We start from the raw sequence: 72,089 nt of genomic DNA, 5'->3' as shown, positions 1-72,089 counted from the left end.
GTACGCATTGCCATGCGTGTAAAACTGCACAGTGTTCGTACGTTTGTATCTAGGTAAGATCACTTCATCATACTCTTAATTTATGGGTACATAAAAAAGCAATAAATGACCTTGTGCGACTTACTAGTCCACAACGTCTGGCGTTGTCAGTTTCCTTTGGAATTTACCATGTTGCTAAAAGGGCGAGATGGATAACTTTATGACTAGATGCAACGATAATCTATAATGCAGCGATGGCCCATAACGCATGCAGACATCGTCTATAAAGTAGCGCTAGTATAACGCTGCAATCTCATAAATTCACGATTGTCTATATCTCAGCTATCGTTTGTAACGCTGCGATCGTATAACGCAGTGATAACATATAATGTAGGGTTAGTCTCCAGTGCAGCAAATCGTATACAAGGAGGCTGAAAGTCTTGAAGAGGTCTAATTTCTTCTGTACTTGTACAGGTACATACATAAAACTTTGTACAGCGACATTGGGCATAAAATTGAACTTTTTATGCAATCATTAACACTTCACCACCTCAGGGGGATGGTCCGTAAGGAGTCAGTGGAAAATCTCAAATGTAAGCACAGGTCGAAGTGCATACCATTTTAAAGGTCTTAATTAGTAGAACATCATGCCGTAAATTAGACCTCAAAGGGTTATTTCTAAACAAAATTACGGTGCTCGAAATTTCAGTTGATGTTATATGCAAGTTCAAGAATGGCTCGATTTATTGCAACCATATTATATGAAACTACAAAACTTCATATATAATTACTGTACACAAACACCTACTTTAAGATGTATTAGTTGTCCTGCTATCCTTCTATGAGAAAGGTCAACTAGGAGTCAGTAGAAAATTTTAAGTCAACTGTAAATTCGGGAGAAGATTCAGGAAGTTACTTTAATTAGTTTAATTTTACATTCGCAATTTTTATTGGTTAGTAACAATAGCAACACAAAATAACCTACTTAGATTGTTATAGTAGGTCTTCTTGTTATAGTAGCAACAGTTCCAATTTAGTGATTTCCCGTAATTAAAAAAAAGAGATCGACTCATAATGATATAAACATGTTTAATGAAAACCCAAGCAAGAAATGAAACAAATATTTTCCCCATTACTACATGAGTTTATACAAAAAGAGAAGGCCGATCAGCCACTCGCCTGTGTGATGATCTTATCAAAGAGAATACGGCAGAGAGTCGGTACTGTACAAGATCGAAAACCGATAAAAAGTGCAAAGGTCACATATAGGATCTCTCATTCAAATCCAAAGTCCAACGCCGGAGATCGTCACCAGCTCTCCTCAAGTTCTGATGTTTGACAATGTAGGCGAACATACTACAGTATATGTAGATTTCATAAGTTACTCAAAGTTCACAGGTGGATGTGGTTAGTCTTTAACAGTTAATTAATAAAACGAAAGATTAATCTATTTTTATCCTCATTGTATCCTTTATCACAGGCCAATGGCCTGTGGTTGCCTTATCGGATCGAACAAGTGGTAGAGCCGGTACAGCACTGATAAACCTGCTGCGGTCACGGACAGGAATTGAACCAGCGCAATCTCCAACTCAAAGCCTAAGGCCGACACCTCAGACCGTGTGGCACTGGCTCTTCCATCGTCGACCCGGTACAGCACTGATATAACGTGCTGCGGTCACGAACAGGAATTGAACCAGCGCAATCTCCAACTCAAAGCCTAAGGCCGACGACACCTCAGACCGTGTGGCACTGGCTCTTCCATCGTCGAGCCGGTACTTAGTAGTGTAGCACCGATGTGACAGGGCAACTGTAATCTGTGTTGCACAGCCGCACCAAGCTGGCAACACCCATTTACGTCAAAACATATTGCAATAATTTGTTAAGCGTTTGTTTAGGTTTGTTTCGCTATTTTTAGCGTTTCTTTGGCATTAATGTGCGAAATATAGTGGGTACAGCTAAATCGCTACGTTAATAAAACGCTGAGAATATCCTAACAAATCAAAACAAACGTTAAAGAAGGGATTGCAATAGTTTTGCCTTATTTGCCAAATTGATACCTTGAAATTTACTGAAAACAAAAAAAATGTTGTTCATCATCCAAAAATCAGTATAAAGAAATATCAGTACAGGTACCAAATTACCAAACTTAAAAGCCCGTTATAAAACCTGGCTAGATTGATAGATTAGACTCTTAAGACGGAAAGGGGTGAGAGGCTCAGAGTCTTCTCTGGCGGGTATCCGGAATGCCAGAGAGTCGGGATTATGGAAACCTCTCCAAATCAGTAGTGGTGTTCGGGAGTCCCCCGAGAAGTTTTTAAATATTAGGTAATGAAATATTATAATACTTATGAACTAATAAAATGAGGACAGAACTAATACAGATCATGTCACAATGTATAAATCAAGTAAAACCAATCTACCATAAATCACCAGGAAGCTTATACAGGGACAATTAAAATCGGTTCACAGGTTTATATTAAGCGCATCTAACTAAGAAAATGTAATTATAACAAACGAAAACGTTGAACAAGTTCAAACCACAAATCAAGGTGTAAACTAAATGTTGACGTCCACTGTCGGATCCAAAAGTGTAGATATCTCAGTTTGAAAGTTGACCACTAACTAACGGGACTTATATAACACATTTAGCTTGTTTATTTCTGCGTTTCGGTATATAAAACAGTCTACTAACAATTACTTCCAGTTCTTATATCGATAACAAAGGAACACTGGTTTTTGGTGACTTTCAACCAATCTGCAACGTTGAAAATTCATAGCTCGTACATTTGTGATCCGATTAAGACCGAACTTCTATACAAGATAGATATAAGTGTACTGCAATCGAGTACGTACAATAGTATGACAATACGGTTGTTAATAAATTAGCATCTTAACTTTTATTCTTGAAAGTAATAAATTAAACTGTGCCTACAACTGAAATTGGTAAAATTTATGGACGCTCAAAATAAATTTACCCTCACGGCTTTTAAGTTTTCAAGATTTCATAGTGATCGCATAGTAGTAGTAGTGAATGGTACTAACCGTAGGTCGTCGTAGCGTGAATGAATCAAAAGAAAAATCTTTAATTCTTTACTTACTTTTCCTAAACGTAATTTATGTAATTTGTAGTATAATGTTTGCTTGTTGAGCCAAGGTTCTAAGTATTACAATTTTTTAGTTATATTGACAACATTCACGAATGTTTTATACCAAACATTGTTTCTGCAAACCATATACATTAATACATTTTAAGGCAAAAACACAGCCAGACAATGGGGTTTAATTTTTCACGTATGAATGCCAAACAAACGCTAACCAAACGAATCCACAAGTTTTGACATATTTCGGTTAATGGATGCCGCTAAATCCACGCTAGTGGCAGTTACTTTGTCAGAAGTCAGAAATCCTTTATTCGGTTACAGACAACACCTTTCCATGCACAAATAACCCAGACACACCACAAATGGCGTGTGTGGGCATTAAAGTTACTCTATAACATAATTATTTCTAATTTTGTGTGAGCCTTCTTCCAAAGTGCAGTCCTTTAGTCCTCTAATTTTATACTGCAGCTTCCACATTAGATACCATTATCCACAATGGTAATACAACAACCAGTACATCCAAATACATTCTCCATATCCTACATTACGTTTATCACTTATAAATATATAGAGAAACAGTATATAAATAGAGTATACAACAACCAGTACATCCAAATACATTCTCCCTATCCTACATTACGTTTATCACTTATAAATATATAGAGAAACAGTATATAAATAGAGTATACAACAACCAGTACATCCAAATACATTCTCCCTATCCTACATTACGTTTATCACTTATAAATATATAGAGAAACAGTATATAAATAGAGTATACAACAACCAGTACATCCAAATACATTCTCCCTATCCTACATTACGTTTATCACTTACAAATATATAGAGAAAACAGTATATAAATAGAGTATACAACAACCAGTACATCCAAATACATTCTCCCTATCCTACATTACGTTACGTTTATCACTTACAAATATATAGAGAAACAGTATATAAATAGAGTATACAACAACCAGTACATCCAAATACATTCTCCCTATCCTACATTACGTTTATCACTTATAAATATATAGAGAAACAGTATATAAAATAGAGTATACAACAATAACAATAAATAGAATTTTACATCTCATAACAAAAATAAAAAAATAAATTAAAAAAAAACACACAGAAAAGTAACAAAACTTAATGAACTCATACATAAATATAGGTTAGATATTGATAGATAAATTGTGTATAGAAATAAATAGAAAACTAAAATATTACCATTAGAGCACACAACAGCTCCCATCCTTATCACTCACTCAAGACCATGTACCGATGATTACTCCCAAGTTACCTTACTTTTTGTTTGAAAGAAGAAAAAAACTTTCTGCTAAACTTTACTAAACTTTAAATTCAATAATTAAGCAACAAATAAACAAAATAAATTAAATATAATATATTTATATACATTTATAGAAAAGAAACCCAAACAGATCTTCTAATACCATCTAACCATCTGACCATCCTTGGAAATACAAATTAGCAGCATTTCACTAAATGGTAAACATAATTTTAAATATACCAATGAGTAATGAGAATAAAACTAATGAAATGAGAATAATAAAATACCTAGCTGTCAAAATGGATATCAACCCCTTATTGTAGACAAAATGATTAAGAAGAAAACAAGAAAAATCAACAAAACCAATATAATACTACCTAATCCTAATACTAAAGAAATTCAGAAATATATATATATATATATATATATATATATATATATATATATATATATATATATATATATATATATATATATATATATATGTGTGTGTTTACCTTTCAATACTAAATTAAACAAAGTAGTTCGAAAAACCTTCCAAAATTCAAAATTTTCCATCAGAACAACAAGAAATTATACATTTAAACTTATTGAAAACAAAGTGAACCAAAATAAAGACAAACAAGAATTACACAAACAATCTGGAGTATACAAAATTAACTATAGTGACTGTGAAAGCTATTATATTGGGCAAATCGGTAGAAATTTTAATAAAAGGTTTAAGGAACATATACAAGCTTTGAAAACAAACAACATGTCTCCAATAAAACCAAATTTTGGTGAACACTTATTGGAAACTGACCATAACAACACATGTATTGAAAAAACATGGACATTTTAGATATCGAAAGGAAAGAAGAGAAATTAAACACAAAAGAGGAATTACATATATATCTAAATTATAATAAAGATCCTCATAACATTTTAAATAGTAATCTGAAAAATAAGACAAAGCCATTTTTGAAAAAAAAAATTAAAACATTGAACACAGATTACTAATCAAATTTACAAATGTGTCATTTAAATTTAACGCGTGTTTAAATGATCCACATGTGCATATTTAATTGCTTATTATTTATTTAGAGGTTAATGTACACTGATAATGGTTGAATACCGAAACACGTGTATGGCAATAAAAACATTGTTAAAAGGGTCGTAGTTGATTTTATACTAAATATAATAACTATAAATAAACTATGAAAACGTAAAAAAGTATTAACTCTGAAAGAACATAGTTTTTTTTATAACATTTCACATATGAATGCAAAACAAACTCTAAAAATAGCTAAACAAACCTAGAAGCAAACTCTAAACAAACGATTGCAGTAGGTAGTAATGTAATGTTTGGAATGGGTGCCGCCACCTTCACACGGCTGTGTAGCACTGGCGCAGTCCCTCGCGAGGCAACACGTAGCGTCCAACGAGTTCACGCCTGGAGTCTCCACCGTGGACAAAGGCTACGACTGTGGACGACGCACGGCTCACGATTATCTCTAGCGGCTCTGTTTCCACGAGGTCTTCCTAGCCCGAGGTACCGGATATACAGCAGCAGTTCCTCGCGAGGCAACACGTAGCGTCCAACGAGTTCACGCCTGGAGTCTCCACCGTGGACAAAGTCCACGACTGTGGACGACGCACGGCTCACGATTATCTCTTGCGGCTCTGTTTGCACGAGGTCCTTCTGGCCCGAGGCACCGGATATACAGCAGCATATTTCAAGTATGAATTTCTTTCAACTTAAGTGAATAGGGTAAGTATAATGTTCTGAACAAAATATCGCAATTGTACGGCTCTTCACGTGCAACTCCGCCGTGACGTATCTTCATTGCCACTAAGATTTCTTAAAAGAAAAATATTGATTTGTTATATTTTGGACGTTTTTAGTTGAGCTTTAGAGAAGAATATCACTCGTGGGGCTGGAATAAATATCATTTCTATCTGTCCATCTATCTGTCTTTCTGTCCATCTATCTGTCTTTATGTCCATCTATCTGTCTTTATGTCCATCTATCTGTCTTTATGTCCATCTATCTGTCTTTATGTCCATCTATCTGTCTTTATGTCCATCTATCTGTCTTTCTGTCCATCTATCTGTCTTTATGTCCATCTATCTGTCTTTATGTCCATCTATCTGTCTTTCTGTCCATCTATCTGTCTTTATGTCCATCTATCTGTCTTTATGTCCGGACGTTATATCGAAAACGATCTGACCTATAAACTTGAAATTGTGTATGCAGCTTCATTTATATATTAGCAGCACTGAGTTCGATGTTGGTGCATGTTTCTCCATGGAATTTGGCTGAGCAATAGAGAATATTTTTACATTGGTCTTATGGTAACCATAATGGAAAAATATCTGATAACTGTGTACATTATGTAATATTTTAGCAATTTAATTCATAGAGTACAAAGAAAATATATAAGACTGGAGTTAATGTTGAAAATCAGTGAAAATATGTGACTTCATTGACTCTTATGTTGAAGCACTAACGCTTGCTGACCGGAACCTTTATTTGAACATTGCTATAAAACCTAACTTAACGAGAAAAAAATGGAAAGATATCTCAAGTAAGATTTCATCTGTACTCCTAGAATTTGCATGGAAGTCCATTTCTACAAAGGCAAAAATGAGTTTTATGATGATGCATGTCTAACCATGGAATTAGACTGAGCGTCATTGATGCCTATTACTCAGTAAGTTAACACGATTTCTCTTTTGTTAACCGAGGAATGTTAAATATTATTTTCTGTGCGCCTGTATGTGTGCATATCTGTCCACAAGACATTTCGAGATGAAATGAGTTATATAGATTTGGAATTTTGAATGCAACTACAGGGAAGCCTGTTTTTTTTGTTCTCTTAGGACAAAAAGCTTATAAATTGCACTTAGTCCTGTAAGAACCTTTGCGCTGCTTCCGGAGTGATAGGATATCCAGGATGGGTAAGGTTAGGGAGTAGGGGCCGCCTCCTATCGAGATCCATGAGGAAGAATTAGGGCACTACATCTCAAAGTCATCCCGGAAGAAGGGGAGGCCAGCTCTGAACCAGCCTCTCCAGTCAAAGTAGGCAGGGGTTGGCACACCCTTGTTGAGGTTAAAAAGAACCTCTGAGGTAAGGGAACAAAGCCCACCAACTCCAACAGTCATCTTCCACAGTAGACTAGACCTATCGAATTGCCCATGAACCCCAGAATCTCAACATTTGTGGTTAGTGATGTGCCGCTAATGGACATCCATAAGGTTGCCCAGATTGAAGTGGCACATCGGTTTTTGCTGTGCCCAGTGGTGGGTTCAACTGGCAGGTATAAACCAGCCAGAAGTTCCCTGCTGGTTGAGGGAAGCCTGTTACGCGACATGTGGTATGGCGTACTCTTACCTTGTTTATACTGTGGCTACTATTTTAGTTATTTGTGTTCATTTTAATCAGACTACCATAAACACGAGATAATTAAGCCTAGATTTTGAAACATTTAACATTATATTTTCAATAGATACAACATATTTTTATATTATCATATCTATTTTATGTTAATTAATTATAGTTTATTAGGCGTACTTTAACGTACAACAAACGATGTTTATGAGATTTGAAATATTTTTTTATTTGGACTAAAGTTGGAGCTGAAGCTTAAGGTTGGGTTACTTGAACCCAGGCTGTAATTTCAATAGAGACTAGGATCGTAAAGGAAGTTCGGAAACCAAGTAGGTTGATGGTTATTAGAGTAAACATTTCTGAACATCAGCAAACTTCAAAGGTTTATTTGAAAGACAGATATTAATTTTGAATGACACTGTTTAGGTAGATAGACAGACGAAATAAGACAGGCATATAGAAGTCCAGTTAAAGGAAACCAACCTCTTTTAATTAATTTAGCGGGGTTTTATTTTCATTATCACAACTTCAAATTTATACAACAAGATCTTGTATTTGGGTCACTTCCAAGCTTTAGGTGAAGACTCCATGCAATCGACTTTAACACCTTCTGGTTCTACAGCGAGAACTACTCCTTGGTACCTCCTCGTTCCATTTTACTAGAACAAAATTGCCTTCGTCTAGATCACCTTTTATAACAGGCAGCACTTGAGAAGCACGAGTTATTATGCTGGTTTGGCAGAACGTCACAGACAAGTGTCTTGTCCCACGCCACCATTGCAGAGGCTGATGTCGCCGTCACCTCCTGATATGGTATTAACTTAATGCGTTATATTCTCCTCATTTTGGAATATTGATGGTGGAACCAACTCGCCCCTGCATTCTTGAAGTCGTTAAAGAAATGTACAATAGTCATAGACAAGCCTCGATTAGGATTTGCCTTGGTTTAAAATAAGACTTACTTAGGTGGAACCAACTCACCCCTGCTTTCTTGAAGTCGTTAAAGAAATGTACAACAGTCATAGACAGTCCTCGATTAGGATTTGCCTTGGTTTGGCAAAAGACTTACTTAGGTGGAACCAACTCATCCCAGCTTTCTTGAAGTCGTTAAAGAAATGTACAACAGTCATAGACAAGCCTCGATTAGGATTTGCCTTGGTTTGGCAAAAGACTTACTTAGGTGGAACCAACTCACCCCTGCTTTCTTGAAGTCGTTAAAGAAATGTACAACAGTCATAGACAGGCCTCGATTAGGATTTGCCTTGGTTTGGCAAAAGACTTACTTAGGTGGAACCAACTCACCCCAGCTTTCTTGAAGTCGTTAAAGAAATGTACAACAGTCATAGACAGGCCTCGATTAGGATTTGCCTTGGTTTGGCAAAAGACTTACTTAGGTGGAACCAACTCACCCCTGCTTTCTTGAAGTCGTTAAAGAAATGTACAACAGTCATAGACAAGCCTCGATTAGGATTTGCCTTGGTTTGGCAAAAGACTTACTTAGGTGGAACCAACTCACCCCAGCTTTCTTGAAGTCGTTAAAGAAATGTACAACAGTCATAGACAGGCCTCGATTAGGATTTGCCTTGGTTTGGCAAAAGACTTACTTAGGTGGAACCAACTCACCCCTGCTTTCTTGAAGTCGTTAAAGAAATGTATAACAGTCATAGACAGGCCTCGATTAGGATTTGCCTTGGTTTGGCAAAAGACTTACTTAGGTGGAACCAACTCACCCCTGCTTTCTTGAAGTCGTTAAAGAAATGTACAACAGTCATAGACAAGCCTCGATTAGGATTTGCCTTGGTTTGGCAAAAGACTTACTTAGGTGGAACCAACTCACCCCAGCTTTCTTGAAGTCGTTAAAGAAATGTACAACAGTCATAGACAAGCCTCGATTAGGATTTGCCTTGGTTTGGCAAAAGACTTACTTAGGTGGAACCAACTAACCCCTGCTTTCTTGAAGTCGTTAAAGAAATGTACAACAGTCATAGACAGTCCTCTGTTGATAGTAAGATAGTTATTATTATTATTATTATTATTATTTCAAGTGTTGCCGCTCAGGGGCTAGCAGCTATCTGATGCCACTTGTTTTTTCACAGACAAAGTTGTATTAAAAAAAGTAGTAGTTATAAATAACATTATAAGTAGAAACCGTTTGACTTTGTTATAGTTTATGAATGTTAATCATCTATTCTAGCATATCAAAGCTGTAATGAAATGAAAATGAAATTAAATGAAAAATGTGTTAGTTGGACACAAAGAAAAACATATTCAATCGGTGAGGTTAAAACTATTAAGTCCTCTATTACACCTAACCATACATTTATAAACGATATTATTAGTGTAAAACAAGAGCCACAGTATAGTATACATTACTGTTTTTCATAAAAAAATTATAATCTATATTTATATAAAATAATAAAATGAAAAGAAGGTTCTTAATGAAACTAAAAATAAATAAATAAAATTCAAATTATAAGGAAATTAACAGACATTCATACAAAGCCATTATCCCATACCCTATACATGATATCGTCAACCCGACAAGGCCCGAAACAGATGGTCCTTAAGCACCCCCCCCAAACCATTCCCGACTACGAGTCGGCAAGCAGAGGCTGTGAATTACTTACTTACTTTAAATAGAAGATCTATGAACAGGAATAGACAACAAAGAGGCTCCACATCCCAATTGCCTCTTTCAGAAATAAAAGGAAAGCGTTCAACCAATAATAAGGGGAATAATCGTTATACAAAATATAATGTAACATGCTAAGAATGTGGAACTAATATGACTGATTCGGAAGAAATAAGAACATTTTACTATAATAAACTAACTAATACACTTGAGTGGTAAGTATGCAAGCTAGCAAGTAAAATGTGCACGTTTATTCAGGAAAAAGTAAAACAGAACTTTGTATCATTTTAAAGCTCTATGGTGGTTAAATCAACTTTCTTCTTGATTCAGAGACTGAGAATGAATTGCTGACATCATCGAAAGCTAATTTCTTGCTCATCTCAGACTTGATGGTTAAAACAGCTACATATCCCAAATGTGCTTCAGTAACCGTCGATCTCATCTAGGTTTTTATCTGTCTGTGAACCGAAAATGATCTCTCTGCCGAACAGTTTGACGCAGAGAGGTTCCAATATTATGTCAACATAGATATATATACGTATTGAACTCCGTAGACATGTAACAGTTTATAGAGATTAAAAATACTTTTTGGACGTTCTTGTTCTTTAAGCTCCTTTAAGAATTACAATTCCTGATTTATGTCAGTAGATTGAATTCTGTGATGCAGCATGGAAAATTTCTTCAATATGCTAACGACACGACTCTACTTTAAAAGCAAATCGTTGCTACAACTGGAAGTCACAACGTTCATAGAACTCAATTCATGTATTCACTACTTTGCTGAAATAAACCTGGAAACAAACCAGTTCAAATCGAATGTTGTACATTTCTCCCTTAGACAGAACGAGCTTTCAGAACGGTCAGCTGTATTTGTGGATGTAATTTTACAGGAAACATACTCCACAAAGTTTCTAGGATTGTTCCTGGACAGAGTATTGACCTGAAATGACCACGCGACAATATGTGTGCTAGAATTTCAGCAGACATATACGCCTTGCGCCACCTAGCAAAGTTATTTTCCCCTAAGGTTCTAAAAATGGCCTACTATGGCCTAATTCACCTACTCTTTGCGTATGGAGTGAGACTTTGGGGAGGCTGTGCCAAAAACAAATTTCAACAAGTCTTCAGACTCCAAAAATGGTTGTTAGAATAATTGGAAAGTTAAATTACATAGAGTCGTGCAGGGAATTTTTTAGGGAGCTTGAATTTCTGACATTGCCCTGCCTCTACATATACGACGTGATCATGGTCCGCGGTGAGGACATTCACCGATATGAGACAAGAGGCAGGGACAACTATCGAGCCCAACATCAACGGCTGACGCGGCATCTGCCACAAAACGTTGGTGTCAGATTGAGCAATAAGCTCCCGGAAAGTATAAAGAGCTAAAAAAAAATAATAAAAACAATTCAAATCTCGTATAAACGCCTATTGGTGACTAGAGTGTTCTATTCTGTCGATGAGTTCATGATGAGCCGCTGGAATTTATGAGAGGCATAGGATCTGGGGTCAGTGAGAGTGTGCTTGAGTGAATTGAAGTTGAGGGAGGTGTAAGTTTGGGTGCGTGTGTGAATAAATCAAATAATGATCACACACAAATCTATTTACAAGTAATGATTTAGTGACATTTGCGATGCAATTTACAATTGTAAAGATGCAATAAAATTTTATTTGACTTGAAATCAAAGTAAACATTCTATAGCAAATTCCTTCCGGTGAATGGTGTAGCGCTGTTACCTAGTACTCAAATTAAAACTAGATTAACTGTGTTAATTGTCAAAAATATTTGCTATTCAGAATAAGAATAAGAATAATTTATTTTCACTTCTTTTGTACATAATTTTTTTTGTAACACGTCCAATATTTAGTTCTCTTAATATTTTACCTCTAAAAAATTTGTTTATATATAAGGTTTTAAAGCTATTTTATAACAGAAGTGGACACACACAACAATGCAATAATTACAAATGCATATTAAGAAATCCAAATCAAGCATTGTTACTGAAACCATATACCACTTTTTTTTACAAAAACTTTCAACTTTATAGCTCCAAGAATTTATCATAAAATCCCCCCATTCTTAAAGCAATCAAAAGGTAAGAATACCTTCTTAAAACGTCTGAAACAGTGGCTTTTGAAATTTGAAGATGTAAACTTTCTTTTAAATATTAATAAAAAAAAGTATTAATAAGTACCAGAGAAATTATTACATATTACATACAAGTATTTATATTAAATCAAAAGTGAAAATTTAGGACCTCTAAGGTAAAAAACCTGTTTAGAAGCTCCATTGCTAAAATAGAAATAACAAAAATAAATATCAGCTCTCAGAGACATTAGACATATAATAAAAAGTAATCTTCTAGTGCTAAAACAAAAGATTTCATGAGTCTAAAAAGTTTATAAATTAGAGATAGCTTATACAACTTATATACAGCAATATATAAAAGAGTCTAATTAACAGTTAAATAACAAATTTAACTTATTAAAAAAAAACTAAATACTACGTTTGTACGTTTGTTTATTATAATATAACATTGGTTTATAAATAATTTTGAACTAGATCAAATCCCTGTTTCCATGAGAAATAAAACTCAGCGGTTTTCCAGAAGTAAGCGGGTGAGAGAACGCTAAAAGTAGCGCAAAGACCATATCAAAACTGCGGACCAATCCTAGCCAGTGAACTCTGCACATTACCTTTTACGGGTATTCAGTACACAATAGATACGTACTGGCAAATAAGCTTCAAGTAGAGTGATAGGAGTAGGGAGGATCCCAGGACAAGCTAAGAGCGTAACTTTACATTATTCGATCTCAGCCTCCAGATGAGACACCACGATCCGAACAAGTATGTGAACCCCTCCCCCCCTAATTTTTCATTTCAGAAAGTGTTTATTTTAGTTCTCTCTGCCAAAAAGTTTTATTTCGCCTTCTTCAGTCTCACCAGGTTCGAACTTTCGTGGTCCCTCTTTTATATACATTACATACTTCCGACTTTAGCACAGCTCATTTTCATAAATATCGAACTTTTCTTATGCTACTAATATACTCTGATAATAATCCATACAATAGTGCTTCTGTTGACAAGTTGGTATCAGTTGGTTGCAGATATTGGTAATAGTAATCTGTTGATTAGATCCCATACAGAATTGACAAAAATGCATTTTCCAATCTTTGAAGCTTGCAAAGATGGCTACCGGCTTCAATTCGAGGTTGCCTTTTCTGTTTCGTCATTGAGAGCTTCTATTACTTCCTTCCAATCTTCATTCAATGCTTTGCAAGCGTCATCTCTCGCTGACCAACGCGTGATTGATTTGTTTTACTTGTTAAGACAACTAGTGAATCTTTCCCACCTCTTGGTTGAGACAGAGAAAAAGCTATGCAGATTGTTTAGCAGCTTGGAAAAATCTCGACTTTCTCTGCGACTGCTCGCCGACTAGGTTTAGTGGTCAGTACTGTAAGTGGTAATAATGCAGTCGGTGTTATCTCTCACGTTCTACTTATCTTGGCAAATTGATCAATATGTGAAATATCTAGAGTAGAGTCAATAATTAAAAATAGTGCTTTGGTACTTTTATTTCACTGATCATATTATTTGTGACTTTTGGTGTCATCACTTTGAGGATTTACTCTACTGCCGAATGACAAGTACAAAGTGTGACCATGCCCTGGATCGTCATACTCAGAAACATGAGCTGCAAGGAGGGCGTCAAATTGAGATATTAATTCTGCACCTACCCTCAATTGTACTCTATTCTTGGAATTTATACAGACGAAAGTTAGCTGAGAGAAATAAACAACAAACCGATATAGTCAGAGATAGCAAAACCTGTGCTGTCACTAGTGGCCAATTCATCAACTCACACTAGGGTCTGCATTGTGCTGCCCCCTACCAACAAATCACTGAACCAAGTCGTCATAAAGGTTTTGTGATTATACAGAGAACCGAACAACATACTTTTGTTTGGGGCTCAAGTAGCACGCGTTTATAGTATATGTTTCTTCATTTTGTATAATAAACCTACTGTGGGAGTTTGATCGTCGAGTATTTTTAGAGAGGTCCCAGGTTAAGTGTTAGAGAGGGCTTCTTAGCCCTAACTTCGCCTGGTAAAATAAGACATTCTTTACTTTTTTTATTTTTCGTAATCTAAGAGTATTTTATAACACTTTTAATCTTTCCTATTACCTGTTTACATGGATAAAAAATAAGACTGTAATATGGAAGTAAAGTATTTTCTGTAGAGTAGTAAAAGGGTAAACATATTAGAAGCATGGTACGAAGCTACACTCAACGAATCCCGCGTATGCACCCTGGACCAGGCTGAGTTGCATGAGAATTTTCTTAGGATTATTGGTTAGCAAAACATTTTTAATTCAATTTTTTTGATAGTACATTTTACAATTAAATTTATAGTAGAATGTCAATAATAAAACTATGGCAGCCCAAACGTTCAGGACCATTATCGTATTCGGATAGTTTCGACAAGTTTTATATATTTTTGTTGTGTGATAAACCCTTATTTTATTAGATAGAGTTTGGGTTGAGTCCTAATCTTTCAGTTCAATTTGCAGCTGACATAAAACGAACCACAGAGGCTCTCGATGAAAAGGTAATCAATGAATACATTCATAATGTGGACAAAACCGCTCAAAGACACACCTTCTAAAAATATCTACAACCACAACGAAAAAGATATGAGTGATAATCCGGGTAAGGAAAGAATAATTCGCTAAAGGGGTCATCTATATTACTAGTTTTAACTCTTTGTAAGCGAGCTTCATAATACTCCATAATTTTCCGACAGATTGTAACTGAAAAATATCCAGAAATGAGTAATATTATCTATGGAAGTAGTTTTAGAAAGTTTAAACGAATTTTTCTCTAAAATAAGAAGGAACGATATTTAAACAATTCCTGGTCACTCTAGTCTGAATATTTTGCCCTTCTAAAAATAATCATTAGCGAGCCGACTAACTAAATTATTTACGAATTATTTGTTAATTATTTTATCACTTTGTTGTTATTTGTTTCTTATCACACATCACAAATTTATTACTATTGCTCGTTCTGATATTTAACCATATATTTTTGTCTTTGCCTATTTTTACCTTTATGTTGATTGTTAACTAACTTGAATTACTTACTTATTCATTGTTTTGTTGATTATTTATTTTTAACACTGTTTGTTATATAAATAAATATTATTAGTATTATTAGTCGTTAATACTCTGTTTTAACTTATTTAATTGTACTACTGGTGAAATTCCGTTTGAAGAATAAATAAACACATTAAAGTACTTTTTGTCATAAAACCAGACTCCGAGATACCGATTTCCATATTGTTACATCCATAATTGATCTGAGAATTGAGCTTATCTCGTAGTACCATTAGCCTCTTTATGAACAGTGTTACAAAGCAGTGTAAACCACGATCCACGGTGTAAATGTTTGTTTAGGTGTGAAGCTACTCACTGCTCGGCCTACCAGTCGGCTGCGAGGTGTACCAGAGCCAGGTAAGATCATTCCTCACCTAAAGTCTTTATAAAAAATCCAGAATTCAATCCTAGATTCACGTGTTCAGTAACTTCGAGGCGAGGCACACAAGATACCTTTACATTGTTGCACTACTTCATATGCATTTTCGATTTGTGGAAATATGTTCTGTTATTGTAATAATGTAAAAATTGAAGATTTTCGACATGACCTGAAGTACCACCACAACTGCAGTTGGAATATAATATGATTAGTATAATGTGATTCGTCACATTTTTGTATTGTTTTGTATTCAGTGCCGAGCCGTTCAGTTATATGTAAACGGTTAGATTTTTATATGTGCCTGTACTTATTAACTAAACGGGGTCCATAATTAATTTTCTGCTCTATTATCAACTTAGATCTTTACTAAAAAAAAGAAAAATATATAATTAAAAATAGGGTATTACTTTTAGGCATGTAATTTTATAATTTAACTTATATTTAACCGTCGTTTTAAAGGTTTATTTCTGGACAGAAAATTAGGAACAAAATTGAGTGTAGGGACTTTTTTATATGAACAGCGGAAATCTTAGTTGTCGAGTTGTAGACCAAATTTTGACCAAGTGTTGCAATCGGGTTTTTTGGGCCACTTTTTCGTAATTCTAGAGCAGTTTCCCTTTAGTAAATACTCTGATTTCCGTTCGTGGCAGTACCTACAACCACAGGATATCCGCATATAATGATCGAACGATCTAGCTGGTCCAACGGACGAAGAAAACTTTTTAAAACAACATACCCATTATGAAAATTTGGTATTATTCTTAGTCACGGCACTCACTATGAGTATTCCAAATTTTAGCAAAATCTGATATTGTGAGGTGAATTGAGTGTGAAAAGTTGATATGGTACTAGTTATATGCAAGTACACTATCTAGTATGTAAGAGGTGAATTAGTAGTATAGTTTATTATTTGTTCTATACAAAGGTACCACCCATACTGGTGTTGAAGTGTGGGTGCCCCACAGTCAATCAGAGCCAAAGCCTCATCTTGTAGCCTTACTACAACAATAAGATGTTTATTATATTTTATTTTATTTTCTTGCTCAGATACAGTTTAGCCTAATTACATCGAGGCATTTCAACAGTCCATGTAGGACAGAGTACACGTAAATGTTCCTCTCGTCTGTTTGTGTGTACGGTACACCGCGGCACGGTGCCGAGACAAATTCCATGGTAGGACATACACCATCATATAACCCATTCTTGTCTAGGTAGGACAGAGTACACGTAAATGTTCCTCTCGTCTGTTTGTGTGTACGGTACACCGCGGCACGGTGCCGAGACAAATTCCATGGTAGGACATACACCATCATATAACCCATTCTTGTCTAGGTAGGACAGAGTACAAGTAAATGTTCCTCTCGTCTGTTTGTGTGTACGGTACACCGCGGCACGGTGCCGAGACAAATTCCATGGTAGGACATACACCATCACATAACCCATTCTTGTCTAGGTAGGACAGAGTACAAGTAAATGTTCCTCTCGTCTGTTTGTGTGTACGGTACACCGCGGCACGGTGCCGAGACAAATTCCATGGTAGGACATACACCATCATATAACCCATTCTTGTCTAGGTAGGACAGAGTACAAGTAAATGTTCCTCTCGTCTGTTTGTGTGTACGGTACACCGCGGCACGGTGCCGAGACAAATTCCATGGTAGGACATACACCATCATATAACCCATTCTTGTCTAGGTAGGACAGAGTACAAGTAAATGTTCCTCTCGTCTGTTTGTGTGTACGGTACACCGCGGCACGGTGCCGAGACAAATTCCATGGTAGGACATACACCATCATATAACCCATTCTTGTCTAGGTAGGACAGAGTACAAGTAAATGTTCCTCTCGTCTGTTTGTGTGTACGGTACACCGCGGCACGGTGCCGAGACAAATTCCATGGTAGGACATACACCATCATATAACCCATTCTTGTCTAGGTAGGACAGAGTACACGTAAATGTTCCTCTCGTCTGTTTGTGTGTACGGTACACCGCGGCACGGTGCCGAGACAAATTCCATGGTAGGACATACACCATCATATAACCCATTCTTGTCTAGGTAGGACAGAGTACAAGTAAATGTTCCTCTCGTCTGTTTGTGTGTACGGTACACCGCGGCACGGTGCCGAGACAAATTCCATGGTAGGACATACACCATCATATAACCCATTCTTGTCTAGGTAGGACAGAGTACAAGTAAATGTTCCTCTCGTCTGTTTGTGTGTACGGTACACCGCGGCACGGTGCCGAGACAAATTCCATGGTAGGACATACACCATCATATAACCCATTCTTGTCTAGGTAGGACAGAGTACAAGTAAATGTTCCTCTCGTCTGTTTGTGTGTACGGTACACCGCGGCACGGTGCCGAGACAAATTCCATGGTAGGACATACACCATCATATAACCCATTCTTGTCTAGGTAGGACAGAGTACAAGTAAATGTTCCTCTCGTCTGTTTGTGTGTACGGTACACCGCGGCACGGTGCCGAGACAAATTCCATGGTAGGACATACACCATCATATAACCCATTCTTGTCTAGGTAGGACAGAGTACAAGTAAATGTTCCTCTCGTCTGTTTGTGTGTACGGTACACCGCGGCACGGTGCCGAGACAAATTCCATGGTAGGACATACACCATCATATAACCCATTCTTGTCTAGGTAGGACAGAGTACACGTAAATGTTCCTCTCGTCTGTTTGTGTGTACGGTACACCGCGGCACGGTGCCGAGACAAATTCCATGGTAGGACATACACCATCATATAACCCATTCTTGTCTAGGTAGGACAGAGTACACGTAAATGTTCCTCTCGTCTGTTTGTGTGTACGGTACACCGCGGCACGGTGCCGAGACAAATTCCATGGTAGGACATACACCATCATATAACCCATTCTTGTCTAGGTAGGACAGAGTACAAGTAAATGTTCCTCTCGTCTGTTTGTGTGTACGGTACACCGCGGCACGGTGCCGAGACAAATTCCATGGTAGGACATACACCATCATATAACCCATTCTTGTCTAGGTAGGACAGAGTACAAGTAAATGTTCCTCTCGTCTGTTTGTGTGTACGGTACACCGCGGCACGGTGCCGAGACAAATTCCATGGTAGGACATACACCATCATATAACCCATTCTTGTCTAGGTAGGACAGAGTACACGTAAATGTTCCTCTCGTCTGTTTGTGTGTACGGTACACCGCGGCACGGTGCCGAGACAAATTCCATGGTAGGACATACACCATCATATAACCCATTCTTGTCTAGGTAGGACAGAGTACAAGTAAATGTTCCTCTCGTCTGTTTGTGTGTACGGTACACCGCGGCACGGTGCCGAGACAAATTCCATGGTAGGACATACACCATCATATAACCCATTCTTGTCTAGGTAGGACAGAGTACACGTAAATGTTCCTCTCGTCTGTTTGTGTGTACGGTACACCGCGGCACGGTGCCGAGACAAATTCCATGGTAGGACATACACCATCATATAACCCATTCTTGTCTAGGTAGGACAGAGTACAAGTAAATGTTCCTCTCGTCTGTTTGTGTGTACGGTACACCGCGGCACGGTGCCGAGACAAATTCCATGGTAGGACATACACCATCATATAACCCATTCTTGTCTAGGTAGGACAGAGTACAAGTAAATGTTCCTCTCGTCTGTTTGTGTGTACGGTACACCGCGGCACGGTGCCGAGACAAATTCCATGGTAGGACATACACCATCATATAACCCATTCTTGTCTAGGTAGGACAGAGTACAAGTAAATGTTCCTCTCGTCTGTTTGTGTGTACGGTACACCGCGGCACGGTGCCGAGACAAATTCCATGGTAGGACATACACCATCATATAACCCATTCTTGTCTAGGTAGGACAGAGTACACGTAAATGTTCCTCTCGTCTGTTTGTGTGTACGGTACACCGCGGCACGGTGCCGAGACAAATTCCATGGTAGGACATACACCATCATATAACCCATTCTTGTCTAGGTAGGACAGAGTACACGTAAATGTTCCTCTCGTCTGTTTGTGTGTACGGTACACCGCGGCACGGTGCCGAGACAAATTCCATGGTAGGACATACACCATCATATAACCCATTCTTGTCTAGGTAGGACAGAGTACACGTAAATGTTCCTCTCGTCTGTTTGTGTGTACGGTACACCGCGGCACGGTGCCGAGACAAATTCCATGGTAGGACATACACCATCATATAACCCATTCTTGTCTAGGTAGGACAGAGTACAAGTAAATGTTCCTCTCGTCTGTTTGTGTGTACGGTACACCGCGGCACGGTGCCGAGACAAATTCCATGGTAGGACATACACCATCATATAACCCATTCTTGTCTAGGTAGGACAGAGTACAAGTAAATGTTCCTCTCGTCTGTTTGTGTGTACGGTACACCGCGGCACGGTGCCGAGACAAATTCCATGGTAGGACATACACCATCATATAACCCATTCTTGTCTAGGTAGGACAGAGTACACGTAAATGTTCCTCTCGTCTGTTTGTGTGTACGGTACACCGCGGCACGGTGCCGAGACAAATTCCATGGTAGGACATACACCATCATATAACCCATTCTTGTCTAGGTAGGACAGAGTACAAGTAAATGTTCCTCTCGTCTGTTTGTGTGTACGGTACACCGCGGCACGGTGCCGAGACAAATTCCATGGTAGGACATACACCATCATATAACCCATTCTTGTCTAGGTAGGACAGAGTACACGTAAATGTTCCTCTCGTCTGTTTGTGTGTACGGTACACCGCGGCACGGTGCCGAGACAAATTCCATGGTAGGACATACACCATCATATAACCCATTCTTGTCTAGGTAGGACAGAGTACAAGTAAATGTTCCTCTCGTCTGTTTGTGTGTACGGTACACCGCGGCACGGTGCCGAGACAAATTCCATGGTAGGACATACACCATCATATAACCCATTCTTGTCTAGGTAGGACAGAGTACAAGTAAATGTTCCTCTCGTCTGTTTGTGTGTACGGTACACCGCGGCACGGTGCCGAGACAAATTCCATGGTAGGACATACACCATCATATAACCCATTCTTGTCTAGGTAGGACAGAGTACAAGTAAATGTTCCTCTCGTCTGTTTGTGTGTACGGTACACCGCGGCACGGTGCCGAGACAAATTCCATGGTAGGACATACACCATCATATAACCCATTCTTGTCTAGGTAGGACAGAGTACAAGTAAATGTTCCTCTCGTCTGTTTGTGTGTACGGTACACCGCGGCACGGTGCCGAGACAAATTCCATGGTAGGACATACACCATCATATAACCCATTCTTGTCTAGGTAGGACAGAGTACAAGTAAATGTTCCTCTCGTCTGTTTGTGTGTACGGTACACCGCGGCACGGTGCCGAGACAAATTCCATGGTAGGACATACACCATCATATAACCCATTCTTGTCTAGGTAGGACAGAGTACAAGTAAATGTTCCTCTCGTCTGTTTGTGTGTACGGTACACCGCGGCACGGTGCCGAGACAAATTCCATGGTAGGACATACACCATCATATAACCCATTCTTGTCTAGGTAGGACAGAGTACAAGTAAATGTTCCTCTCGTCTGTTTGTGTGTACGGTACACCGCGGCACGGTGCCGAGACAAATTCCATGGTAGGACATACACCATCATATAACCCATTCTTGTCTAGGTAGGACAGAGTACAAGTAAATGTTCCTCTCGTCTGTTTGTGTGTACGGTACACCGCGGCACGGTGCCGAGACAAATTCCATGGTAGGACATACACCATCATATAACCCATTCTTGTCTAGGTAGGATAGAGTACAAGTAAATGTTCCTCTCGTCTGTTTGTGTGTACGGTACACCGCGGCACGGTGCCGAGACAAATTCCATGGTAGGACATACACCATCATATAACCCATTCTTGTCTAGGTAGGACAGAGTACACGTAAATGTTCCTCTCGTCTGTTTGTGTGTACGGTACACCGCGGCACGGTGCCGAGACAAATTCCATGGTAGGACATACACCATCATATAACCCATTCTTTTGTTTAGGTAGGAATGAAGATTCAAGCAAACTTTGAACCCAACAGATATCTTACTCGAGATATGTTTGCCAATTAGGTTTCAGAGCGGTGTTCAAGTAATAAAAGTGTCGGTGAGCTAGGAAGGGTACTACATCTCAAGAGTGCGCTGAAATGATATCTTGTCACCGAGTCACCGAGTTTTAACATTGACTTCCCACCATTTGTTTTTACTCTATGAATAAAAGTCATATGTTGAAATCTAGACTTATGGGATTTGGTTTGTTTAGAAAATTTATTTATTTTTTAATTTTCATAGTTATTCGTAAGAACGATGTATAAGTACTCGCTAAAGCGCAGCACAGTCGCAAGGAGTGACATGCACCGCCATTGAACTCAATTATGCTTGTACCGTTATTTAGTTGTACTTCATATAGTACATACTTTCGCAAACCCGGGTACTTTAAAATACAATTATACATTGTAAAAAACTGAATGTCATTCAATAAATGCTAATATATAAATAAAACTTAATCCAAAATTTAAAATCTGTAGGTCTGTTGGTTTGGGCCGTGCGAACAGATAGACAGATGTACAGAAATAATAATTTTTCCAGCCCCACGAATGACAGACTTTGTTAAAAGTACAAGGTAATATGAGGTAAACGGAAATAAATTTATTAGATAACGACAGCATAGTAAATATAAAAAAATAAATAACGATGTGAATACAACAAAATAACAGTATACACTGCATAGTATAACGATAAGTGTCATGTTTTAACTTCATGCCAGTTACACACATTGTCAATATCCTGTTGAAGTTTAATAGCGCCCTAACAGTTGTGTATATAATGAAATACTATATATCAAATTGCAAATTAATGAAATAGCCCAAAATCGCTGAGTCTTGTCACTATGAGCCCACCAGACCAGCCAGGCCCGTTCCGGTGGTTTTAGATCTCAAAATACACATATAAATAATTAATTTTACACCTGACCGCGTGCACTGTGACCAGAAGGGTGAGAGAATGATAGTTCGGAGAGGGGGGGGTTTGGGCAGACTATTGTAGGTACAAGATGTACTCGTAATTCGTGTTAAAACTAGCAGTTCCCCGCGGTTTTGCACGCAATTTTGTAGGCTTTCTATGAGCACTTCTTGTTCGAGTGAATTATATATTCGACGCCGATGTTGAGATTTCCTTATTCCTACGACCAAGGAAATATGTCTTAAAATATATACTTATGGCAATTGAAATTCATTCCGGGCTTAATATATTTTGTGTCGCAGTTCATGTTTTTTTGTTTCCTCGATCAAAAAAACATACAAAGGCATGTATACCTTTGTATATATATACATACAAAGGTCTAAGATGCCTCCTCTGTCAAAGGTTAACTAAACTATGCGTTTTATAATAGTCTTTAAATTTGTAGTAAAATGTATATAGTACATTTTTTTGTGTTATCTGCATTATAGTACTCACCAAGCACAGCACACACAGTGTAATACAGTTAAAAGCAGATTTTTACTAAAACTATTAATTTTCTTATCTGAATATTTTTCTTAATCTGTGCTCAACAGTGGTTGCAGAAAAGGTGGAAATAAGAAGTGTTGTTATTAAGAGGCCAACTCTACGCTATTGTTTAACAAATGTAAACACATTAAAAACAGTAGTTGAATTAATTACACATACGATCGAGCTAATATAAAACAATGTTTACTCAGAACTGTAGACTAAAGTTAACAGGCTCTTATACTATTATATAAAATTCTTGTTCTCTTTTCCTGATTTTTCCGTGCACTTTTACGATACTTTAATCGTTGTTCTGCTAGTCGGGGCAAAAAAGTATCCAATAAAACAAAGACCATTATAATCGTTACAGCATTCTTAAGTTAGAAATGGTGTAACTGACACTACTTTGTTTTATGTATATAGATTTTGTATAATTCTTTCTGTAGCTTTCTTCTGTAGTCTAGTGAAAAATACTCAGCAGATATAGAGTATAGATCTCGAAACATCCCTTCAAGTGCTGCAGAGTGAGTACGACGATCCCTTGTCAACCCCTCGTCAATGAAACCCGTGAGTCGGACAGTGGGTCCCAGGCCGGGACCGTGGATCTACTGTCCACCCCTTAAGAAGTAGGTAAGAAATGGTCCCGACAGTTTTACGACGTGGACCTACAGTCCGTTTATCTGAGCAGACACCCCTCCTCCTACAGAGTCTTCTGTACCTTTCTTGAGATGTTTTGCCGATGATCTAATAACTCACTACAGTGTAGTTTACTGTATTTGCTGTTATAAGTCAATTGTTATTGCCCATAAACCCGAAAAAATTAAAGCACTTATAAAATTAAAAAAAAAAAAGTAAAGAATGTCTTATTTTACCAGGCGAAAATTATTTATGGATTTAATGAAAATCGTTAAACTAAAGAGTTTCAAATTGAATACTATTCATAAATCTTACGAAATACGTTTTTAGTGGTCATGAGAAAGTACATATATATAAAACAATATATATATTTATTTATTTATTGTCAGTCAATGAAAAAATCAAAAACATCAGTGGATAATAAAGTAATTAATGCAATGTTAACATACGCAATTGACACACAAGAATTCCGTAATAACGTCATCAAAGTTGATGGCAGATAGCATTTCTGCATTTGCATTGAAACTAATCTGGCTTGATAATCTGGCATATGTGGCATATAAATTCCGGAGGCAATTTAACTCTTTTTAAAATAGTGAATATCCTTTCACCAAATGCATTTGTTGATATCATGTATGTAATATATATTCTTAAAGCTACATCAAAGTTAGGGGAAAGAGTTTGTCAGTTGTTGTTGCTTAATTAGTTTCAGGAATGCACTAGGCAAATGATGCTCTTTTACTTTTAGATTAAGTGGCTTTACAAATGCCTTAAAATGATCAAGTTCTTCTCTAAGATCTGCAGCAAGGTCAGTAGATTACTTTTGTATCAAAACGGAAGTTCTGTCTCAAATTTCTTCATATGGCATAGTATACAGTTTGTATAAGACACTTAAGACTTCATTGTGCTCGAAATATTGTTGATCTGTTGTCTAGCTCACAAGATATGGTGTCGATTATGACAGACGATGTATTAAAAATTATGTCCTATCTCCTGTCGAGTCCGGTAATATCGTTATCATCACTTGTAATCATTAATGTCATGACACGTTTTTATCGTTTATGTCCATTTCAAGTCTAGATCACAGGCGGCAGCCTTAGTTTTGCACAGTCCCTTGTCTGTTGTTCGTAATGATCGAACTTTTCTCGTAAGCCTTGTGTTTTGCTTAGTTTTGCTTGCTGCTTGAAATAATTTCAGTATATCTTGCCAAAACACAAATAGTATAACTATTTCTATTCTTGCAAAGAATTTAGTCAGACCTTTGCTGTGGACCTGGATTCTGGCTTTTCCTGTGGCTTTTCAGAGATTTCTGTAAGGGCTTTATGAAACTACAGCAATGAAGCAGTGAAGACCGATGCCTACCATTTGGCAGCCCATCTTATATTATTTTCTTGGGCAATAGTGTTTTCTTGATGTTACTGTTTTTTATCATAGTCTCGATCACTGAACTTGAGATTGATGAGTTAAAGTAACGTACAACTCTTACATAAACATAAACAGTTTCGAGGTTAGAAGACAGCAGTAAGCTGCATATGTGCTCACCAGGTTCGAGAAGTGTGCCGGACATGGAAAATAAGGGTTATACGTTACGATATGGGCTAGTAGCCCCTGAAATATTTGTGGTATTGTCATATCTCCAGTAGAAAGCGTTTTCAAGACCAAGTATGTTATTTCAGCGCCAGTCTGGTTTTCCATCCTTAAGAACATAACAAATCTTTCCACAGCCTAGTCATTACTTAAGACATAGCGAACGAAAAGTTAAATGGTCATGTTGAGTTATGTTGAGGGTTGAATAAAAACTTATCATACACATGTGTATAACTGCCTTTGTTTTTGTGTGGAGTGATAACAATGTCACTACGTGAAGCTACAACGCATGTACAATGTACATACTGTAACATCTTGCACTTTCATCTTCAGTTGTATTTGTCTGGGGGCCTGTTTACAAGATTGCTTACACTGCCCACTTTAACTGACTTTGTTTTTGTGTGGAGTGATAACAATGTCACTACGTGAAGCTACAACGCATGTCCAATGTACATACTGTAACATCTTACACTTTCATCTTCAGTTGTGTTTGTCTGGGGGCCTGTTTCCAAAATTGCTTACACTGCCCACTTTAACTGCCTTTGTTTTTGTGTGTGGAGTGATAACAATGTCACTACGTGAAAACAAACGCATGATACAATGTCACTACGTGAAGCTACAACGCATGTACAATGTACATACTGTAACATTTTACACTTTCATCTTCAGTTGTGTTTGTCTGGGGGCCTGTTTACAAGATTGCTTACACTGCCCACTTTAACTGACTTTGTTTTTGTGTGGAGTGATAACAATGTCACTACGTGAAGCTACAACGCATGTCCATACTGTAACATCTTACACTTTCATCTTCAGTTGTGTTTGTCTGGGGGCCTGTTTACAAGATTGCTTACACTGCCCACTTTAACTGACTTTGTTTTTGTGTGGAGTGATAACAATGTCACTACGTGAAGCTACAACGCATGTACAATGTACATACTGTAACATCTTGCACTTTCATCTTCTGTTGTATTTGTCTGGGGGCCTGTTTACAAGATTGCTTACACTGCCCACTTTAACTGACTTTGTTTTTGTGTGGAGTGATAACAATGTCACTACGTGAAGCTACAACGCATGTACAATGTACATACTGTAACATCTTGCACTTTCATCTTCTGTTGTATTTGTCTGGGGGCCTGTTTACAAGATTGCTTACACTGCCCACTTTAACTGACTTTGTTTTTGTGTGGAGTGATAACAATGTCACTACGTGAAGCTACAACGCATGTACAATGTACATACTGTAACATTTTACACTTTCATCTTCAGTTGTGTTTGTCTGGGGGCAATACTTACTGTGCACAAGCAAAACGTTATTTTGAAATAAATAAATTTAAATTACATATCAGTAAATAATTTTCGAAAATTAGGTAAGAGTTATAAAATTGTATGTATCATTTTATATTGAATATTGATTAATATTGAATGCATAAAACCATGATTACAATAATAAAATGAGTAACCTTAATATAAAAATATAATTTTGCAGTCAAGCCGCCATTCACGATAAGCACAGGTGCCGAAAACTGGTTTTCAGTAGTCCCAGCGGCCCTCTAAAAACTAACAAACTTAGTAGAATACCTTAGACACCAATAAGAGTTGTGGACAAGCTTTGAACTGGCTGATTTTGGTGAATACCCTCAGAAAGTCGATTGCTAAGTCTGACACCAGCCTGCGATGGCCTATCAAAGGCTATTGTTCTGTGCTGTGTTCGGTAATCGTACCTGCCCTGGTCTCATAGTGATGGAAGTCTCTTGGTTGTTCTATAGCCCACTTGGACCCGCAATAAATTGACAGCTCAAAGATGTAAAGGCAAAGCAAAGTCAGTAACTCGAGCTCTCTGAAGGTATTCTGACACGATTCTCTAAATTTTAGTTTTGAACTTATTCGGATATCTTTTTTCTGGAGCCTAAATAATCTGTCTAATTTATATTTAGCACAGCTGCCCAAAAGTACAAATCCATAAGAAAGGTGTGGGTAATTTTAGTTTTGAACTTATTCGGATATCTTTTTTCTGGAGCCTAAATAATCTGTGTAATTTTTTTTAGCACAGCTGCCCAAAAGTACAAATCCATAAGAAAGGTGTGGGTAAATGAGCCCATAAAAAACCATTCTTCATATATCAACTAAGCAATATTTAGCAAGGTTACGCAAGGCGTAATGACCCGATGTTTACCTACTGCCGAGTTGGTTAATCTGGTCGTTCCAAGTAAGACCCTGATCAACGACCAGTCTTAGGAACTTTGTGGATTCTGTTTCTTTCAGTATGATCTCATCAATCATAACCGCGGGCCGAATAATAATCTCCCTTTGTTGCAAATAAAAATTAATGAGTGCAGATTTTGAACTATTTGTTCCAATATTCATTTCAGAAAATTCCTGAATGTGAGGATTCGAAATCACAAAAGTTTTAACTTCAAGTTCTTCCTTTGATTTTGCTTGAAACCATAGGCTCGTGTCATCTGCATACTGAATCATCTTTCTATTCTGAATCCATGACTTCATATTATTTACATACAATAAAAACAAAACAAGCCCAAGAATTGATCCCTGGGGGACTCCATGGGTAATTTGTACTTTTTCAGATACAGCATCCGCAATCTGTACACACTAACCTCTTCCCTTAATGCAAGACTTTATCCATCGGTGCGGCAAACCGCAGATTCCATACGCCTCTAATACCAGTAATATCTCGAGATGCACACAGTCAAAAGCATTAGAAAGGTCGAGAAGTACACTGAGCACATTCTCACACCTTACCAGACCATCGACAACTGTTTCCACGAGATTTGTTATGGCATCAATCGTTGATTTATTCTTTCGAAATCCGAATCGTTCAGAGCTCAGAACAGGTTTAGTCCAGAAAATTCATCAGTTTTTCAAGGAATAGTTTCTCATATACCTTACTAAAATTGGCAACATTGATATTGGACGATAGTTACTTATTTTTTTACGGATCTTCCTTCTTAAAAACGGCTATAACTTTACCTGCCTTCAAGAAAGATGGAAAATGGAATTTTAGAAAGAGTGATTTATCGGTTTTGTAAGTGGTGCTAGTATATGTCTGTAGCAGCATTTCAGCAACTGCACAGACATACCAGTAATATCACATGACTTGTTCGATTTGAGTTCCTGCATGACCTTGGCCACTCCAACCTCATCAACAGGAAACAGCATCATGGTGACCTGATGATAATACTTCAATAAATACTGTTTTATACGTTACATTTGAGTATGGAATAATACATCTTCATATTTCGGACTAGGAAGTCATTACAATGAAATCGATAACCGGTCACTAATCTACGCAAAAATCTCCAAAACTACTGCACGGATTTACATGGAACGTTTTAGAAATGTCTCTCTTAGCTCTTAGGTGTTTGAACATTTCAAAGCCTTAACGACGGAAATCTACAATGCACAATGGTGTGTTGACCGAACGCGCCTCATAGTGGAAAATGTTAGAACTACGAATAGGAGACTCCTCAAACTCCTCATCAACTTTGTACCCTAAAAGCGAAACTCCAGACATACATTGTCATACACTGGATAATTTCTAGTCATTACTACTATATGCTATACAACTATACTAATTTATAAGAACTGTTTATGCACGTTCTTGTATAAACAAGTATTTTTAATTAACACTATACGAGGAACTTCTAAAAGAAGAATAAAAACTATATTTCTATAAATTGTTAACAGAATGTAATGTATTCGTTGTATATAGTTAAGTAAGTTTATTCTAGTGTATAATGCTGTATACAATTAGGTTACAATGAATCAAAGATAAACATTTCAAGCAAATTATGGATGCAAAGTATGGGATCCACTTGAAATCAGCTGGTCACTTCGAAATGACAAACTTAATTGTTCCGGTTTCAGTGATGAGTTAAAATTAATTTAATTATGCAGACTTTTCAGTTACAAGCAGACAATGTAAACATCAACCCCTACTTGTAACACTGACGTTACTTATTTTGTAACATTTCGCTTTTCCATTCCAATATAAATTAGAACTATATCCCGAATACTTAGCCAATTTGAACTTTGTAGGCACACAACAAGATTTTACTTTATTCAAATTCAAATTTTTCTTACTGCAGTAGACAATTTTTTACAATTGTATCGCATGCGTCAGTAATATAACTTATTATATTAATACAATTATGCATATTTTGCATTAAGTTTAAAACATCCACTTTGACTAGTTACATTAATTACAATCTTTTTTACAGTCGTCAAAACTAAAATTTCATTCATTTCGGCAACAGAGTTAACGAAATAGTTTTATTGTTCCCAGCGATTCGTCATTAACCCATCAATGGAACAAAACGCATTCGACACCAAAAGATCTCTTAATCGAGCTTTGAAACGTTTCTTTGTTGCCAATTCTTTGATGCACTCCGGGAGTCTGTTGGTCACTTTAACACTAACTTGAGATGGGAGTTGTTCATAAGCCATCGTTCTGTGAGACTGTAACCTGAATATTTCTCATCGCTTTCGTTGAGTTGATAGTTTATCTTTTCCTATTCATGTATTAGTGACTGACAATTAACTATTAATTGTGATAACAATTAATGAACCTTTAGATTGCGGATTTTATCAAATAGAAATATTATAATTCTTAAAAGTGATTAAATTTTACTTTCCGTTATTATTACACTTTTCCGGTATAGTTTCAACCCAAATTGTGTAAGATGTATACAAAATTATATGCTTATCAAAACGTGTTTTATAGTTGATTTACCTATAAAAATGGTGAACTTCTGATATATCTGAGGTTATGGGATAACCCATTTTATTTGTTTTAATTAAATGCTTACAAAAACTGTAAGCCGTCAATCAAAGTAAATAAATATTGTGGTCATTTAAATAACATTTTACGTGAATTTTGTATTTTTAAATGTTTTATTTTACACACTAGAACATTTTTTGTTTATATCAATTTCAGGAATAAAATATAAATAAATAATAAATAACAAAATAGAATTGGTGATAGTTTCCTAGGTTGCCCTCAACGTGTAGCCTTATGTTCAAGTTTTACTCTAGCAATAAGTTTTATGTTCAAACTTCTTCAATTTGTAATAAATATTAATTATAGTGGGCCTTTGACACGTAAAGTAGAAGCACGTTTAGCGAGGTTTTCATCGGATATTTTATAATTAAATAACTTTGGTTATAAAAAATCAATGATTATCTTTCAACATCTCTTTGATTGAATACTTTAATTTTTGTATTGCAATGTTTCTCGACACTTTTCATACTAAAAAATATCAGTTTTACTTTTTAAATTTCAGTGGACATGATTCTAAGATATTGCTAAATAAAAGACTAATTTTCTATGTGAAAGATTAACAGAAAATGTTGCCTATGCCGTGCCTTCTCTGTCAGATCTCAGGTTGTTGATGCCTGTAATAGTTTGTATGGGCTGGAACCCACAAGAATGTCTAATATGGCAATATAGTCTTTGTTATCACTAGTAAGATGACATTAATATAGCCAAAAACAAAATAGGTTTATTTTTCGTCGATTTATATTTGTGTACGTTCATTAATTATAACGATAATTATTAACCGATCGTTATAACGTGTTTGTGTTACACGTCGTGTACGAAATTCAACATTACACAACCAAAGTAACGAAATACAGTATCATGCTTTGTAAATTATATTTATCTTGAAGTTCATACTCTGTATGTCTATATTCGTTCATAGCCGAGCGTTTGCTGCGTCTGTGCGGAATGCACGCAGTGGACGTCAACTGCTCAGCCCCGGTAAAAAACCCAATTAGTATTTTCATGTCTCCAAATTTATGTACCTATACGCAGTAAATATATCCTCTATAAAAATTCATGTCAATTTGCATCACAATATTTTTTATCTGGGATGACGAAGTTTGAAATAAAAAAAAAAACATTTAAATGTAAAATAAATATTATTTAAGTAATACAAATACACGACCCATGTTTTCGCGTAAAACATATGTAGTATATATGTAAAATATCCTGAAAGCCCATATTAGAATGTGTACATTCTAGATAATAGGTGAAGAATGTGTCTTTTAGTTCTTAAGATGTGGCAATATTTCCGAGCCTCTATTATTCTCATTAATAAATTTCTTGAAATTCTTTTGTGTCCTCTGGCGGTCTCCAAAAAGGTAAATTTTCCCTAATGCTATCGCCGTTTTTGTAGAGCAAAAAAAATTAATAATAGTGCTCTCAGACGGCTTTGAACCATACAATGTTTAATATCATTAGCATTTAACATATTTCTGGTTGGGGGGGGGGGGGGGTGCTCCCGTACCATAGCTTGACTGAGAGGTACGGAAAACATTTAGTGGTAACCCCCCCCCCTCCATAAGGTCACCTTAGACACGCCTATGATGTCACCTTAATTCGGAAAATTCTTGAATACAGTTACGTGGTCTGGTCTCCTCACTATAATAAACGTATTTCGCTTTCAGAGAGGATACAAAGGAGATTTTTGCGTTTTTTGGAATGAGAATTTGTTTTCCCTATCTTGAAGTGCAATTTGAATACCTTGATAATCATATTTGACTCATGTATTTATACAATAAAAAACGAATTCAGGACGCCACATTTCTGTTCAAGCTTCTTAACCATTTTATCGACTCTTCTCATCTCCTCAGTCGGATCGATTTCCGCATCCCTACACCAACTCGCCGCAGGTAGCATGATAGAAGATAGAAACTATGAGTACTTCGCTCCTCTTCCTGGACTCCAACGCCTTGGCAATGAACTTACTCCTAAATTGGACTTCTTTGAAGAAATGTGTGTCATCATCGGGAAAGAATTGATCAGTGTATTCATTTTTGGTCCTTTATAACTGTTAGTGCTTTTCATTTCTATTTGCACATATAACTGCAGATAGGTACACCTGGAGCGTAAGGGGAAACGTGAACATTTTACGTCTTCGATCATTTATTTTATTGGTAATTTGACAGCCAGCTTTCTTCAGTAGACAGTGACAGGAAAATTGACAACGCCTACTATTTAGTGTGTTTCTGCCCGGATAGTGTGCAGGCTCGAGTGAGTAGCTGGTGTATTTGTCTGTTAGCAATGTGTCGTGAAGAACCAGCCTCACACGGGGTTCGTGCAACACGTGTTGCTGTCACGCAACTGATATACCAGCAGCTGCCGACGTTATCACCGGCTGTGTGAACTTAAGTCACGCCGCTTCTTGTTACAGACTTCAAGCTCGCTGGTTCGAATCTACTTCTTAGCAGAACTTTTTGCTTCAAATAAATGCCAATTAAATGTATATTATTACTAGTTGTAGCAATTGGTTTAATCCAATGTGATTATTATTATTAATATTTATTATTATTGTATTTGTTATTTATAAATTATTTGCTGTTAATTATTAATTTTTAAAGAACTTGAATTAAATAATATCAATGTTAATAATTTGTTTTTGGATTTATTTTTACATTGTTTTCAAACTCTTTTAACTTTTAATGTTATTATTAATTTTAAAACCGTCAGTACTTTTAATACACTTTGTATTACAATTAATTTTATTACTGTTACATTTATACTGGTGTTTATATTTCATTTCTGACGATTGAACTAATTAGACTATTAAATTTGCGCAAAAATGACTCCGATCGCACGTTCCACAGACTTGCAAGGTGTGACAGATGGTTTGTGCTTTCTTGATCGGGAAGTAATTGATGTCGCATCCATCGTTTATACTGAGCTTCGTTCGACCATCGCCACATTCGGTGAGGACCCAGCGAGAAGCAACCACATGTCAGTAACGTGATGGAGAAAGTGAAAAAATTGTGCAAAATAATGAGATAGAAAATAAGGTAACGGATCTTCAAGGTGGACTCTCTTTTGCTGAAAGCTGTTACATTCACCTACATAAAAGCTTCCAAGACAAGTGTGTGGCCTGCACTTGAAGATTGTAAGGCGGAGAATGTGGGCTCGGGCGCAAGGCGACACTAAACACTGGTGTTCACATCGTGAACATTAGAAGAGGAACGTGTAACACAACTAACTGCCGATCGTCAGCGCGTGCCAACCTCGATAGAAGTGCTGGAAGCTGATCTCAAATGCTTGAGACGGGAGTTGAGAGGAGCAGACTCCAGATTAGGCAGAGGAAGTAATCAACTGGCATCGAATAACGGAGCAGACTCCACATCAAGGCAGAGGAAGTCATCAACTGGCATCGAATAACGGAGCAGACTCCACATCAAGGCAGAGGAAGTCATCAACTGGCATCGAATAACGGAGCAGACTCCAGATCAAGGCAGAGGAAGTCATCAAATGGCATCGAATAACGGAGCAGACTCCAGATCAAGGCAGAGGAAGTCATCAACTGGCATCGAATAACGGAGCAGACTCCACATCAAGGCAGAGGAAGTCATCAACTGGCATCGAATAACGGAGCAGACTCCACATCAAGGCAGAGGAAGTCATCAACTGGCATCGAATAACAGAGCAGACTCCAGATCAAGGCAGAGGAAGTCATCAACTTTCTTCTAAGTTCATAAGAAATTATATGAACTTCAGATGTTTATAACAATAATTAGATGGGATTGCAAAAATTGGTATACTACAATAACATACATAGGTAGACGTTAAACACAAGATGTACATGGTGCTCAACTCGAGGAGGTCACTATTTAGATCTCAGAAAATTTTAATTTTAGAGAATAGTTTAAAACGTGAAATTTACGTTATGTTTTATGCTTACCACGATTACGTTTAAAAATTGTGTATGGGCGCCATTTTAAAACCTGATATGATATGTTTTCTGATATTTAAAAACAGATCTTAATTGGACTATACATTTTGCACAATTCGAACTTTATATTTTTATTTACTCTAAAGATACATTTCCCTCCTAAAACACAAACAGACAGACTGGCGGTAAACTAGGCAAGATAGGAATGATCTTTGTTAAGCAAAGATTTTAATTAAGCCAACCCAAATATGACGGATTAAAATTTAAACTAGTAGAAAAATAGTATAGTATTTAAAATGTGTGTAAAGTAATATCAGCTCTTAATTTTTGGACTTCTATTTCCACTATATTTTCTTTAAAATTATAACATATATTTATTATTATTGCTAAATTAAGTAGTAAAATGTCAAAATCCTTAAAATATTAAACTTTGAGGAGTATTTGTTTTACCATAAAAAGTTGCTTTTAATAAGATGTAACCCATTTTACTACATTCTTTCGGGTGTTTTTCCTGCACTTACAAATAAATGCTTTCCCTGTTTAGATGTCTTATTCAAATAAAAGTTCTTCATTTTCTATCTAGTCTGGCAGCTTCAGAACATACATATGAAAAATGTTCTTTTCAGAATGTTACAACATTCTCCCCTCATAACATTCTTAAAGGGGGTTTCTGACAGAATTGAGTGTTCGTTAATGGCAAGTGTGCTCGTGTACTGAACATGGAGTAGGCCTATACGAAGTACTTCTACGGTCAAGTATGACGAGGATCGTTTAGAGTTTGTTCTTTTTCCATCTTCATCAGCTAGTGGGCTCAGCGTTAGTGAAGACTATCACTTGAGGAACTGAAAAATTTCATTTATGTCTGTATGTCTGTCTGTCCGCACAATATCTCAAAAACGAACTGACATATTTACTTGAAATGTTGCATGAAGATTACTATATGGGCAACACTTAGTTCAATCTTGATACGTCTCACTTCATGGGGTTTGGCTGGGCGTCAGTCAATATTTTTATATTGGTCTTATGAACAACCATGATAACGAGAAAAAACATAAACACTTGTATTAATGCTGTAGATGGAGCTTATATTGGTCACTGTTCAAATTACATGAAAAACATAAAATCAATATTTAAACACTTTTATTGTTTTGTGAGGCCTTTCGGTAGCGATTCTATCTTCTTCAGACACATCACAAAAATTTTGTGATGTGTCTGAAGAAGATAGCCTCGCTATCGAAAAGCCTCACAAAACAATAAAAGTGTTAAAATATTGGTTTTATGTTTTTCATGTAATTTAACTTGTATTAATGAAGTTAAAAGAAAAAACTAATAGAGTGGAAATCTAATGTTAAAAGTCAATGACAAGATTTCATTTCAGCCAACAGTTGTTCCCTCCTTAGCTCACCGGACATTAGGTCTTAGCCTACACATCATTATGTATACACTATGTTATACACTGAGACTAGATCCTCGTGTAAAGCAAGCAAAGATTCAATCGTAAGTAGAATTATTTTCTGAATGAGCAGAGTGTTTCGTTTCCCGCTACCCTCATAACTAGTAGACCCTCTTAACTAGTGGCATATGTCAGTGAATGCATACGAGTATACTCTTTTCTCGCTGTCAGGGGGATTATGGAAATAATGTTTTTACACTGATTGAAAAGCATTTCCAAACAGTAGTCCAACCACCGTTTAGACCGAAACTAACACCTCCTCAGTTTTACCAAGATTTTTTCGAGTTTTACAATATATAAGACAATATATCTTCAAACATGTGGTACTCAAAATATAATGGGCTGCTTCCAAGGTGAATGCTGCTCCGCTAGCCATACGAATCTGAATCTTTTACAGAGGGCTTAATGCTTGAAATAACTCAGTGTTATAGGAAAACCTGCAATCAACATTCATTCAAAACTAAGTACAAATTTCTTGTTATAAAATATTTTGTATTTAAGGATGACAATGACACTTGGAACACTGGCGTGTTTATTTGTATCAGATAGAAGAGAAATCTTAGTTTCCTTTCAAAAAGTCGTACGACTTTTGTCTTTTGTATTATTGCTTTCAATATGTCCTCGGAATTTAATTTAATAACTTTATATTCTTATTAATGCCTCGATTTGAATTTTGTAAACATATTCTGAGCATTTTCATAAAATAATCTGAGATCAATATCACAACCAGTTATTATCACGTTACGTTAAATAACTACCGCGCGGCACCACTATTGTTTATCCTGTTATTAAATAACGACCGCACGGCAACACTGTTGTTTATCCTGTTACGTTAAATAACGCCCATGAATGTACCTTTTTCCGATTAAAAGCAGTATCCTTCACTAAATGTAATACCCACTGCGACTGTGGCGTAAAAGATTAATTGAATCCGTTTTGAAATGCAAATATTTTCCTTCGACTCTATAGTATTGTGCTTTCTCAATGTTTTCACTCGAAAAACTGGATTACTCAATAATTTGGATATTTTAAAAGCTATAAACAATGTAATTTTATGAAGAAAGTGATTATTTCGGTTCTTTACGTGACTCGTTGAAAGGGTAAAATAGAACAAGCTACTTACAAAAACTAAACCAAACAAAAAGTACGCGACACGACTTTTTAACACAAGGCAACACACATTTTATTTCACTAAAAGAAGTAAATTCGTCTTTTATAAACTTAGTTAATCTTCCTTAAAAAAAGAGCTTCGACGATCTCAAATGTTTAGTATTATTCGTATTACTTTCTTCGCTGTATTGTTTATTATAATTTAATATGTTTTCCTTCAACTTCGAGTCTCGATGGTATACAATTATTTCATTTGCCTATATAATGTTTTATTTCGTTTTAGGTACGCCTGAGAAACGCCATTTTGACGATTACCATCCTGTCAGTTTCTCTTCGAAGTTATATTTTTATATATAAACTACGTTAGTAAAAATGTGCTTGAGCAAAACTAAGAAGAGAATACAGTTAGTTGCGTTATCGGTTATCTTTTCCGCAATTGTGCTGTCCCTGTGGATTGAATTGACAAATGTTCCCCGGGGGGAAGAACCGTTTTACAGATCCAGACTTTTAAATATATTGCCGACAGGAAGGCTCTACTCGAGAGTTGTTGGAATGGGTGTACACGAGGTTTATTTCGATGAACGCCTTAAGAACAAACAGGATGGTGAACAAAACGCTAACCTAACTATCACAATCATAAGTTCAGAGAGTGGAGAAAAAATCGTTGATGTCAAACAGTCCAAAGCCGCGAGTAACGAAACGAAAACTGTAAAACCCAGGGACGTCTTTGTTAAAGTCAAAGACATAAAAAAGTCTACCAGCAACGTATTCTTTGTCGAAACCAAGTGTGCTACAGAAAAAACAGCGAAAATGTTTAATTTCAATGGCGAATTCGTGCTGAACGCCCGACAGTGCTGCGCGATTGAGTCCACGGCACTCGCGAACTTGGACCGGACACTGTACGTCTTCCACTCGTGCCCTCTGACCGACAACTTCATCGAGCGTTCCCCAAAATATGTAGAGAAACTATTCGCTTACCCGAACGTCTATGTGGTGAAGTTGAACAACTCGGAAATCTTTACGGGAACTCCACTGCAAGAACTGTACGATAAGAAGCAACTGGAAACCTCGTATTACCCTATCGAGCACACCAGCGACGCTCTGAGGTTCACCCTTCTGTGGAGATTCGGCGGCACCTACTGTGATCTGGATGTCGTCACAATCAAGTAAGGAAGTGTCTACACTTACATGGTTCAGTTTGCATATAAAATGGTTCAGCTGCTCTGGTTTAGACAACACTAGCAAGGTAGGTATTTCCTTGTGTTAGAATAAGGGCTTTTGATCAAGTACAAACTCCACAAAATCGCATAAGAAACGGAAATGAACACTCAACTTTGATAGAATCTGGAATCGTAAACAATACCTCATAAATAAAGATTAATTGATGAATGAATGACTCATTTGAATGAATACTACATCTGCAATGTAGTATAGAAATGTGCTTACATAATTAATGTATATACTGTTATTTTCTTAAAACATAGAAGTTATTCAGATTCTGCAAGAGTTTTACATTTCATAAGGCAGTAATTTGTAGAAATTATAAACTGTCCGTATACAATCAGCAGCTAGAATAGCGCGCAGATTCGTCCTGGCCATAGCCATAGCAATCTCGATGCGGTTGGAGACATCATGTGACGTTACAGGTCACTACATGGACTGAGAAGGAACTGGGCTGGAATGCAGTATGTCCGGACCATAGCCATAGCAATCTCGATGTAGTTGGAGACATCATGTGACGTTACAGGTCGCTGCACGGACTGGGGAGCAACTGGGCAGGAATGCAGGAAGTCCGGACCATAGCCATAGCAATCTCGATGTACAGTTCGAGGACTTTAGCTGTGCGCGTGACCTTGAGTGTGTGGTGATAGGCGGGAGGGGTGGCGGGGTAGCGTTATGCGCTGTGTCCCGAAAACATTTCCTGTGACTCATGGTTAAAACCCTCCTTTCAGGAACAGTATTGGCCCAAATAACTCATCGCACTCGCCACAATCAGTCTGTTTTGTGACAGTGCTGATTGTGGTGGAATTAAATAATAAGAGGATACCAAATAGTATAAATAATATGACTTATCCTTGTTTTTCAGTTGTTAGAGTGTTGTTTAACGTGTTTTTGAAAATAACGTATTTGTCAATACTAATCTGCAAATCGAAATCGTGAGTTTAAGCGATTGTTTCGCCTTCATCTCAGCGGCTAGCACGTAAACGCAACCCACCACACAATTGGGCGTTTATTTGTTGAAAGGGTAGTATTAGGGCCCTACGAGCACAGCTAAATTCCTCCAACTTTAGTTTGTAGACAGTCATGTGACGTTACAGGTCGCTGCACGGACTAGGGAGCAACTGGGCTGGAATGCAGGAAGTCCGGACCATAGCCATAGCAATCTCGATGTACAGTTCGAGGACTTTAGCTGTGCGCGTGACCTTGAGTGTGTGGTGATAGGCGAGAGGGGGGCGGGGTAGCATTATGCGCTGCGTCCCGAAAACATTTCCTTTGACTCATGGTTAAAACCCTCCTTTCAGGAATCGTATTGGCCCAAATAACTCATCGCACTCGCCACAATCAGTCTGTTTTGTGACAGCGCTGATTGTGGTGGAATTAAATAATAAGATAATACCGAATAATATACAATAATAGGACTTATCCTTGTTTTTCAGTTGTTATAATGTTGTTTAACGTGTTTTTGAAAATGACGTATTTGTCAATACTAATCTGCAAATCGAAATCGTGAGTTTAAGCGATTGTTGCGCCTTCATCTCAGCGGCTAGCACGTAAACGCAACCCACCACACAATTGGCGTTTATTTGTTGAAAGGGTAGTATTAGGGCCCTACGAGCACAGCTAAATTCCTCCAACTGTAGTTTGTAGACAGTCATGTGACGTTACAGGTCGCTGCACGGACTAGGGAGCAACTGGGCTGGAATGCAGGAAGTCCGGACCATAGCCATAACAATCTCGATGTAGTTGGAGACATCATGTGACGTTACAAGTCACTGCACGGACTAGGGAGCAACTGGGCTGGAAATGCAGGAAGTCCGGACCATAGCCATAACAATCTCGATGTAGTTGGAGACATCATGTGACGTTACAGGTCGCTGCACGGACTGGGGAGCAACTGGGCAGGAATGCAGGAAGTCCGGACCATAGTCATAGCAATCTCGATGTAGTTTGGGGACAGTCATGTGACGTTACAGGTCACTGCACGGACTAGGGAGCAACTGGGCAGGAATGCAGGACGTCCGGACCATAGCCAGTGGTGTCCTGAACTTCGAGCCTACCGGGCCGGGCCATGAGATGGTGCAGAGAGCCCTGCAACACATGAATCGACATTTCAACGGCGCCGGCTGGTCCAACAACGGACCGATGCTTATCACACGTACCGCACTCCAGGAGTGCAAGGTGCCATCGGTAAGCTCAAGGTTTGTCCATTCCTCGAAACTCTTCTCTACTCCTCCACAATTGTTTCGTTTTTTCCCCTTTTATCAATGTAAACATTAATTTTAGTTATATTATGCATATATTATGTTATAATATCTTTTCCTCTAACAAAATACTTCTTAAGATAAAAATGATTTTTTTATTATAGTTGGAGTTTAAATCTATTCAATTCAAGACTAAAAATAGACCCAAAAGGAACTACTCCATAAAAGTTTGCAGCGTATGCCCGGAAATAAAATTCAGTGCAAAACTGGATTATTATACACGCGGTTATGGTAAATAACTGAAAACTTTGATAAATGAGAATACATGGCACACATGTATCTAATCGAGTATGCTGTTCGTTGAATAATATTAAACGAAAAATATATTATTTACACAAGTGGTGTTTGGGCGATATGATATTTCTTACATTTAACCCACCCCCTCAAAATAAAAATAAAAAGAGACATAACAGAAGAATGTACATAAAAATATAAAACTAAATGTTTGCTAACACAAAATTTGACTTAAATTCCAAATCCAAACTAAGCAATGGTTAACTTTAGGTATAAATGTTTACTGTTAGTAAATGTCCACAATGTTGGGGATGTGGAAGAATATTCATACTAAACTAATCTTCAAAGAGTACACTGGGGTCCACAGGATCCCACATAAATTATTTTTTTTTTTTAATTTGTCGTTTAAGTTTGTCGCTGGAACTTTTAGTACGTACCCAAGCAATTTTAGTTGGCACCACGAAGCTTCCAAGTCCCATCACTGGCCGAGTTAGTTGCCAGCTGTCACCTGAGTAATAAACAACTTTATTAGTCTTGGAGTCCAGTGGATCCCTGTGTGCCGTTTAAGGATGTGTTTTTCCTCATTGTTTAATAGTTTTACTATATTGGTTGTAATGTAATTTTTATGTTTTTTTGTAAAGTAATTTATATAAATATAAATGTATAAATGTAATTTATATATATATATATATATATATATATATATATATATATATATATATATATATATATATAAATGATGAATTTAAGTGCAGACGGCGCGGCGTCCATACTACAGACTTCTACAGACCTTTACGTTGACTACGACAAACACTCTAGTGCTCTTGTTGTTTTATGAGAAACCTGAATACTTATCGTCACTTAGTATATACCAGCAGTGAAGATGTTAAAGAGGTTAGGCTTGGAAACATAACTTGGGGCAGGGCAGTGACATTTAGTCAGCCCCAAAATGCTGCCTAGCGAGAGTGGTAGGCTACCGAAAGAGGTCCAGCCGAAACAGACTTCATTTCTACGGTTATTATAGTCTGTGTTTATATAAATAACTAATCCTAAACATGGATAGTTTAAAACAGCACTTTATAAAAATAAGATATTCCACAAGAAGCTCGTACCAAGCTCTTTGAGGGAGGAGTTTAGCCCCAGAGCAAATATACTCCATGCCTCGTAATAAAGTTCTGGATAAAAGTGTTTTATTGTTCTTTGTTACTCTTCTATTATAATCCATAGTAAATATAACGCCAACTCATTAGATAGTTGTATATGAACTGTAGATATGTATAAAATCAAATAACTGAATAACCGACCCTGTATTGATGATGAGATTAATGTACATGTTCAGAACTAAAAATTAATTAGATTCGGATAACATTCCGGTGGTTATTATTATGCAATACAATTAATTTTTGCACTAGATGGGACTCGGATGATTAAACCTAAAGCTTACCTTACCGATCCAATTTCACCACTGTCGGGGGTTACTATAATCCACAACAAACCCGAAGTCGACCTAAGGATTCCTGGAGAGGTAAACTTGCTTGCTGCTAAAATAAATGCTACAATTATCTTGAATCTATTATGAAGTAGCCTATTAGTGATGATACGTGTTGATATTGTCAACAGTAATGGTGAATCGGTATAATCTTTTCTTCGTCGATCAAACATGCCTATAAGTTTAATCTGTAGTAAAGATTTAACTCATAAGCCATGGTGTACAATTATTTGTTGTTTCAGGTGACAAAAGCTGTGGCCGAGTGCAAGGGGAATTTCACTGTGCACCCGAACTACATATTTTACCCCGTTTACTACTCGAGGGCGTTTGACCTGTTCGACGATCATCTAGGAAAGGAAATAGTTAGGAGTGCGAAGCTGTGGGCGTACAGTGTTCACATCTGGAACAAACTGAGTCACGACAAGAAGTGTAGGGTCGGCTCCACACAGGCTTACTCGCTCCTGGCTGAAGAGTTTTGCCCCCGGGTCTACAGGAATTGTGGAACGCGGTTTTGATGTGTTTTCTGCAATTAAACTGTTAAACGAGATCTTTAGTGTGGCAATCCTTACCCGTAACACATCTATGTATCTAGCAATAGAAGCTACGACTTCGTGAAGCGGTTAAGTACAACTTATCTATGCCATAATAAACCGTAATGACACAACCTGGGTGTCACGCAGCAGCTCGCTCTGCGGCCCGACATGTGTCCATTATAACTGTTCTGCAGCTGAAACAGTTTTAGATATATTTCTGAAACTTTTTACACTACTTAGAAGTGAAGTTATGAACAAATAAACTGCTTTTAATGTATTTATTATAATTATTATAATACTACAACATCGATTAAAACTTTTCTTATAATCGTATACATACAGTTTTTAAACTTTAATTTAAAGTTTACTTTCAATTCCCAACTACAAAGTATAGTTTTGTTTTTAAAAAATGCATTTGAACAGAGTAAGAATAAAAAGAGACGAAATGAAAATGCAAACTGCCACCAGAGATACCTGCTCTTTGGGTACTCAAACGGAATTTGATGACTTTCTTGTTTATCAAAATTGGCAAAGTTTTTTTGCTTGTAGAGTGGAGTGTGAGCATCTGATGGTGAGTATGTGTGTGTGTGTGTGTGTGTGTGTGTGTGTGTGTGTGTGTGTGTGTGTGTGTGTGTGTGTGTGTGTGTGTGTGTGTGTGTGTGTGTGCACAACTACACAAGGATGTTTGAGGAAATGGGGCAGAGTGAGTGGATACAATATGAAATACACGATTTCCAAGATGTTTAGTTATATTGTGAAGCACAGCACAACAGACAACTACTTTCAGAACTTTATCTAAAGGTACCCGAACAAAATGTCTTAAAATGGTAAATCGTCTCTTAAGCTGCCCAAAGCATCTCTTCAATGATAATTCTTTCCATAGCATGACACAAGTTAAAGTTTCTGCATTACTTGCATTAGTACATTTATTATTAGTTAGTTACTTCATTAGTCGGCGGTTTAAATAGAGTTGTCAACCATGGCGATATTCCGTACCCAGAATCGCCAAGAAGACAAGCCCCACCATTAAAATGGGACAGGATTTCCCTCACTGGACTCCTGCACTAAAAGCGGACGCCAAGGCTACTCTGCGTGTATGCTTGTAAATCTTTCAAGAGCATCACATGTACCTTGAACATTAATTGTTATAGGCCCTTTCGTGTTAAGATACTGGTCACCATACAGAGTAGGTTTCTTAATCTGTATGTGTATGAAATCTAGTGCACCAATGACAATATATAAACGAAAATTTTTCTGGTACAGAAATTTTGCTTCGTTTACATATAATGGTGTTGGGAATTTGATTAAAAAATTAACTCTACCAATAGTTTTATCAATGACATGGCTTACAGTTTTGCATGCTTTACATCTATGAACACATACATATTCGGTAATGGCTGTCTGAAAACCATGATCGTTCACAAAACGCAAGAATATCTCTATTTTTTCTAGGAGAATGTCCATACCCACGATTATCACTTGCATTTAAAAACTCCCCAGTGACAATATCGACGCTTTCCGTATGAAACCGCAAGTTCTTTATACTTGATTATTTCTCTATGAACACTATACTGTTTTGGTTACCCCACGTGCATGAACTCTGTATGAGGTAAAACTATCGACTAACCAAAAGCTAGCATACCCTGAGTGTGACTTAACAAATCCCAAGCAATTGCTATCTGTAAAACCTGGACAATTTCTCTTTAATCACTTGAATTCGTAAGCAAATGCTAGATTTCCGGGAAATTCCTAGCAGTTGCTAACCCTTATCAGGTGCTAGGTTTTATTCACTTCTCCCAGTTTACGTCTACTCCAGTCAACAACATCAGTGCATAAAAGTTTGCTATATTTTGAGGCAAAAATTACTGAAGTTATCGCTTACTAAACAAAATGTTTTGTCCTGGCGATTAAACATTTTCTACGGTATTTCTGATGTTGGAAAATCTACAGACAAACAACTTTCCAGTGACATATCAAATTTTAAAAACGTTGCTTGAAACTTGTATACTAGTCTTATGAAATATAAATAATGAGTGTTATCATTTATTGTAATGTAATTACTACTTCAAACTTATAAAATACATACCTTCATTGTTTGGTATACGATATTTTGGAGCAAAGAAAAGTTTAGAGGGAAATTTGGGAAACGGGGAATTTTCGGTTCTATTGGCGGAAACTGTCAAACCTTCAATAAAATTATTAAATGGTTCTTGTCATTGCGTTCGTTTGTTTATATGGGAGGTTATGTGTTGATATAGCACTTATTTATTATTATTTTGTTATCTGTCTTCTTAGAGCTCTAATTAGTATATTACTTTTATCATAACTTTGTAAAGTGCATTAAAAATGTTAATAACATAGTTTAGCATACCCCTACGAGTTTTCTGCGAACGTTTTCGTGTGTGAGGTTATTAGACTGTGTTGTGAATTTTGGAAGAATTTAGATTTCCATCTATTATTTACTGCAGACTGTATTACGAAGATAACGGAATTAGCTCACACAGCACTTAACAATTAAGTTTTATTAGTTTGAGTTTATTTTATTTGAATATTTAACCATGAGTAATAAAGGCCAAGATGGTTCAGTATCTGGTGGTGGAAATTTTGTAAAAACGGATAAAGAAATTTCCAATACAATGTCATCGTCACTTTATGCTCTCCAGGTTGCTTTGCAGACAATGAAAGAAAGATGTCAACAATTACAACAAAGATTAGTAGTTGTAGAAGATGAAAATTTGCGACTTCGTATTGAAAACCAAAGAGTGGGATCACATGAAGTTCAAGAAGAATCCAAAGGAGCTTTAAATGCTTTACAGGAACATATTGCCCAGTTGTCAAGACAGAAGTCACAGTTAACTCATCATATTTACATGGTGGCAACAGAAAATAAACAGCTGTGGACACGTCTGTCCAAACTTACAGAAGCAAACCACTCCCTGGGCAGTCATCTGACAAAAATATCCGATACCTTAAACAAGCATTCTCTAGGAGAATCATCAAAACCCAACCAGTCAATACATATTGTTGACTCATGTGAAAAGGAAGTCGATAACGGTAAGCCTAATAGTACATTTCTTATAAGTTAAAACAAGTTTATGTTAGCATAACCTATATCATCATAATTATCAATTTACAAACTTATTAATCGTGCTCTTAACCAGTCTTACTAGATAAATAAATTGTGAAGGCCTAGATAAATTGACTATTTAATCACCGTAATAGTCTATACATTGAAAAATGTGGCTGCAGTATAATAAGAGGCCACCACCACAATAGAATCATATTTGGTTATCTAAACTATAGAAACAAAAATTTTGACATAAAGTACGTTATAGATATTTTAAATTATAATATAATTCAGCTGTTTTAAATCTAAAAGATTAATAATTTATTGATGAATAAAACACTACTTTAGGCTATGTTATGTGTATCTATAAAATGAAACAAAACAGTTTAAAATTTAGTTACTTTTTACTGTTTTTAAGGATTAATGTGTGTGACAGCTAGTGACACAACACATATACTAGCGGCCATTACTCAAATAGCATATTTTAGTGATTATACTTTGTTTGAATTAATTTGGAACAATATTGTTATTTAATATATTAAAAGAGCAGATAAACATTAATTGTAAATAACTGTAATTAAAATGTTTTTGTATTTGATAGTTTAAGTATTTCTAATTGATAATTTGGTACCCTGATACGACTGCAGTGGTGGCCTCTTACTATATTGCAGCCAAAAATGTATTTCAATCCACCAGTAAATGGATATAGTTAACATATAAAAAAGAGTAGGGTCTAATATTTACAACAACAAAATCCACATCTAAAAATTACTTCAAATAGGCTAGTATACTTCCACTTCCAGAAAGATGTTTTAATACTGGGATTATTTGGAACATATATTTATTAATTGGTTGCTTTACATGATCAGGTGTTTGCTATTGAAAATGTGCGCAACACAGTTTACAAATTTAATGACCGTAGCTCATTTTGTTCATCTTTCGCTCCTGTGTCACCTCTTGTCATGCAATATTTGCTATTGTTTATTTTTGTATAGTTGTGTTTTTAATAATGTATTTTTTTCTGTAAAATAGTGTTAATTAATATTTCAAAATCTTCAATTCCAGTTCATAACTTTTGTAGTGTCTAGTTTGTATTTGCATTATAAAGATTACGTTAAAGGTGCAGGATGTTGAGTATTTTTTGTAGTGTGATTATTCCTTAACAATTTAGTAAAAGATTTATATTGATGGAGTGTCTAGAGCCAGAAAAAACAATTGGTAAAGGTTGTAAAAATAGGGTGTAAAATGTACCGTAGGTGGACCCAGTTTGCATTAAAAATTACCTACGTTAAAGATGAATCTACCTTTCCAGGATTGACTTATCTATATACAAGTTAGGCCTGTAAACTAGACATTCCACTATAAATTGTTGGTAATTAATTGCTGACCTTTGGTGTTATAATTTTGGTAATGAACACTCCTTGAAGAAAGGACTTGCTTAGTAAATTAATCAGTTGAACCAGAAGTTCATGTTGACAAAACTTCAAGACTTGTGATGATATGTCATCAACCCCTACTGAAGATTGGATTAACACAGTTGATGATGCATCTCATTTCCTGCACTTCCTAGTAGATTGATGATGTAAAAGGAGCAGATGTGGTCATCTTTTTTATGTAGCTTAACATTTTTTCTTGTTGACACATATAACCTTAGAGCTTCCACAGTGGCACTCACAAAAAACCTATTGAAATATTGGCATATAGGCTAAGTACAGCTAATAGTTTCGTTCTTCACTTTGAGAGACCATCATGAGTCTTTAACTGGCTTTTTTGAAAACCGTTCTGAATGTATCACCCTTCAGATAGTCTTATTCTTATTAGATGGTTCTGAAATAAACTCCTCATTGTGAGTTTTCTGAAGCTGAGATCATAAGACTTCTTCTTTACAAGATAGTCTGCTTTATCTTCTAATCTTCCAGTGGATTTGTACTTTTCCTGGGCCTCAAAGAATACCTTCTTATGTTCATTTGTTTCATAATCGTAAGAGAAGTTTTGTTTGAATGACCGGTTTTGTGGTTTGGTAGTTGCATGCGTGAATCAAGGCGGCTGTTACCAAACGAATAATTGATGTGAATTGCGTTTCCACATACTGTTGTCAATTGCTAAGATAGGACGTAGACCAATTTAGATTTCTTCTGCCTATTCCCATTTTTTAGTTTGTTTATCTATAGGGCATGGGACACATTGTCAAAGGCATGTGCTAAATCAAGGAAATTAGGCTACCTTTTTATTGGCATCAACTGGGTTTATAATATTTTCAGTATATTCTATACTAGCTGTAACAGGGGATTTTCAGGCAAATACAACAGTTCTTGGGCTAATAGTTTATTAGATTCTGAAATTTTAAATAATTGATTATAAACAATATGTTGAAATACTTTTGTGAAGGAGGGAAGAATTGACAATGATCTGTAACAGAAAATTTCTTTTGTATCACTTTTTCAAGTTGGTATGATTTGTGATATTTTTAACTTTGAAGGAAAATAACCTGAACACTCTGTTTGTCTAGTTAGGAAATCGGCTTATGAATTATTTACAGTCTATTAAAAAGTCTGTAATAGAATTTTATTCTAGAAATCAACTTGGTCAGTAAAAGTTTCTTCAACAGTATGGTTTTGTTTTACCCATTTACTGTAGTATTTACTTAATAACTTGTCAAGTTACATTTTTTACAATTTTACATGGTTTTTTGTGAAAATTGCATTTTACTGGTTTGAAAGGCGATTTTTAAACAATCTTGTGGTTGAATCTCATGGAAATTTTAGCAGAACCTAAATTTGAAACATCTGCAGGTTTCATATGCTAGCTCTGGTTCTATTGCTCAAAACTCAACACACCGTTGGTCTGTCCAATAGTTTGGTTTTGATTCATCTATCTATTAACGCTATATTTCGGTGTTAGCATTCTCTTGTTTACTAGGCTCTAAGGAAGATTATGAATGAAGCTCACCTTAAACATTAGCTGTAGACTGTAGACCTAGATTTACTGTCCAAGTCTGCTTCGTTGTCATCTTGAGTTGAGTAAGATGACCGTATTTCACTTTCACTTGTGTTCTCGCATTTAACCTTTTTGGTATGCACAAAGAAGCTCTGAAATTAACTCTAGTTACAATATACGTTACTTTTGGATAAGAAATTGTGAAGCTAGTACCACATAAAACACCTACCCACAGATATCTGTTAAAGCCAATAGCCATGTAAATTTAAAATCCTGTAATTAATGTAAACTGTTATCAGCTATGTATTTTTAAGCATAGCAGTTAGCTTATACAGTAAATTAGGAAGATAGTGTATACTTGTGAAGTAATATTATTGTTGTTGTGTGTTGTGTGTCTTAAGTGAAATATTTGGCAAAGATTTCTCTATCACCTGCATGTGTACAGATGAAGTAAAAAATAAATTCCTATTCCTATTAAGGTTTAGTTTTCATATGAATGTAAGGCTGAAGAACAAGACTTTCTCCACAGTAAAAGTAAGTGATGAAAATCGGGTAGTGTGAATTAGTGTTGTTAACATGGTATTATTTCAAGTTGTATGATTATTTCCTGTTTATATACATATATGTGTGTGTACCTGTCTTTTTTATTACATTAACTTCCAAACCATGTATGATTCCCAAAAACGTTTTAGTTTTCTTACTGAATGATCAACTGAGAGAGGGTACCTGAGAATAGACTGAGTCAAGTGTAGAGTGAGTCTACTTTAATTATAAGTCTAACATGCTGCTATTGAGCCAATCTGGTACAATTTTCAGTGCAAAGGAATTGAAGTGAAATTGATATGTAACTTTATCTTATTTTTCAGATGAAAAAGATGGAAGTTTGGAAGAAATTTCATTGAAAATTATTAGTAGCATTATTAGAGAAAAAATTGAACTGGAGCAGCAGTGTGATCAGGTGCGTGTCTTATGAATTCAGAATAGTTCATTGTTTAAAATTTATTATTGACGATGGTAAATTTGAAACAATAACAGGATTTTGGACTTTAGCAATTGTTAATGTTACAAAAGTATGGCACTACGTTTCGAGGATTGAAATCCATCCTCATTCTTCAGATATAAAAAACACTTTAGACATACGGAAGCAAACGCAAATAAACATTGGGCAATACAACAATACACAAGCCAAGGTTAAAACAAATCTTGATGTATGTTTCCTTCCCTATGTATTAAGTGGTTTTTTGTGACTCCCGAAGAAGAGGATGTCCAGATTGTTGTATTCTTGTAACATTTAATGATGGAAAATGTCTGAAATTGTTTTATCCTTTTAGAGAATAGGATAACACAATTTCGGACATTTACAACTCTGATCATTATTCATTCATAAGGAAGAAAATGTTTTAATTTTTATGGCATATTTAAGCATGTAGCATGCGTTATTACACGATTCTGGTACAGCCAGCAATGGCATTTGATACTAATTTAATTCAAATCTTACTCTGGAAAGTTTTGAATTTAGTTTGCATGGGGATAAGAGTGGGATTGTTTCTACAGGTGAAAATTTCTACATTTTTGCAACCAGTTAGAGTCTATAGTCCTTTATCCATACACTACATGGATTCCTTGGTAGCCAGCAATGGCATTTGATTCTCACTTTACTGGCATGGGCATAACAGGGAAATATTCCTAAGAGTGAACAAGACTACATTTTTGCAACCACCATTTAGAGTCTACGGTCCTTCTTCCATACACTATCATATGATTCTTGGGTAGGTGACAATGGCATTTGATACTCATGTCACTCAACTCTTCCTCTGGAACACCTTGAAGTTATTGCTGTCACTCATGTACAACTCATAGTTGAACTTCAGTTGTGATTGATTTGTTGTTCAGTCTTAAATACAACCCTGAAAATTCTTATCCCTAAGAAATCAGTTTTTCAAAAAAGTAGTGATGTTTTCGGTTTGACATTAGGAGCACATTGGAACGTGTGATTGCAGATGTCGGCTTTGCAGACTGGAACGCTGAGCGTAGAGGATTGTGACTTCACTCTGGGGGCAGACTTGACAGAGCAAGAAGAGGTAGCGCAGGATCTGCGTAAGGTGATGGAGAATATGCGGGAGCAGAAAGAGCAGCTGTTGAAGCAGCAGGCCGGCCTCAGAGCCACCTTAGCGACTCTCACAGCATTGATCAAAAGTAAGTAGGCCACTTCATCCATTCAGATTAATTTTTTACATCAAACCGAATCATGACAGTGATCCATACTGTACTGAAATATAACTTGATTAAAGTAACTAAATAATTGTTTTTTTTATTTTTTTCACTTTATTTTGCTCTTTTAATAATGAAAAGACCTTTAAGAAACAGCATTAGTGACCAGCATTCACGTTTAAAAAGTTTCGGTCGAAGGCATTACAAATGAAATGGCTCGTTAAGTTTTTAAAACCATAATTAGTTTTACTATGAAAAATCTTATAGTATTAAATACAAAATTTATCGATGGTAGCTAAATTTTAAATATGCCCTTTTACTGTCTGTGCGTTAGTCAACATTTCCTGAAACCTTAGTTACTTAAAAGTGTTTAAATCTAACCCTTTGAGGGGAAAGTTAAAGAGTTTATACTTTATAATAATCATACTTTATCTGAGCTATATTAGTAAACCAAGAAACTTTATGTAGGTAAAAATCATGCAACTGGGGGGGGGGGGGGAGGAAGGAATGCAGTTTGTAGTTGTCAATATATGCACCTATTGGAGTACCACCACTATTTAGTACATTTGTAGGTGCAATGCAGTACTTGGGATGAGTCTGTGGTGTATAATATAATGACTGTTCTCCATGGATTTACATTCCATCCATCACAGTTAGACAGAGGTATTGGTAATGCCTTTACAATAGCAATGCCTTAACCGAGATGTAATATTTCATATAACAGAAAGATCATTGTCATATTTCCACTTGTATCCTGTCTAGTATGCGTAATGTATTTGCTAAAGTTTAAAAAAATATTTACAAGTTTTCTTTTATATGTATTAAAAGTATGACACCATAGAAAATGGATTTTGAGATTTTGGTAGAACCTTTTTGGCAGTGACACATCAGAGATTTGAGGATAGGAAGCAGCCAATTAATTTTTCTTATCCCTTTCCTCGCTGTAGACGGATATATTGGAATGGTAGACTTTACTAAAACGCCAAATACAGTTATATCCGATATTGTAGATTATGTCTCTTGGAGAGTTTCCTTGCTTATTGCGGTGCCAAGCAAGTATTTATAAACGATCTTCACTCTGCAGGTGGGAGGAGAGCACCCTTTGTCTAACTCCGACCACCTGCTCGTCTGTTCTGCGTCTCCTACAGAGCCATAACCAAACATATCCGTGGTGTGTATTACTACTTTTTTGGTTGTCACGGGCACGCCTCTACTATGTATCTCGTTATTATTCTTCATTATGTGGTAGTGTTAAACTTTTCAGTTTAATTATACTTTACAATGAAATTAAAATTTATTTAAAATAAACAGTTTTGTAAACAGTTCTTTTCTTATTTTTATCAATAAATACGCTAATTTTAAGTAAAATGCCCTGTTTTATACTTTTTTGCTTTTACCTTTTATAATTTAGCTATAATAATAATTAGCTTTGAACTTAAAGAAACAAAATTTGTTTACTTGTCTTGGTGTTATAGGAAAGTTAATGGATTTATTAGTGGTGTGTGAAGAGTTAATTGTTAAATTCATGTGTGATAATCAAGACTTGTTTTATAGATGGTGGTTTGCCGTGCAAGAAGTGCCGGAATAATGAAAAAACAGGAAATGGGGCAGCGAACACAAGTCAGAACCAGGCACAAGTCTGTGAACCGCCTGAAGACATGGGAGATAACAGAGTTGGTGCAGGTAAGTTATTTCTCAGCACATCTTAGTTAGACTATGAACAGATGCAGTACACAGATTGGCCTCCTTCAGTTGGCCATGATATTATATTGAGCTGTCCTCTCATTTTTTAAATTATCAGTTCTCTGAAAGAAAAAGAAAAATAAAACAATTAAATTAATTGTTTTCTTTTTCTTTCAGAGAACCGATAATTTAAAAAATGAGAGGACAGCTCAATAAGTAGTGTATTGAGAATTTTGACACTATAAAACAATATACCTCTTAAGTTCATTTCTCAAAACAATACAGTTTCATAAAACAGGACGTAACATCGTACAATGAATATTTATGTCTTAGTGAAAATATTTATAAAATAATCCTAATATTAACTTAGCTTGATATTTTGGTGGATATTTTATAAAATTGACCATCAAATGTCCATACTTTTCATAAATGTACAACTTGATACTTAAGCCTACTTATACCTATATTCCTTGCAGCACATCCGGAATAAAAAGTATGTTTCAAACTCAAGATTATAAACTCATAAAACTTTCAAAAATTTAAGAATTCCATCATCTAAAAATATTTAAAGATTAAAAACTGTTATATGCATATAAAGTAATTTCTAAAAACATCAAACAAGATTTGATTTTAATACATTTTAAATTACGTTTGTAAGTGTATATTTACTTGTAATGATACATTATTATTGTATACCTCTCAAAAAATTGTACTGCTGCTATAATGAAACTTTATTGTTTGAGGTTGGTTGAGAAATTTTTCTAAGCCACACAAATCTCTATACAAGTTTAGTTTGTATCAATTATTGCATTGGGTTATGATTTTGGCAGTTGTTAAAAGCCCACAAAGTAAATTTTTATGTATATATATATATATATATATATATATATATATATATATATATATATATATATATATATATATATTTTTTAATATATTTTTTTGATTACAGTTATTTTGTGTCCTGGGGGCCATGAAAATGCAAAAAAAATCTCCTGGAAATTCTGTTATAAGGAAGATTGCAATAGATAGATTCCTATGAGATTTGTGTAAAAAAATGTTTGGATGTTTCAGATTTAGATTCTTTTATTATTTTAAGTTAAACAAATCACACTAGGCTTCATGAAATTACTTACAACTAAGATGTAAGTTAAAAACAACAAAAATTAATGGATTTAAAAGTAACAACAGCATTACAATTCTTATATAACTAAAAATCACAGTTTGTTTGTATAAACTTATTTTATAGTTAACCAAGTACACATCACACTTTTGTATGTTCAGTTTTACTTTCATAGGTTATTTACACAGAACCAGAGCTGTTCTTGGTCTAAACAATCTTTACACTGGGTTTTTACATTGGTACTGTCAGTATTGTAACATAACAAGGTCGTACAATCTCCATATAAAATTGAAAAACATGGTACATTTATACTAAAATGGTTAATAAATAATAAAAGTAAAGAGGGTCCTGTACCCCTGCAACTATACTGAGAAACACTTACTAACACACACGCACTTGTATGTGCTCTCTGCTTTAGGACCTCACTAAATGTGAGGCCCCCGGCACTATTTTCACACTATCACAGTTAGTTGATATATCTGCTGACAAGAGTGTGTTGTGGAGTTGAAGACTGTGAGTTTCTTTTTGGTAGTTGTAATTCGGACTTTGAACTGTTATTGATAAGTTTTGTTATTTGGTAGTTGAATTCGTCATGTGACAATCCATTTCGTAGCCGACGGTAAGAGTTCTGGAAGTAGGACACAATAATTATTTTGCACTTGTTTCATCTTTGAATTTTTTTCAAGTTAAAAATGAAATCAGTCACATTAAAATTGTCTCCCACACATCCTATGGGGGAACATATAAGATGTTTAAGTCCTTTTCTCTTAAAATCCACAGCTAAATCTTGAAAAGAAGTGTTGTAGTCGTGCAGTGTTGGTTTTCCATCATATTTTACTGTTATAACCAGGCTGTAAATGGTTAGCACTGCTTTCAGCTGTCTGTAAAGTTACATGGTTGGAGATACGTTGGTCAGGGTTCGGATTGCCAAAACATTTCTTAAAGACTACAGCGATCCCTGTGGTCATGTGCCGAGGATGGTGAAAATAAGTGCTTAGCACTGAAAGGATTAAAATAACTACTCTCATTATAATTTAAATTTCTACTTTTAAAATGTGTATTTACAAGAATATTTGTTAAGTTTACTAAACGTGTTCAACTGTGTAATAAAGTGTAATGTGTGGCAGGTGCGGACTTTGAGTACTTCGATGAGGACCGTATCTGCCCACTGTGCAGTCAGTTCTTCCACAGATCTGCCAAGTTTGAGGACTTCCATAGCCACGTCCTGACTCACTTCTCGGATGAGGATGGCGATTTAGACTCCATCATCTCCAACAACTACCACGTCGTCACCAGAGACAATGTTAATGAATAAAATTGTCACTTGTGTATTTTTGTGATTTTCACAACTAAAGTAGTTAGGCAGCAGAGAATTATTTGTTAAGAACAAATTTCTAATTTGTAATGTTTGTATGTTATCCATTAATTTAATATTTAGTTTAGTTATTTCCTATAAGTTGGTAAGACTGAAGTTTACGTAAAATCAAATTGTACACAGTACATACTATTTAATTGTTACTATTACTATACTATTTAAAGTAAGTAAATATCTGCTGATGAAAAAAGTTTGACTAATACAGCGGACAATAGGGAATCTTAGGTAAGTTACCACAGTTCGGTTGAGAACACTGCTGCAGTACTGCTAGCGACTGCCTGGTTTCAACAAGTTATGGTCTTGGCAGTTTTATAAGTTAAGTTCTTGTACATTATTTTGATATACTTGCACCATTTTTGAACATTAGAGGTTGAGTGTAATAGTGATAAACTTACTGTAAAACCAGTTTCGTGGTGCTATATCATACAAGGGTCAGCCAGAAAATAAGCAATGCCTTGTGCATCGTCGCACTCATTCCAATACGTAATTTTATTTTTCTTTGTGGTCCTTGTACTAGCAGTTGCATTAATTGTTTTTATATTAAAATAGTTGTTACTATATGTTTGCAAACAATGTGTTGCATTATTCTAAAGTTGTTTATGTCATGTTGTAACAAAATAACTTAAATGATAATAAAAATAATTTTTGTGTTGATTGAGTTTGAATAATTATTTCCATATTGTACATTTGTACGATTAAATTCTAAGTAAGGGTATTTTCCTTCTAATTCCAATGTTTTTACGTACTTTAAAGCAACTTTGTCAGGAAGAATATCACACATGAAAGATGTGGAGAGTGTGATAGTACAAAATTCTTAACCTCTTCACGCATGAATTTCTCTAGGGCTGCAAAAAAAATTCCTGTGGTGATTATTTTTTTATATTACATAAGTAGGCTCAGTATTGGGCTCCCTACTTTTCATTTGTTATCTGAAATGAATTACAAAACATGCCACTCTAAGCAAAATTTGTTTATATGCAGATGACACTAACATGAAAGTGAGGGGAAAATCTCCATATGACATTGAGATTTCTGCTTATATGGAGCAGAATTCAAGTAAATCAAATTATATAACATTTTTCACAAAACAAAATAGACATAAAATTGAACCATTAATTATAGTAGGCAATGATATTATAACACACAAGAAAACTGTACAAAATTTCTAGGTCTAACTATAGATGAACACTTATCTTGGAATAATCATGTCGTTACAGTCGTTATCAGTCGCTCGAGCTGTGCGGTCGCTATTTCTATCTGTACGAGACTCAAAGGTCAACTGCGGCACGTGTGGTGGTCGGCTTGTTCAGACAATCTATATTTATTGTAAAAGTTCATTTTTTACACTAAAATGCCGGTTATCTGCGGTGTGTGTGCGGTTCCGAATGTAGCAGTGAAAATGAATCGATTAAATGTGTTGGATTGTGCCAGAGTGTTTTCCACCTAGCCTGTATTTCTGAAGAAAATTAGGACTCTATTAAAACTCGAGGTGCGAAAAGGGATTGCCAGTGCGCTGTTTGCAGACCTGTCAAGTCTACATCAATAGCAAGTAGTAGATCTACTCCAGCAACCCCTGTCACTAAAGAATTTCTAATACAAACTTTGGAGGCATTTAAATCTGAAATGTTTGTAGAGTTGAGGCGTAATGCTAAGGAGTTCACTGAGTTTCGTACCTCTCTAGATTTTTTCTCTGAGAAAATTGACAAGAGCAATGAGTTGATGGAGGAGTTAAAGCTAGCCTGTAATAAACAGAAAAAGGAAATGGAAGAAATAAAAGAAGAAAACAGAGTCCTTAAGAAATCCGTTGCCACTTTGGAACAAAGATTAAGAAATATGGAGCAGTATTCTAGACAGACCAACATTGAAATTAACGGTGTCCCAGAAACAAACGGAGAGCATATGGAGGAGTTGCTAAAGGATGTTGCGAGCTCAATCGGTCTGGAACTGAAGAAGGAGAGGGTGATCGCAGCTCACAGGGTGCCAACATTCAGCCGAAACAGAACACCGCCGATCATCGTGAAGTTCACGACGAGGCAGGACCGGGATGACTGGCTCCAAGCCTTCAAGGAGGTACGACCAATAACGGCGGACAAGATCAATCGGCACTTCAACAAGGACAAGATCTTCATAAACGAGCACCTGTCACCTGAAAATAAACAGCTTCTAGGCAGAGTCAAGGAGGCAGCACGGTCCAAGGGATACAAGTATGTGTGGAGCAGGCAGGGAAAGATTTTTGTGAGGAGGGAAAATGGAGAGACGTGCATCAGGATCGATGTTTCGGACGACTTGGGGAAGCTGTAAACCAAGCGAAAGCAGTGAAGCAAGTGAAGTAATATGTGAGTTAAATAATACTGAATAAATATTACGAAAATAATAGTTAAAAAACTACTTAGAAAATGTTTGTTTGTTTTACTGTATTATTTATTAGCCTAGAATGCTAGTTTACTTTATTCAAGCATGTGCTTATGTATTTTTCTTGTTTTGTATTTTTTTCTTACATTGAATCATGGTAGACAAATGTGTAATTCTAAATAGTATAAATGATAGTTTTTTTCTCTTCCAACTCCAACAGTTTAAATATATTTCACATAAATATTAGAAGTTTAAGGAAAAATTTTGACACTTTCATGGCCAATGTACATATGTTAAATAATTCGATAGATATTATTGTTATGACTGAAATATGGATTTATGAAGAGGAAGTATCACATTATAAAATTACTGGTTATAAATCATTTTACAAAACAAACGAGCATTATAGAGCAGGAGGCGTAATTGTTTACATTAAAGATGATATTTTAGTTCGAGATAGGGGATTAACCATTGAATCAGCTGATATGTTAGTTTTAGAAATTAAGTTTAGAAATATTATGTTTAACTTAGTTAGCTTGTACAGGTTACACAGTTTCTCTGTAAACAATTTTTTATTTGATTTAGAAAAAATCATTCCAAATTTAAGTTATAACGTAATTTATATAGGCGATATCAATCTAGATATTTTGGTTAATAATAACATAAGCAGCAGTTATCTGTCGCTTATGAATAATAACGGATTCTTATGTTTGATTGATAAGTTTACCAGAGGAAATAATGATTCTGCTTCCTATATTGATCACCTTTTTATTCGATTTAAAAATTCCAATTTGTTTAGGGCTGCAATATTTAATGTCGACATAACGGATCATTTTTTAATAGGCCTCGTTGCAAATTTTGAGAACGAAATAAACAATGTCCATAAGGATGTCATATTAACCAAGAAAATTCTGGATTTTGAAAGCTTCAAAAATCAACTTAGTGATTTAACAATTTGGAATAATGTATTACAAAGTACTGATGTGAATGAGGCATTAAATGAATTTTATGAGATTCTCTATAAGCACATTGAGGACCACAGTCAGATTAAATTTTGTAGACCTGGAGTGGTGAAGGCAAAAATGAGAAGTCCATGGATAAATGAACGAATAATAAAGAAATTTAAATAAGAAATAAACTGGCAATCAAGAACAGAAGTAGGCCGTATGACACACATTTCAAACAATATTACACGCGCTTTAAAGAAAAACTAGACAATGAAATAGTGGAAATAAAAAATAATTATTATAGGCGCTTATTCGAATTGCAAGAGGGAAATATTGCTGGTCAGTGGAAGTTAATAAATAGTTTTACAGACAAGAAGGATCAACAAGCGATAGCTCAGATAAGAGATGAACAGGGTAACACAGTATCTGATCCGATAACAATGGCGCAGTTGTTCAATGAATACTTCGTATCTGCACCGGGCAAAGTCGAGTCAGGCCTACCTGGGGGCAATGGTCTTGATACTTCTGGTTTTTACAATTGCCACAATTCTTTATTCTTGAAGCCAGTTTTTAGTGAAGAGGTGTTAAAAAATAATTAATAATTTAAAAAACTAAAAGTCAACTGGATGCGATTTTCTTTCTGTACAACTTATAAAAAGTGTTGGATTCGTTATAGCAGAGGTTATAGCAGCATTAATACATTTGAGTTTTAGCAGAGTGTTTTCCCAAGTAAACTGAAAGAGTCAATTGTTGTGCCCATTCATAAGAAAGGCTCGAAAGACTTAATTCAACATTACAGACCGATTGCTCTTTTATCTGTAATATCCAAGATTATAGAGAAATGCATGAAAGACAGGTTGATTGATTTTTTAAACAATAAACACTTCTTTAGTCCTAATCAGTATGGTTTTATCAAAGGGAAAAACACAGAAGGAGCTATATTAACATTTGTAGGACAAATTTACATTAGTTTTAATAATAACTATAAAGCAGCTGGAGTTTTTATTGATTTTTGTAAGGCATTTGACCATAAGATTTTATTAAAGAAATTGGAACTCTTAGGAGTAAGAGGTAACACTTTAAACTGGTTTGCAGGCTACCTTGAAAATCGAGAACAGAAAGTTAAAATATCAAATGCATTCAGTGACGTGAAGATTGTTAATATAGGAGTCCCCTAAGGCTCCGTTCTTGGTCCAACGTTGTTTCTAATTTTCATAAATGACTTGCTGAGATTACCATTAAATGGAAAAATTATAGGGTTTGCTGATGATATTGCGATTAGACATTCTGAAAAACAATGGGAAAACATCTGGAATCATATTAGAGAAGATTTGATAAAAGTCAGGAAATGGTGTGTGAAAACAACAGAATGGTCTTGAATGCCTCTAAGACTAAGTTTATAAATTTTGACTTAAAAGGATACCAATTCAATAATGTGCTAAAATTTCATAGATTAGATTGTCAAGCCATTTCAAACTGCAATTGTGTAATTATTGATCAAGTTGAACAAATTAAATATTTAGGAATAAACATTGATGAAAAACTGAGCTGGAAACCGCATATAAACAGCATTCAAGTAGGTTTAAGAAGAAATATCAGAAGTTTTTATTTTTTAAGGAAATTTATTGATGATAAATTAATGAGAACACTTTATTTTGCGCTAATTCATTCTAAATTGAATTATGGTATAGAAAATTGGGGAGCTGCTGACAATATAACCATACAACCGTTGAATGTAACACAAAACCACTTCGTAAGAATAATTGCAAAAAGGAAAAGACATGAATCTGCATTACCTATTTATAAATATCTAAGAATATTACCACTAAAATATTTATTTTTATTCAAAGTATTAAAAATTTTCTATGAGAAAAGTGGAAACAGGAATGACAGAGTTTACCAAAGAACAAGAGGTGACATACTGGGGCTGTTCATGAGACCGAAGGTAAATAAGTCAATTTTCAAAAAAAGTTTTTCTTTTTTGAGTCCAAAAATTTTTTAATCTTTTGCCTTTACAAATAAAAAAATTGTAACAATAGAAGCAAATTTGAGAATAAATTGAAAAGTTGGCTTTTAAATTTTATTAATATTGATAGCTTTTTTCAAATTTTAGTTTAGGAATTTGTACAGTTTTTATAATAAAAGATTTTAATTTGTAAAGTTATAATTGAAAAATGTTATGTTTAAAATAATGTTAACTGTGGGGTGTGCACACTGCAGATTAACCGCACGATGTACTTGTTAAGTTTTGACTGATCATTATACAATGAAGTACAACTTTCAGTTGAGCTAGCCACGCTTACTGGATACTGTGGCTAGTAATTCCTTACCAGTACTGATGTAAATTTTTGTAAACTATATTTTCTGGAATAAAGTATATTCTATTCTATATTCTATTCTATTCTATGTCCAGAATGTTTTTAAACAAAAAGCTCATCTGGAATTTATGCCTTACGTCGTATGTCAAAGCTATGTGACTTAAATGCTTTGAGACATATTTATTATGCATTAATCCATTCACATCTAGCATATGGGATTAGTATATATGGTGCAACGTCAAAACAAAATTTAGATAAAATATTAAGAAAGCAATTAAAGTTATATTAAATCTATAAAGACACGATTCAACAAAACATTTATTCTGTGAGCTTAAAATCCCTACCATATTATAGTTTATATGTGACAGAAGTAATAAAATTCGTAAAAAGAAATTCTGCTCAATCTCCAACACCTCGGCATGACTTTAATACACGTAACAAAATTATCACTGACAAACACAATTTGACATTTTATAAAATGAAAACTGATTATATGGGGAAAATATTTCTAAACTATTTAACTGAGGAAATCAAAAAAGAAACTAATTGTAACAAATTTGAAATAGAAATTTAGGGAGTATCTTATGAACAAAGCACTTTACTCTATTAATTAACCAAATTTTAATAATTTATGATATGAGGTGGAAGTGTTGATGATTTCAGTGTCAGTTTTGATTTATGATTAGGTGCTAAATATGTAATTGGGATAGCTTTTAAGTGGGTAACTACAGTTTAATAGACACCATTTACTCCACACAAGTATCGGGTTTCAATTATCTTTTATCAATAAAGAAAGTATTAGACACAAAAATACTTACAGTTTTGGCATTGTCAAACCACATTTTTAAGCACAGTTTTAATTGGAGTTTTTTTTAAACAATGAAGCACTCTATGAGATGAAAAGTATAATAATAACTTAATTTTTATCATATCCAAAGTTACAAGTGAGATATAAGTAAAAATAAAAATTGTCTTAATTAATATTTGTTGGTTAATTAGTGGCTGCTGAACAGGAAGTGAAACACTAGTCTGATTCATGTAGTAACTTGGAAACAGGAACAGGCATACTAGATTATTACCAGACAAATGTCAAACCGCTTTAACTAAAACAGACTGCAGCTGTTATCTTGCCATGCTGAATGGCTCAATAGTCAAGGTCACTGGCAACTGTTACTGTATGGCTACTTCCCAGGATTGGGTGCAAACTGAGACTACTTTTTACCAGCAATATTATTTGTGTAGTTCAGATAAAAACACAGTAATTATTTACAGTCACAATATTATTGAGAAACATATATTTGCTATATGTGAATAATTCGATAACGGTTTATTAATTTATCTCTCCTGTAACTATATTTATTATTAAACTATCAAACTTATCGCTGCAAAGAAAGATATATAAAAAAAGCCTAAATTTCCTTGTGGAGTTTGTGGGTCAGGGATTAGATCATCAGCAGTACTTTGTAATGGTGTGTGTAAATTGTGGTATCATAAAAAATGTACTAGCATGACCGATGCAGAGTTTAATAAATTGAGTAAAGAAAATTCAAACAACTGGAAATGTTTAAACTGCATTGGTAACTTAAATAATCCCAATCTAAACATCAGTTTGGACAATTTAAAGGAGCAAATTCAGAACCTTGGCAATGAGAATGAGGTTGATATTAATTCCACTCTCACACTCGCTGCTACAGCTGGTACCTAATTAGTAGAAGAAAATGAGAAATTGAAGCAACAAATTTTTCAATTAAAAAATTATGAAACAAAAGTGAATTTAGAAATGGATTGCAAAATACAGCAAATGGAAAATAAAATCAATGTCTTAGCAAAGGAAAAGGAGAGGATGGAAACTGAATTAATTAGTGAAATTAATTTTTTACATGAAAAATCTAAAACCGAAGCAGAACTCCAAAGTAATCTTATTTTTCAACTTGACAGGATAAGCAAAAATGTGCAAATAAATTGAAACGTGCCTTGCAAGAAATAAAACACCTTAAATTGCTTATGAACAGTGCCGACAAGCAAAAAAGTGAATTGATTTCAGTGCATGAGAATGTATCCAAAGAACTTAATAACTTTAAAACAGAACATAAAATTCTGAAATCGCTCCTAAAATCTTCCCAGAAAAAGTGTATACTACCTTCCTCCATCAATACACTACTAAAAATAAATCAACAAAGCATTGGCAGTCAAGCCATAGACAATAGTAGCTACAGTCTTGCTCTCTTGGGGAATGAATGGATAACCGACGATACTATTGAAGTATATTTTAAAACTTAAAAAAACTGTGAAATGGAAGCTCTCAATACTGCTTTTATAGACTCAGGGGTTAGCCATGCAATCAGGAGTTTCACTGATCAATTTGGTGGTATCTTCGCTAAAAGACAAAAGCTACATTTCTATTCCAGTTAATAATGCGGTAACAGAAGGGGAGGGTTCAGGCACACACTGGAGTCTCTTGTTTTATCTTAGAACTGACAATACTTTCTACTATTTTGATTCAATCAAACAATACAACTTAAAACCAGCCGTAGAAATGTTCAATAAACTAACAAAGTGTGTCTCTTCTGAACAAGCTACTCTTAAAAGTGTTGTTTGTTCCCAGCAGAACAATTCACTTGACTGCGACATATACATGCTGCTGTTCGTTGACTGGCTGATGAGAGGAATCATTGAAAACATCTCAAATTTGATCATAAATAGTTCATCAATGCTACATATACATGAGAGTGACATAATAATGAAGAGGTCATGTCTTGCTTATTTATGGTTTAATAACCAATATCTGAAATTTGATTGCACTACAGTGAAAGAACTCTTATTTAAATCATGGGTAAGGGAGTCTCTTTCGGTCCAAAGTGCAGCCAATTGTTTGCCTCCTCTTCGGCACAATAACAATACTGACTTACTGAGGATGCAGCATGATAACAAATCTACAACCATGGAAGAAACTTGTAAAGGAGGTGTGGATGAGGCTCTACCAATGAGAGTTGAGTTTTACACAGACAGCCACGGGAGAGATCTTCCAGAAATAATCGACACCTGTAGTAAGGGCAAGATTAGAATAAATGGTCTAGTTATACCCGGGGCATCAACTCAGGAAGTTTATAGACAAGCTGCAAGATCTGGCCACCATCCAGTAGTAATAATTGCGGGTACAAATGATGTTACAAATAAAACAACTATGAACATTTACTGTAACTTAGAAAAAGACTTGAAATTGCTAAGTAAAAGTAAAACTATACTAATAACCACTATACCCCATCGGTACGACCTAGAACTGTGTGATCCTCTTCATGATGAAATATGTTTGGTAAACAGCTATATAAGAGAACTTGCAGTGAGGATGAACAGAGTAGTTGTCATTGATCTTGAAGAGCTGAAAAGGTTTCACTTTACTCGACATGGCCTGCACCTTAATTATCGAGGTAAAAGAAAGTTGGCTTATATGTTAATAAATTCTCTTAGTAATGCTCATTTATATCCTGATGGGGAATTACCAAATAATAAAACAGGTGACAAAGTCGATCCTTTTAAATCAATGAAGGGAGGAGTAGTGCCAGATAGATGTAATTAAATCTGACATGAAACAATTAATTAAAACAAACTTAACCAAGGATCTCTGGGCTTTTGCCCACTGCATTTCTGGAGACCTTGATCATGAAGAAATATGAGTGCCGGGGGTGGTGGCAACAGTTTTTAAAAATCTAATTGGTAAACCATCATCTCTCCAGAGTAAATATCTAACCCATCAAGAAATTCCAAATGGAGCGAACTTCTACGGTTTAGTCACAAAACCACATTATAATAGTAAACCACATATATCAGATTACAACACTGCATTCAGACATTTCACAGAAGACTTTAAAAGAAGGGGTTTAAAGAAATTAATATGCTCCCCTATGGGTTGTGTTCGGGATAATATTCCATTAGACATCTTTGCTGCCAATATAGTGAACTTCCAACAGAACACAGGAGCTTCTATTTCAATCATCATACATAATGAAAATTCAAACCAACAACTGTGGAATGGACTATCAGTCACTGACTTTGCAGAGAATCTCCGTCACAAAATTTACTCTCTTTGGTCACAGCAAAGAAAATCCATCACTTTCTCCGAGGTTTCTAAGGTTGCATCGATGTCGTCGCCGGTGGTGTGTTGTGTGGAGGGGGGTGAAAAAGTCAGTATGGGGCATAATGAAGTGATAAGTGATGTTTTAGGTTCAGAAAACTCTAGTATTAGCCCTAAGCAACAGGAATCTTTTTTTACTAGCAGGACAAGCCAACCTAAGAATAACTTAATGTCAAGCTTAATTAAGACTGTGGACATAGAGAATAAGGGCTCAAGTTTTTTAGATCTAACGGTGTTCCCACCATTAACATAAATAATAACTGCATCAATTCTAACAGACATAGAAAATTAGGCACTAATCATACATCTAAAAATAATAATAATACAGGGAATATGTTACCAAATCACTTAATTGTCTTCCATCAAAAAACATCCAACATTTGGAATCTAGAATTGACGCATTAATTATTACATTACAGGACATAAATCCCGATGTAGTAGTTCTAATAGAACACAAATTAAACGAAAATGTAATAGATAAAACTAAAATACCTGGCTATTCTTCCGTAAACTGGTATTTAAGAAATTCTTGTCAGGGGGGAGGGGTTTTAACCCTTTGAGTAGTACGGGAAAACTGCTTCAAAATAGTAATGACGTTCCAGAACGTCAAATGAAAAAAAACAAGCCAAAAGGAGTAGTAGTGACGTACTAGAACGTCATTTATTGTTTGTTACGAAATTGATTTTTTTATTTTGTTTTATTTGCATCCATTTAGAACCATATAATTATGTAAAACTAATTTTAAAACCAAACCATAGTTGGTAGTGTTAATTTTTGAGACAGAATAATCGGCAAATAAGACATTATTATCAACCATCTTATTTCTGACAGCGCGCCATTTTTTCCGCCCCCTCTCTACTCCTGAAGGTCAAGCAAGGAAAGCTCAAAAGCGTTTTTATGTATGCTGCAACACAACCACCCGTGAAAAGAAGAGGAAGGATACCACATTTCACTGTCCATACTGCAATGTAGCATTGTGTATTTACCCTTGTTTTGAGGAATTTCACACAAAAAAAATTTGTAAATCACCTGTAAATCACAAAAAATGTAAACATTCCAACTTTTGTACATTTTTATTTGTAATCAATAAAAAAAATTACATTTAATGTGTTTTTTTTTTACTCCTGGGTTGTATTTTCATGTTTGAGCTGTTACTCCTGTGGAACAGAACCTAATGACGTTCCAAGACGTCATTACTCCTCAAAGGGTTAATATCAGAGAAATTAAGTAGTGCGAAAAAAAATTTCTGTTAATGCTATAAACACTTTAAATCAAGATAAAGTTTTTGAGTCATGTACTATAGAAATTAAGATAGACCAGACAAAAGTTATTGTGGCTGGACTTTATAGAACACCCTCTGAGAAAATAGACATTTTTCTGGAAAAATTAAACACATTTTTGGCAGAAATTTATAAAATCAACAAAAATGTTTTAATAGGTGGGGATATTAATGTGGATGTTTTGAGGGAGAGCAGAAAGAAAACAGACTTTGTTAGTCTTATTAATATGCATGGGTTTAAGTATACTATAAAAATACCTACTAGAATAACAGAAACATGTGAATCTGCTATTGATAATTTCATCACAAACCTAGACGAAAATTCTTTTGAAGTGGAATGTTTGATAACTGCTCTATCGGACCATGATGTACAACTTTTTAAAATAGCAAACATTGATAATAAAAGAGGTCATATTACAAAAAATACAGTAATGGGCAGGAAGTATGGAAAAGATCAAATTGACTTGTTTAAAGACGACTTGGAGAAACAAGACTGGACCGAACTTTACCAAAGTTCTGTTGAAGATAAATTTCTTTATTTTTACAACTTGCTCAAATATTATTTTGATTTGCATTTTCCTCTGACTAAAGTTACAAAAGGAAACCAAAATAAAGAGTGGGTAGATGATGAAATTGTTAATGAGCATGATAAGCTTATTGACATGCATCAGCAGTATAGGAAAGATAAGAGTAATATAAATCTAAAAAAAATATAAAAGCACATAAGAAATATCTAAAAAAACAGTTTTATGTAAAAAGAAAAAAATTTTGATTTAAAAATAAAAAAGTCCACTAATGTTAGCAAAACAATTTGGAATATCATTAACAGTGAAACAAAAAATAAACAAGAAAAGCAGTCACCTAATATTGTACTTAAAAAGGATGGTATTCTTAAAGAGGATCCATACAAAGTTGCAAATATTTGTAATAACAATTTTGTTGAAATGGTTGATACTCATGTTATCCCTAATCTAAGTAAAAATGATGTTCAAACAGAGGATTCGATACAGCAAGTAACGGAATCCAGATTTATTTGTAACACAATTGATGATAAGACTCTACATCAGATAATTGATTCAATAAAACCTAAGTGGTCAGCAGGGTATGATGACATACCCATGAAAATTGTTAAGGAAGCAAAATTACCACTAATTAAACCTCTTTTACTTGTAATTAATGCATCACTCATAAACTGGAATATATCCTTCTCAATTAAAAGTTTCAAAAGTAATACCAGTGCATAAAAAAGGGGATTGTACTGATCCTCTTAACTACAGACAATTGGCTATTCAACCGTCCTTATCTAAAATATTTGAAAAGTGTGTGCTGATTCAATTAGTTGACTATTTTGAAAACAATAAATTACTTGACATTGATCAACATGGATACAGGAAAAATAGATCCACATTAACAGCATTAAGAAATTATATTGAACACATTTTAGAGAACTTAGATGAGGGATACAACATTGTTGGCGCCTTCCTAGATTTGAACAAAGCATTTGACAGTGTTGGTCATAAAATATTACTAGAAAAATTAAAAAGCTATGGTATCATTGGTAAAGAGCTTAGCTGGATTAAGTCGTACTTGGAAGGCCGTCAACAGTTTGTTAATGTTAATTATTTGAATAAAAATAATCAGCATGATGTTAGGTCTCATACAAAAAATGTGACCTACTCTGTCCCACAGGGGTCAATATTAGGCCCTTTCCTGTTCCTGTGCTACTTGGGGGGTTTACCTAATTATCTGTATGATATAATTGAGAATAGTAAAATTTGTTTGTGTGCTGATGATATAAGCTTGTGCATTGCCGATATGGAATTAGGTACAACTAAGAAGAAATGTAACGAATCAGTTTCATTGTTAAAAAGTTATTTAAATAACAGAAACCTTTTACTCGATGATAATAAAACTACTTTTATACAGTTTACTTGCAAAAATGTTGAATCAAACAAAATTAATATGAAAAACCTGGATAAAGAAACTAAATTTTTAGTGCTACATTTAGATAATACACTTAATTGGAACATTCATGTACAAAAAATATGTAACAAAATAAGTTCAGGAATTTTTGCACTAAGAAGGCTAGCACTTTTTGTAATAAAACAAACCTTGAAATCAATGTACTATGCCATGGTTCATTCACATATCGCATACGGGATTGAAGTGTATGGGGGAACAAGTGCTGTAAACCTGAATAAAATTTTACGTCTACAAAAGGAGGCAATTAGGGTGATTCTAAAACTCAAAAAAGATGAGTCATGTAAGTTATATTTGAAAGAGCTCGAGTTTATGTCTGTATACAGCCTCTATATATATAGAACAGTATTATATGTAAAAAATAATGAGACTAAATTACCACGACAACTACATGTTCATGATTATAATACTAGAAACAAAAATAACTTTGTAATCAAACAACATAATAAAGAAAAATTTAAGCAAAGCCCAACTTACATGGGAATCAAGTTTATGGGGAACCTGCCAGGTAGTATCAGGAATGAAAACAATAGTATTAGATTCAAAAATAAATTAAAACAGTTTTTAATTGATTTATCATGTTATAAACTTTGGAAGAGTTTTACTCCCAGAGCCATGTATTTTGATTTTGATTTCTGAAGTCTAGTGGCATTAATTATAATTTGGTAATAAAAACGATTTAAACAATATTAAACCTATTTTCAACTATGTTAAGATTTTGAAAATAATATACATTAAAAGGATTGTATATTATGTGCAACTAATATAACATCACCTTGAATTTATTTATTAAGAATGACGAATTCATGTACATTTTATGTATGTCTTGAATAAAGATATTATTGATTGATTGATTGAATGAATTGGTAGATGAGGCCAGAAAATAACTGAGGCAATAGTTTAAATGCAATCAAAGTATTAAAAATGTAAATATTAGTTTTAGGTTAGGTTTAGAATAGAATAGAATAGAATATATTTTATTACGTTGACAATATATATTACATTGTATTGCAATAGTCAATAATACCAATTTTTTACGGTATTTATCTTAAAAACTAAATCCATTCACTAGACTTTCCATAAAGTTGCACGCAGGCACATATTCATACACATACAAAAAAACAAAATTCATAATTCGTGGGATCAACCCCCAGGATTGCAACACCGCCGCGAATATCAATCCCAAGTGTGCTCCATAAACTCGCCAACTGAGTAAAAAGCACAAGACACCAGGTAGTGTTTTAATTGGGTTTTAAATTTTTTTGGATTTGTTTCTAAATTTAGTGTTTCAGGGAGATTGTTAATGAATTTGATCCCAGCTTGAGAAGGGAGGCGTTCAAATGCTGCTGTTCTATGCTGTCGGGCTCGAAAGCGCCCCCGAGCTCTTGTCTCGTATTTGTGTATATCACTGCCCTGCGTCAATATACACTGAAATCGACAGTAAAATGAAGTCTCTAAAATATACAAGCTGGGTAGAGTTAGCAAGTTGAGCTCCCTGAAGGCATTTCGACATGACTCTCTGTTGTTCAATTTTGCGATGATTCGAACAGCTTTTTTCTGCAGTCTGAATACTCTTTCCAAGTTTGATATGGCACAACTGCCCCACAGAGAAATTCCGTACAACAGGTATGGAAATATTAATCCATAGTAAGCCATCATTAAGACATCAGACGTACAAAACTTTGATAAATTTCGAAGGACAAAAATTCCAGTTGCCAATTTAGCACATACACTTTCAATGTGAACTTTCCAGGTTAACCCTTTATCTAGGTGTATTCCTAGAAATTTAGCAGAATCAGTTTCTTCCAGAACAATGTTATCCATCATTACTGTTGGGGGTTTCATAAGTATTCAACCCACGTAAACAGAAGTTGATGTAATTTGTCTTTTCATGATTAGTTTTGAGATTATTTACCAGAAAATTTTGAATGCAGGAATTAAGATCAATGAAGGTTTGAATCTCCAAAGAAGTCAGAGAATCAGCCCGGAAACAGAGAGTCATGTCATCTGCGTATTGAATGATTTTCCCATATAAGGCTGACGCATGGATATTATTCACATAAATCAAGAAAAGGACAGGACCCAAGATTGATCCCTGTGGGACTCCTTGGTATATTCTAATAGTACTTGATACTGCATTCTGGACCTGAACACATTGACTTCTACTGCTCAAGTATGAGTGGAGCCACTGGTGTGCTGTCCCTCGTACACCACAGCCTTCCAGCTTGTGTAGCAATATACCATGATTAACAGTATCAAACGCTTTTGAGAGATCAAGAAAGACACTGAGCGTTCTTTGGTGTGTCTCAAAGCCTTCCACAATAAAGTCTACAAGTTGTGTGATTGCTCCAAAAGTTGATCTTCCTGGTCTGAAACCAAATTGTAGATCAGACAAAATTTTGTGTTTGTCAAGAAAATTAAGAAGTCGGTCCAGGAACAGTTTTTCAAAAATTTTGCTAAAAACAGGTAAAATTGAAATTGGTCAATAGTTATCCACTAACTTTGGATCGCCTTTTTTGAAAACAGGTACGACTTTTGCCAATTGGAGTGCGGATGGGAATGTGCCAGTTTCAAAAGAAACATTTATGATTTTTGTCAATGGGCTTAATATGTGCTGATAACATTGTTTTATAAGCCACATTGATATGCCATTTATGTCATTGGAAGTTTTAGCTGAAAAACTTCTTACAATACGTCCCACTTCGTCCTCACACACAGGGGCCAGAACCATAGATGAAGCAGGGGTATGTGTGGTGACTGTATCCAGTTCCAATTCACGGTCAGCATCAAGAGAACCAGCCACTGAGGAGAAAAATTTATTAAATTCCAAAGCTATTGCATTTGGATCGGTTAATTTTATCCCATCAGCATCAAGCTGAATGGATTTTGAAGATGCTTTATTTGTTGAGTTTTTTATAATGTTCCAAGCTGTCTTAGAAAAGTTAGATGACTGTTTTAGTTTATTGTTTATTTCGTATGATTTAGCAGCAGTTATTACTTTTTTATAAATTCTTTTGTAATTTCTATAGAAGGATTTGAATCTATAATCATTAGTGTTCCTGAATATTTCATTATAGAATTTTAGTTTATTTCTAGAAATCAGAATTCCAGGTGTTATCCAAGAATTCTTCTGAACTTTACCTTTTGTTTTTATTTTCCTAAGGGGACAGCAAACATTTAAGTGGAACATGAAACAACTGTTGAAGGAGTCGAATATTGTGTCTGTAGAAGTAAAAGAATCTAAAAATATCCAATTTTCATCTGCCAGACATTTATTTAAAAGATTTATATTATGTGGATAGACATTTCTCCTTGAAATAATGTTGTGGGATTCTTGGCTCACTGAACATCCACGGATCACCACCTCCTGTGCGTAATGGTCGGATATAGCAGTGTTCAGCACTGACACAGAACTATTGGGTACGTTTGTTATGACATTATCAATGGCAGTGCTCGATGTCGCTGTCACACGAGTTGGCGAGTTCACAGACCAGCTAAGACTAAAAGATTTGAGCAAGTCTCTAAGCTGTTGAGTTTGCTTATCATTCATATTTAAAACATTCATATTGATATCCCCCATTATAACAAAATATTTAAAATTATTGAGGAGATAGTTTAGAAGCCGCTCAAGTCTCTCGAAAAAAACACCAAATTGGCCATTTGGTGATCTGTACAAACCAACTACAGCAATTCTCCCGAGAGAACTCAAGCAGACCTCAACTCCAGCCATCTCAAAATCTAATTCAATACCTACATTAAACCTCAGTGGCTCAGACTTGATTCGATCTCGAACTAAAATTGCTACTCCACCTCCCTTATAAAATTGACGCTGAAAGGATTGGGCCAGATCAAAGTTAATAATTTTGAAAAAATTTATTGTTTCGTTTGTAAATCCGTGTTCCGAAACTATGAAGATGTCTTGTTTTAGTTCCTCACATAGAAGAGAAAGTTCATCAAACTTATTTGTTGCAGTTTGAGCATTTTGGTGGACTATGCTGAACGTAG

General features: G+C 35.5%; 3 protein-coding genes across 3 annotated transcripts; all 3 read left to right on the top strand.

The window, feature by feature from the left end:
- Positions 1-37,180: 37,180 nt before the first annotated feature.
- LOC124368627 (lactosylceramide 4-alpha-galactosyltransferase-like) lies at positions 37,181-42,694 on the top strand. Its single transcript, XM_046825866.1, has 3 exons — positions 37,181-38,108; positions 40,137-40,350; positions 42,390-42,694. Exons 1-3 carry the CDS (start codon positions 37,315-37,317, stop codon positions 42,660-42,662), a joined length of 1,281 nt encoding a protein of 426 aa, XP_046681822.1. The 5' UTR covers positions 37,181-37,314; the 3' UTR covers positions 42,663-42,694.
- A 2,203-nt stretch (positions 42,695-44,897) lies between these two features.
- Positions 44,898-55,730, top strand: LOC124370044 (protein spindle-F-like). Its single transcript, XM_046828363.1, has 5 exons — positions 44,898-45,734; positions 49,551-49,642; positions 50,685-50,880; positions 52,450-52,578; positions 54,829-55,730. The coding sequence occupies exons 1-5, from the start codon at positions 45,239-45,241 to the stop codon at positions 55,014-55,016; spliced, it is 1,101 nt and encodes a 366-aa protein (XP_046684319.1). The 5' UTR covers positions 44,898-45,238; the 3' UTR covers positions 55,017-55,730.
- Positions 55,731-56,699: 969 nt separating this feature from the next.
- LOC124369683 lies at positions 56,700-57,377 on the top strand. Its single transcript, XM_046827736.1, has one exon. It carries the CDS (start codon positions 56,700-56,702, stop codon positions 57,375-57,377), a length of 678 nt encoding a protein of 225 aa, XP_046683692.1.
- The last annotated feature ends 14,712 nt before the right edge of the window (positions 57,378-72,089 follow it).

The sequence above is a fragment of the Homalodisca vitripennis genome, chromosome X (assembly GCF_021130785.1).
Source record: "Homalodisca vitripennis isolate AUS2020 chromosome X, UT_GWSS_2.1, whole genome shotgun sequence".
Classification (NCBI taxonomy): Eukaryota; Metazoa; Arthropoda; class Insecta; order Hemiptera; family Cicadellidae; genus Homalodisca; species Homalodisca vitripennis.
Note: the sequence above shows the minus strand (reverse complement) of the source record. Positions and strands in the feature narration are given on the sequence as shown.

Bases quoted from the DNA above. Each gene is read 5' to 3' on its own strand.
- LOC124368627 (XM_046825866.1), top strand. From the start codon at position 37,315: ATGTGCTTGAGCAAAACTAAGAAGAGAATACAGTTAGTTGCGTTATCG. The intron at 38,109-40,136 runs GTAAGGAAGTGT...GTGACGTTACAG, and splicing joins CTGGATGTCGTCACAATCAA to GTCACTGCACGGACTAGGGA. The intron at 40,351-42,389 runs GTAAGCTCAAGG...TTGTTGTTTCAG, and splicing joins AGGAGTGCAAGGTGCCATCG to GTGACAAAAGCTGTGGCCGA.
- LOC124370044 (XM_046828363.1), top strand. From the start codon at position 45,239: ATGAGTAATAAAGGCCAAGATGGTTCAGTATCTGGTGGTGGAAATTTT. The intron at 45,735-49,550 runs GTAAGCCTAATA...CTTATTTTTCAG, and splicing joins TGAAAAGGAAGTCGATAACG to ATGAAAAAGATGGAAGTTTG. The intron at 50,881-52,449 runs GTAAGTAGGCCA...CTTGTTTTATAG, and splicing joins TCTCACAGCATTGATCAAAA to ATGGTGGTTTGCCGTGCAAG.
- LOC124369683 (XM_046827736.1), top strand. From the start codon at position 56,700: ATGTTTGTAGAGTTGAGGCGTAATGCTAAGGAGTTCACTGAGTTTCGT.